Source organism: Lactuca sativa, chromosome 5 (assembly GCF_002870075.4).
Source record: "Lactuca sativa cultivar Salinas chromosome 5, Lsat_Salinas_v11, whole genome shotgun sequence".
Taxonomy (NCBI): domain Eukaryota; kingdom Viridiplantae; phylum Streptophyta; class Magnoliopsida; order Asterales; family Asteraceae; genus Lactuca; species Lactuca sativa.
Genome location: NC_056627.2, coordinates 292439941 through 292512029, shown reverse-complemented (window position 1 = coordinate 292512029; position 72089 = coordinate 292439941). Strand labels below are relative to the sequence as shown.

The following is a 72089-nucleotide window of genomic DNA, read 5'->3' as shown; positions in this document are numbered from 1 at the left end:
CTTCCAGCGTCTGAATCGTTCTTTCGCTCTGACCATCAGTTTGCGGATGATAAGCAGTACTCAAACACAACTTTGTACCTAACTCCTCTTGTAGACTCCTCCAAAACCTTGACGTATGTAACGCCTGTGTTTCGGGCTTGCCATTTGTAGCAATGTAATAGTCTAGGTTAACCTCTGTAACCCGTTTTGAAATAATAAGATTGTATTATTTGAGTATTATGTGTTTTGTGCTTAATTGCTTAATTATGTGGTTTGATTAATTAAGAATAAAAATAAGCGTCAAAATTTAAGTGTAAAATAAACTTAATATATTTGGTTAATGTTGTAGTAGTTGAAACGAGGTTTCCGAATATATATAGAACGCCCAAATCTGACTTCGTATGAGGAAGTTATGATTTATCGAAGTTCCGGCTTAGCGATATACAGCCTGTTTTACTCGATTTGAGATCGAGCGGTTGTTAGCCGAAGCAATCTAAATGAGAATCGAAGATCTCAATGTTGGTATTGAAACGATAAAAAGTTAGGCGAGAACGGACGTCAAACGAAGAAGTTATGAATTTATAACGAAAGTTTCTGTCCCGGCCTATTAAAAATAATTAATAAAAATAAAGTCAAAATTAGCCGACGGAGTCTAAACGAAAGTCGTAGAGCATGGTCTCACCTTTCCGTGGATATAAAGAACGTCGAAAACGGAGTTCGTATGAAGAAGTTATGAATTTCCGAAGTTTATTAATCATTTTGTATTTATATTTAAATCAAAATTCGGAAGCATTATCCGAAGGAGTCACCGATCTGATCCGAGGTACGCCCCGCGTACTCGAGTACGCCCCGCGTACTCCGAGGGATGTCGACACTCGCACTCGAGCACTTCGGATACGTAAGCAATGACGTTTTGGGCAGTACGCCCCGCGTAACGCAGTACGCCCCGCGTACTCCGAGGCTCCAGCCTCCTATAAATAGGATGCGAGGGTTCCGGGTATTTTTGCCAATTCTCTCTCGTTTTCGTGTCGAAGCTCTGTGCAAAAACCCCCGAAGCTACCCCGAAGTCCCGGTATCATACTCTAGCCCCGAGGCAAGTCCCGAGATCCTGAAGATCCCGAGAAGTGCGGTTCCCGAGTCGAAGCTCTGCCCGCGAGAAGTTCGATTTTCGAGAAGATCTTCCAGATCTGCTGTGGATTACTACTTCTATAAGCCGTAGTGCTGTCCGATCATCTTCTGATCAGGTGAGTGTGTAGTTATTTCTTCTAATACAATAATACGAAGTATTTTATATAAAAATACGTGCTATGTGTATATATTTGGTTGTGTTATGTGTGAATGAGTATTCACTCTCTTCTATCTTATAGATCTGCTTATTTCTTTATGAGATATGTGTTATGTGTGTGTGTGCCTCATCTGTTATGTGATATATGTGTTGATTAAAGCATGCTATACAGGTTTTCTTTAAACTATGTATACAAATGTATATTTTTATCTACTAATATGTTGGGTAGAACATGGGTAGACAGTTGGTGTGTAATAAACAGATGAGAGGCCTCGTTGTTGTTTGATTGAGTCATCTAGCGGAGTTTAGATGACGACCACTGGCTATTCTAGACAGTCTTGTGGAAACATTAGCAGGTTCGCCACCTGTAGGTGTTAATGAACTTGGGTGTTCATTCGCTGTACTCCATCCCCCTCATGGTTGCCTTATTTGACTTATATTGCTGAGGTACCCCCGAAGCATGTGTTGTCGCCCCGATGAAATATTCTTAGACTAGGTCCCTTATGTTAGTTGTTTTAGGGACATTAAAGTGAGAATAACGGGAATGGGTAATTGGGTTATTGTTGGTTGGTGAAAATTAAATATGATATTTATTGTGGGTTGAAAACCCTATATGCTCACCAGGCTCCCAAGCCTGACCCACTCAGTTTTAAATTGTATTACAGGTAGTGGCGGAAGGGCATGAGATGGATGAACCATCAAGTTGTTTTGTTTACAAGTCTGCATATGTTTATATTTGTTATATGACTTGTAATGTATTCGTTTATGCTTATTGGTCTGTATCGGAACATGACACCCCGAGTTTTGATTATAATGAAAATACATTTCTTTTATGAAATGCTTCGGTAAACAATGTTTTATCATGTTTTGTTTTTGGGAACAAATTCCGCAACTCTTTCAAATCAAAAGGATTTACTCTGAAAATATTTAAAAGCATAAATGAAAATCGGTCTTTTCTGGCCGAGGTTTTGGGGATGTCACAGTTGGTATCAGAGCATTAGTTTAAGCGAACTAGGAATTTGTAGGATTTCTAGACTTAAACTTAGAATGCTAAGTGAAGTTTTGAGATGTGTGTCTGTTGTGATTTAGACACGAGCACTAGTTTATTTTAGGAAAGTTGCCTAAAATGATTTATGTGCTAAATGTTATATGTTGCCATATATGATATTATTTGTTCGGATCTATGGTCTGTTGCCGACCGGATCTAGAAACCTTATGTGTGTAGGATTCTAAGCGTACGTCTACGATATTAGAACTAGCATGTAAATGTTTCGGAGTGATAAGGATGATTTGAATATCTATCATGATTGAGGATCTAATTTCACCTTATTCGGTGTGTAGATCAAAATGGTGAGAACAAGAAGTGGAGTTGGAAATGCTGACGAAAACAGGAATCAACCACCAGTGATTGAGCCAATACCTGTCGTAGCAGCAGCACCTGAGCCAATAACCATGGCTGGTGTGCAATTGATGATTCAGACGATGTTGGATCGTCAGATGGATGAAACTAGACGGTTGCTTCAGCAAAATCGTGAAGAACTGTCGATTCGTGTGGAAGAGCCTGAACTGAATGAAGGGCACTCGGAAGGTGGAAACTTCAGTGGGTCTGTTGGTCCAGCCAACCCACCGATAGTTAGGCAAGATAACCATGATGGAAGGAATGATGGAATGGGATGCAAGTACAAGGACTTTTTGACATGTAAACCATCGACCTTCAATGGAAAGGAGGATCCGATTGGGGTTATGGATTGGATCTCCGAAATGGAGTTAGCCTTTATGACATGTGGCTGTAGAGGCAAGTTGCAGACTATCTATGCCGTGCGACAATTCCGAGGTGGAGCCGTTCGTTGGTGGAACACTCTAGGGAAGACCTTAAGCCCTAGCGAGCCACTGCAATTGTCATGGGCAGAGTTCTTGGTGCAGTTTAAGCGCAAGTTCTGCTCGGCTCAAAATCTGTTGGAGTTGGAGAACAAGTTTCTGACATTGACGAAGGGTAGCATGTCAGTAGATGAATACACCAATAACTTCACCGATAAGATGGAGTTTGCCTTGCGTATCGTTCCAGACGAGCTGACAAAGGTGGATCGGTATGCGAAGGGACTTCCATGGGAGTACGAGGTGCCAGTACGTCAGGCACTTACTCTAGAGGCAGCTATCTGGGCTGCCAGGTCTGTGGAGAACATGATAAAGGGAAGAACCACCGACAAGGTTGAGGTTGGTGAGAAAAGGAAGTTTGAAGGAACATCTGGTTCCAGTAAGAAGAGTAAATTTTCGAAATTTGATTCCAAAAAAGTTTGGAGGAAAAGGAGGCGAAGCGAAGTGGTGTGATAAGTGTAGGAAAAAGCACTTTGGGAAATGTAGCGAGGATGTAACCTGCTACAAGTGTGGAAAGGTTGGACATTTTGCCAATGAATGTCCGAACAACAAAAGGATGTGTTTTGGGTGTAATGAAGAGGGGCATATTTTGAAAGACTGTCCGAAGAAGAAGGAGGCAGCTAGGCCCAACATTCCACCAAAGCCGAAGGCGAGAGCCTTCCAGATGACACTTGAGGCTGCGAAAGATGAAGCTGATGTCGCTTCAGGTACCTTTCTCGTAAACGAATTACCTGCTCATATATTGTTTGATTCTGGAGCCAACTACTCCTTTATTTCGCATGAGTTTGGTAGAAAGCTAGCTTTGCCTGTTGATAGACTAAATAATGCTTTATTAGTCGAAGTAGCTAGTGGCAAGTTTGTACCTGTTAGCCATCGTATGAAAAACGTCTTGATCGACCTTAATGGGAATAAGTTTCTCGAGGAATTATTGCATATCGAACTAAATGGTTTCGACATCGTCTTGGGAATGGATTGGCTTAGCGCCAATGATGCCGAAATTTTGTGCAAGAAGAAGATAGTTAAAGTAAACCCGCCTAGGAAAGATTCGTTTATGGTGTATGGGGACAAACGCAGAGTGAATTCTGGAATCATTTCTCTAATGAAAGCCAGAAAGTGTTTGACCAAGGGATGTACATCATATTTAGCATTCGTGATTGATGCTAAGAAAGAAAAGAAGGTGATGCAGAGTATTCCAGTGGTGTGTGATTATCCGGAAGTATTTCCCGAGGATCTTCCTGGATTACCACCTGATAGACAAGTGGAGTTCAGAATAGACTTGTTACCAGGAACCACGCCAATAGCAAAAGCACCTTATCGATTAGCACCGACGGAGATGAAGGAGCTGATGATGCAACTTCAGGAGTTATTGGACAAAGGTTTCATTAGACCTAGTTCATCGCCCTGGGGAGCTCCGGTGTTATTTGTAAAGAAGAAAGATGGAAGTATGAGAATGTGCATCGATTACAGAGAGCTGAACAAGGCAACAATAAAGAATAGATATCCGTTGCCGAGGATTGATGACCTGTTTGATCAATTGCAAGGTTCGAGCTATTTCTCGAAGATCGATCTTAGGTCAGGATATCATCAGCTGAAAGTAAGAGAGCAAGATATCGAGAAGACTGCATTCAGAACTAGATATGGACACTACGAGTTCTTGGTTATGTCGTTTGGACTAACCAATGCTCCAGCAGCGTTCATGGATTTGATGAATAGGGTTTGTAACCCATTCCTTGATAAATCCGTGATAGTGTTCATAGACGACATTCTGATCTACTCGAAAAGCCAGGAGGAGCATGGCAGACACTTGCGAGAAGTGTTAGAAGTTTTGAAGAAGGAGAAGCTTTATGCGAAGTTCTCCAAATGTGATTTTTGGATTCGTGAGGTCCAATTCTTGGGTCACGTGGTCAACCAAGAAGGGATAATGGTTGATCCAGCGAAGATTGAAGCTGTGACGAAGTGGGAACAACCGAAAAGTCCCACGGAGATTCGAAGCTTTTTGGGATTAGCCGGATATTACCGAAGGTTTATCCAAGGCTTTTCTTCGATTGCTACTCCATTAACAGCTTTGACCCACAAAGGAGCAACTTATGCTTGGAGTGAGAAGCATAAAGAAGCATTCGAGAAGTTAAAGAAGAAGCTATGCGAGGCACCGATACTTTCTCTACCCGATGGAGTCGAAGACTTCGCTGTTTATAGCGATGCGTCTGGTGTTGGATTGGGTTGTGTTTTGACCCAAAGAGAAAAGGTGATAGCATATGCGTCTCGACAGTTGAAAGAGCATGAAAAGAATTACCCGACTCATGATTTGGAGTTGGCAGCGGTAGTTTTCGCTCTGAAAATATGGAGGCATTACCTCTATGGCACGAAGTGCAAACTTTTCACTGATCATAAGAGTCTCCAATACCTCTTTAATCAGAAAGAATTGAATATGAGGCAACGACGCTGGCTAGAATTACTTAAAGACTACGACTGCGAGATACTTTACCACCCCGGTAAAGCTAATGTTGTTGCTGATGCTCTCAGTCGGAAAGTCAATCTTGAAAGGAAGAGGCCAAGAGCGTTGAAAATTGAAGTTGTCTCGACCATTGTGGAAAGTATAAAGAAAGCTCAAGAGGAAGCTTCTGAGAAAAATGACCGAAAGGAGGAACGTTTGGGTAAAACGTTGGTGTTTGGTACTAACGGTCATGGACTGAAGGTATTCCAAGATCGTATTTGGGTACCTAAGTCAGGAGGAATTAGGGATCTTCTGATGGAAGAAGCTCACAAGACCATGTACTCGATTCATCCGGGTAGCACTAAAATGTATAGGGACCTGAAACCCTACTACTGGTGGCCGACGATGAAGCTTGATGTTGCAAAGTATGTGGCCGAGTGTGTGACTTGTGCGAGAGTCAAGACACAACATCAGAAACCTTACGGGAGTTTAGAACCATTGCCTGTGCCTATGGGTAAGTGGGAAGACATTGCTATGGATTTTGTCACTAAACTGCCCAGAACAAAGAATGGTCACGACATGATTTGGGTGGTCGTTGATCGATTCACTAAGAGTGCGCATTTCATAGCGGCCAGGGAGAAATGGTCTATGGAAAAGCTTGCGAATTCTTACGTGAAGGAAATTGTGAGGCTTCACGGTGTTCCGTTAACGATTGTATCGGATCGTGATAGCCGTTTCACCTCAAGGTTTTGGAAAAGTCTACAAGAGGAAATGGGTACCAAGTTATGTTTAAGCACAGCTTACCATCCGCAGACTGATGGCCAGAGTGAAAGAACAATACAAACACTTGAAGATATGCTGAGAGCATGTACCTTGGAATTCCTAGGTAATTGGGATGAACATTTACCGTTGGTAGAATTTTCCTATAATAATAGTTTTCACTCGAGCATTAAGATGGCACCTTTTCAAGCTTTGTATGGACAAAAGTGTCGTACGCCGTCTTGTTGGCTTGAGGCTGGGGAAAAGCAGTTTATGGGACCGGAGTTGGTTCATCAAACTGCTGAAAAGTTGAAAATAATTAGGGAAAGAATGTTAGCAGCTCAAGATCGTCAAAAGAGCTATGCTGACAAGAAGCGAAGACCGATGACTTTTGAGGTTGGAGATTCGGTTTTGCTTAAAGTCTCGCCGTGGAAGGGACTTATAAGATTTGGTAAAAGGGGAAAGTTGAGTCCAAGGTTTATTGGACCTTTTAAAGTCCTTCAGAGGATTGGGAATCAAGCTTACAAGCTCGAATTACCCGAAGAGCTGAATGGAATTCACAACACCTTTCATGTGTGTTATTTGAGGAAGTTCACGGGAGAAGTTCCCGATATAATTCCAATTTCTGAATTGAGAATTGATGAGAACAAAAGGTTGATTGAAGAACCAGAGGCAATTGTTGACCGAAAGACTAAGAAGTTGCGACGCAAAATGGTTGGGTTAGTGCTTGTCCGATGGAAACACACGAATGGGCCGAATCTCACCTGGGAGACGGAGAGTGACATGTTGAGTCGCTATCCGCATTTGTTTGTTGATGTGTGATTCCGGGGACGGAATCATTCTAAGGTGGAGAGAATTGTAACGCCTGTGTTTCGGGCTTGCCATTTGTAGCAATGTAATAGTCTAGGTTAACCTCTGTAACCCGTTTTGAAATAATAAGATTGTATTATTTGAGTATTATGTGTTTTGTGCTTAATTGCTTAATTATGTGGTTTGATTAATTAAGAATAAAAATAAGCGTCAAAATTTAAGTGTAAAATAAACTTAATATATTTGGTTAATGTTGTAGTAGTTGAAACGAGGTTTCCGAATATATATAGAACGCCCAAATCTGACTTCGTATGAGGAAGTTATGATTTATCGAAGTTCCGGCTTAGCGATATACAGCCTGTTTTACTCGATTTGAGATCGAGCGGTTGTTAGCCGAAGCAATCTAAATGAGAATCGAAGATCTCAATGTTGGTATTGAAACGATAAAAAGTTAGGCGAGAACGGACGTCAAACGAAGAAGTTATGAATTTATAACGAAAGTTTCTGTCCCGGCCTATTAAAAATAATTAATAAAAATAAAGTCAAAATTAGCCGACGGAGTCTAAACGAAAGTCGTAGAGCATGGTCTCACCTTTCCGTGGATATAAAGAACGTCGAAAACGGAGTTCGTATGAAGAAGTTATGAATTTCCGAAGTTTATTAATCATTTTGTATTTATATTTAAATCAAAATTCGGAAGCATTATCCGAAGGAGTCACCGATCTGATCCGAGGTACGCCCCGCGTACTCGAGTACGCCCCGCGTACTCCGAGGGATGTCGACACTCGCACTCGAGCACTTCGGATACGTAAGCAATGACGTTTTGGGCAGTACGCCCCGCGTAACGCAGTACGCCCCGCGTACTCCGAGGCTCCAGCCTCCTATAAATAGGATGCGAGGGTTCCGGGTATTTTTGCCAATTCTCTCTCGTTTTCGTGTCGAAGCTCTGTGCAAAAACCCCCGAAGCTACCCCGAAGTCCCGGTATCATACTCTAGCCCCGAGGCAAGTCCCGAGATCCTGAAGATCCCGAGAAGTGCGGTTCCCGAGTCGAAGCTCTGCCCGCGAGAAGTTCGATTTTCGAGAAGATCTTCCAGATCTGCTGTGGATTACTACTTCTATAAGCCGTAGTGCTGTCCGATCATCTTCTGATCAGGTGAGTGTGTAGTTATTTCTTCTAATACAATAATACGAAGTATTTTATATAAAAATACGTGCTATGTGTATATATTTGGTTGTGTTATGTGTGAATGAGTATTCACTCTCTTCTATCTTATAGATCTGCTTATTTCTTTATGAGATATGTGTTATGTGTGTGTGTGCCTCATCTGTTATGTGATATATGTGTTGATTAAAGCATGCTATACAGGTTTTCTTTAAACTATGTATACAAATGTATATTTTTATCTACTAATATGTTGGGTAGAACATGGGTAGACAGTTGGTGTGTAATAAACAGATGAGAGGCCTCGTTGTTGTTTGATTGAGTCATCTAGCGGAGTTTAGATGACGACCACTGGCTATTCTAGACAGTCTTGTGGAAACATTAGCAGGTTCGCCACCTGTAGGTGTTAATGAACTTGGGTGTTCATTCGCTGTACTCCATCCCCCTCATGGTTGCCTTATTTGACTTATATTGCTGAGGTACCCCCGAAGCATGTGTTGTCGCCCCGATGAAATATTCTTAGACTAGGTCCCTTATGTTAGTTGTTTTAGGGACATTAAAGTGAGAATAACGGGAATGGGTAATTGGGTTATTGTTGGTTGGTGAAAATTAAATATGATATTTATTGTGGGTTGAAAACCCTATATGCTCACCAGGCTCCCAAGCCTGACCCACTCAGTTTTAAATTGTATTACAGGTAGTGGCGGAAGGGCATGAGATGGATGAACCATCAAGTTGTTTTGTTTACAAGTCTGCATATGTTTATATTTGTTATATGACTTGTAATGTATTCGTTTATGCTTATTGGTCTGTATCGGAACATGACACCCCGAGTTTTGATTATAATGAAAATACATTTCTTTTATGAAATGCTTCGGTAAACAATGTTTTATCATGTTTTGTTTTTGGGAACAAATTCCGCAACTCTTTCAAATCAAAAGGATTTACTCTGAAAATATTTAAAAGCATAAATGAAAATCGGTCTTTTCTGGCCGAGATTTTGGGGATGTCACAACGTAAAACGACTATCACGATCTGATACAATCGTAAGAGGGACACCGTGAAGTCTTACAATTTCCTTCACGTAAGCATTTGCGAGCTTATCCATAGACCACTTCTCGTTGGCTGCTATGAAGTGTGCACTCTTGGTGAAACGATCCACGACTACCCAAATCATGTCGTGACCGTTCTTCGTCCTGGGCAGTTTAGTCACAAAATCCATGGTGATGTCTTCCCATTTACCCATGGGTACAGGTAAAGGTTCCAAACTCCCATACGGTTTCTGATGTTGTGCCTTAACCCTCGCACATGTTACGCACTCGGTCACATACTTCGCAACATCGAGCTTCATCGTCGGCCACCAGTAGTAGGGTTTTAGGTCCCTATACATTTTAGTGCTACCGGGATGAATCGAGTACATGGTCTTGTGTGCTTCTTCCATCAGAAGATCTCTTATTCCTCCCGTCTTAGGTACCCAAATTCGATCTTGGAATACCTTCAGTCCTTGACTGTTTGTACCAAACACTAACGTTCTTCCCAAACGTTCTTCCTTTCGGTCATTTTTCTCTAAAGCTTCTTCTTGAGCTTTCCTGATACTTTCCACAATCGTCGAGACGACTTCAATTCTTAACGCTCTTGGCCTTTTCCTTTCCAGATTGACTTTCCGACTGAGAGCATCAGCAACAATATTTGCTTTACCTGGGTGGTAAAGTATCTCACAGTCGTAGTCCTTGAGAAGTTCTAGCCAGCGTCGTTGCCTCATGTTCAACTCCTTCTGATTAAAGAGATACTGGAGACTCTTATGATCAGTGAAGAGCTTGCACTTCGTGCCGTAGAGGTAATGCCTCCATATCTTTAAGGCAAAAACTACCGCTGCCAACTCCAAATCATGAGTGGGGTAGTTCTTTTCGTGCTCTTTCAATTGTCGAGATGCGTATGCTATCACCTTTTCTCTTTGGGTCAGAACACAACCCAACCCGACTCCAGAAGCGTCACTATAAACCGCGAAATCTTCGACTCCATCGGGTAGAGAAAGTATCGGTGCTTCACATAACTTCTTCTTTAGCTTCTCGAATGCCTCATCGTGTTTCTCACTCCACGTATACGTAGCTCCTTTATGAGTCAAAGCTGTTAATGGAGCAGCTATCGAAGAAAAGCCTTGGATAAATCGTCGATAATATCCGGCTAATCCTAGAAAGCTTCGAATCTCCGTGGGACTCTTTGGACGTTCCCACTTCATTACAGCCTCGATCTTTGCGGGGTCAACCATTATTCCCTCCTGGTTAACAACATGACCCAAGAATTGGACTTCCCGTATCCAAAAGTCGCATTTGGAGAACTTTGCAAAAAGCTTCTCCTTCTTCAACACTTCTAATACTTCCCGTAGATGCTTGCCATGCTCCTCTTGGCTTTTCGAGTAGATGAGAATGTCGTCGATGAACACTATCACGGATTTATCGAGGAATGGTTTACAAACCCTATTCATCAAATCCATGAATGCTGCGGGAGCATTGGTTAGCCCGAATGACATAACCAAGAACTCGTAGTGTCCATATCTCGTTCTGAATGCAGTCTTCTCAATATCCTGCTTTCTCACCTTTAGCTGATGATATCCTGACCTAAGATCGATCTTTGAGAAGTAGCTCGAACCTTGCAGCTGATCGAATAGGTTATCAATCCTCGGTAATGGATACTTGTTCTTCACCGTTGCCTTATTCAGCTCTCGGTAGTCTATACACATTCTCATACTTCCGTCCTTCTTCTTCACGAATAACACCGGAGCTCCCCAGGGTGATGAACTAGGTCGAATAAAACCGTTGTCCAACAGCTCCTGAAGTTGCGTCATGAGCTCCTTCATCTCCGTCGGTGCTAATCGGTAAGGTGCCTTTGCTATCGGTGTTGTTCCTGGTAACAAGTCTATACGAAACTCCACTTGCCTATCAGGTGGTAATCCGGGAAGATCTTCGGGAAAGACTTCCGGATAATCACACACAACCGGTATATTCTGCACCTCTTTCTTCTCCTTCTTGGCATTGATTACGAATGCCAAGTATGATGCACATCCTTTGGACAAACATTTCCTGGCTTTCATCAGGGAGATGATTCCAGAATTCACTCTGCGTTTGTCCCCATACACCATAAATGATTCTTTTCCGGGTGGGTTTACCTTTACTATCTTCTTTCGGCATTGAATCTCAGCATCGTTGGCGCTAAGCCAATCCATACCCAAAACGATGTCGAAACCGTTTAACTCTATGGGTAATAGCTCTTCGTGGAATTCGTTTCCGTTTAGGTCAATGACGATGTTCCTAATACGATTACTAACAAGTACGAATTTGCCACTGGCAACTTCTACAATCAGGGCATTATCTAGTTTTTCTACAGGCAATGCTAATTTCCCACCAAATTTATGCGACACAAAGGAGTAGTTGGCTCCGGAATCAAATAGTATATTTGCAGGCAAACCATTTACAAGAAAGGTACCTGAAGCGACGTCTGCTGCCTCCTTTGCAGCCTCGAGCGTCATCTGGAAGGCTCTCGCCTTCGGCTTCGGTGGTATGTTGGGTCTTCCTGTCTCCTTCTTCTTCGGGCAGTCCTTCAAAATGTGCCCTTCTTCATTGCACCCATAATAGGCTTTCTGGTTGAGGGTGCATTCATTGGCGTAGTGCCCAGGCTTTCCGCACTTGTAACAAATGACCCCTCCGTCACACTTCCCAGAGTGCTTCTTCTTGCACTTGTCACACCACTTCGCTTCTGATCCTCCTCCCATCGAACCAGACTTCGAGAATCTATTCTTTTTGTTGGACTTCGAGGATCCACTGAACTTCCGTTTCGCACCAACCTCAGCCCTCTCCAGACCTCTTTCCTTTTGTTGGGTCTCCACGTTCTTAGCTGCTCGAACAGCTGATTTCAGAGTGGTTGCCATCTTGACTGTTGGGCCAAAGTCAGCCGGCAGTCCGTTTGCGAATTTCTCAATTTTGGAAAGTTCGGTTGGCACTAGGTATGGAAACACCTTCATCTTTTCCGTAAATGCAGCAGCATAGTCATCGATGCTCATTCTCCCCTTCTTCAAATTTTGGAACTCATTGTTCAGATCAATCAGGTCTATCTCTGAACAGTACTGCGCCTTCAGTTGTTCCAAGAACTCATCCCATGACATTTTCAAAGCTTCTCCCCGTGGCATTGTATCTGCCAATAGCTTCCACCAGCTCAACACTCCAGTTTTCAATTGTCTCACAGCGAAGACAGTCTTCTGCTTCTCGCTGCAGTCGCAGCTCTCAAACACCATCTCCATCTCGGAGATCCAGTCCATAATCTCAACAGGCTTTGGGCTTCCTGAGAGACTTGGTGGTTTCGCACCCAAGAAATTTTTGTACATCCGCCCATCCTTGTTGTTTCTCCCTTCTGGGCCATCCTTTTGCTCACCTTGAGTCCCTACTTGACTCACTTGGCGGGTATAGTTCCCTTCCTCAGATGGCTCGGGAACTGGCTCCGTCGGTTCAACATGTATGGTAGGTTCGTCCCTATTTTCGTGGAGCATCCGTCTCATTTCTTCCCTTTGTTCAGCTAGCATAGCCTGAATCATGGCTTGAACTCCAGCCATGGTGACTGGCTCAGGTGCAACTTCTTCAACAACAGGTATTTGCTGAACCACTGGGGGTTGGTTCCTACCTCCATTTGCGTTCACGTTTCCGCTACGGGTCCTTGCCATCTTGATCGATACACCGAATAAGGTGAATTTAGATCTTTATTTAGGATAGACGTTTTAAATCGTCCTTATCACTCTGAAACGTTTACATGCTAGTTCTAATATCGTAGTCGTACGTTTAGAATCCTAAACACATAAGGTTTCCAGATCCGGTCGGCAACAGACCATAGATCCGAACAATTAACAGCATATTATGCACAAAGCATTTAGCACATAAAAGCATTTTAGGCACAATTCCTAAAATAGGCTAGTGCTCACACCTCACAATCATCGCTTAGCATTCTAAGTTTAAGTCTAGAAATCCTACAAATTCCTAGTTCGCTTAAACTAATGCTTTGATACCAACTGTGACATCCCCAAAATCACGGCCAGAAAAGACCGGTTTGTTTATGCTTTGTTTAAAAATCAGAGTTACATTTTAAATGAAAGCATTGCGGAATTTGTCCCAAAACAAAAATATGATAAAGATTTATCAAAAGCATTTCCATAGAAATGTATTTCATTAAAAGACTCGGGATGTCATGTTCGTACAGATCAAAAGCATAAACAGTACAATATAAGCCTTACTACATTATTTCATATCTACAGGCCTATATCCGTAATCCCTCGTCCAAAACATCACACCTATGCTCATGCGCCACTACCTGTAATACATAAAACTGAGTGGGTCAGGCTTGGGAGCCTGGTGAGCACATAGGGTTTTCAACCCACAATAAATAAGTTTATTAATTTCATCGATCAACAATAACCCAATTACCCGTTCCCGTTATCCTCACTTTACGTCCCTAAATACCTATCATAAGGGACCTAGCCTAAGGATCATCACCGGGACGGACACTACTGCTAAGGGGATTCCTCAGCAATAAATGTCCTAAAGGCAACCATGTGGGGGATGGAGTACACCGATGAACATATCGTTCACAAACACCTACAGGTGCGAGCCTGCTAGTGTTCCACTGGACTGTCTAGAAGAGTCCGTGGTCGTCATCCATACTCCGCTAGATGACAGAATCAACAACATCAACATCGAGGCCTCTCATCATTTTATCACACATCACCTATTGCATCTACCCATGTTTTACCCCAACATTTTCGTAGATATAAAATACATATACAGTTTAAATCATTGAAAACATGTATAACAACGTTCATCTAGCATAGATAGCAAATATTCAGATAATATGCACACATAGCACGTAATTTATATAAAATACTTCATATCTATGTGTAAGTTGAAAGTAACTATGCACTCACTTGTTAAGGTGATGATTCCAAAATCGGGCAGCGCTTGCTTCTAACGATTCTATTTTCCTTCGACGAAACCTAGCATTATTATCGCTAAATTTTAGTCTAATATTTACCGTGACCAACTATTAGTCTTAGTATTATTATTATTATATAAGCGTTAAACAATATTTTCCAACCACTATGTACAGACAGGGGCCAGACATAAAACACCGGAGGGCAGGACCATTTTGGCATATAGCACTTCTGAAATCCAACAACCCTATGCGGCCCTTTAAACCAGATTCCCCGTACCGCGAGTAGTTAAAAAAAATATTATAACGACACTTATATAAGTTATAATAATAGCTCAAATATTTATTATAAGTTCATAATAACAATACTAATTTTAAATATAAGCTATATTAAAATAAGGTAAGCATAACTTACTTACAAGGGGGTTTTAGCTAGGAGTCGGGCTCTGCAGGGGCAGAACTTCGTCGCTGAATCTTTCTAAGAAAGATTCGTGCAGCGCTTCAGCGCTCACCTTACTATACTAAGCTACAGAAAGAGAAGTCGAATCACGAGGGACCGAAATGCTCGGGGGATAAGGAGAGAAAGACTCTTGAATCAAGAGAATGGTGCAAGAAATATGAGAGCCCAAGGCTCTTATTTATACTAATTGAATTTTCAAAAACTACCCTCCATAATTACTTAATGACCTTTTAATTATATAAACAACTAAACACCCCTCTATAATACTATTATAAATGGATTTAATGATATTTGTACTAAGCTAATGTCGAAAGAACTCAGCATTAGTCTTATAATGACCGCATCGTCGATACCTTTCTAATGATATATACATATGTATATATATGTGTACGTATACATGATTTATACTTTATTTTAATACGTAAATATGCTATTATAATTTGTAACTCGTTCATACGAACTCCGTTTTTGACGTTCTTTATATCCATGCGTAGGTGAAGACGTACTCTACAACTTTCGTTTAGACTCCATCGGCTAATTTTGACTTTATTTTTAAAGTTATATTTTTAACAAGCCGGGACAGGATTGGTCTGTTTAAAATCTCATAACTTCTTCATACGAAGTCAGATTTGGGCGTTCTTTTTATCGATGTTCTTATTTTAACATATTCTACGACTTTCATTTAGATCACTAAGGCTAAATCTCGCTCTATCGTAAATTCACTATTCACGCTTCCCGGTATCGTTTCGGTTCTGTCGTGAAACTTTGACGGGTCATAACTTCTTCGTTATAACTCGGATTTCGGCGTTCCTTATATGCACGGAAACCTTGAGACATATTCTACAACTTTATGTAGAGATATCGGGATTATCTCACACTTTAATTTTTGACGCTCATTTTTTATTCTTTATTAATTATACATTTATAATTAAATAATAAATACATATAATTCACATAATAATAAAATATTTCATCTTTATTACTTCAAAAAGAGTTACAAGAGTTGACCTAGACTATTACATTGACAAAAATGCTTAGCCCTGAAACCCGGGCGTTACAGGATGGGCCCGTACTACTGAAAGCACAGGACCCCTACGCGTATCAAGGAAGTCATAACCCCTAGGGTTTTGTTGGTAGCTAGTTCTCGGGGTTATTATGAGGAATGCCTAATATCTTGGGGCGTATTTTCAGTATGGTGATTACGAGACGTTTCGAGGCAGGATCTGGTTCGGGATCGGGATTAGGAGAGGGTGGTCAGGATGGACCAGTACCACCCGAGGTCATTGGTCAGATGAGTACAGATGAGTTGGATGTCAGGATTCGTGAGATCCTACATGATAAGGTTGTTGCTATGTTTCGGTCTGAGTTGCCGGAGATGTTTGGATCGATCAAGACCGCCATGGTTGAGTACTTTGATGAGCGCTATGCAGCTCTTACGGAGACGGCTGACGCGGCAGCTACAGCGGCTGTAGCAGCGGCAGGGGGAGGAACCGGTCGGGGTTTTCAGTATCGGGACTTCGATAATACGAAGCCCCCTACTTTCGATGGAGTTCATGATCCAATCGTTGCTATGAGATGGTTATCTAACGTGGAGGGTTGTTTCTTCACGTGTTCATGCCCTCCGGATCAGAGGGTGAGGTGTGCTCTGAACCTTTTGAAGCTCGGGGCGAAGGATTGGTGGAGGTTGACTACGGGATCTTATTATGATGCACAGCGGGCTGCGGTTACTTGGGATCAGTTCCGGGAGATGTTCAGTACTCGTTATGTTCTGCGGGTTGAGAGAAAGAGGTTGGCTCAGGAGTTCTTGGAGCTGAAGCAGGATTCATAGTCGGTGATGGAGATCACCAGGATGTTCACTGAGAGGGCAATGTTTTGCCCAGAGTTTGCTTCGGAGCAGGCTCAGATGTCCTGATATCTGAGTATGCTCAAGAGGGATATCCGGCAGTTTTTGTCCACACAGAGATGTGATACCTTGTTAGAGTTGCAAGAGGCCACCAGGCGGCGTGAGTTAGAGATGGAGTTGCAGTTGCGAGAGCAGAGGCAGGCCCCAGTGCAGTCGCAACCGGCGCCGAAACGGTCCAAAACCGTTGACTCTAGGGTTGGAGGTCATAGCAGACACACTTGTGAGAAGTGTGGAAAGGGTCATGTCGAAGTTTGTAGGTCCGGTGGTGCGTGTCGCAAGTGTGGGAAAGAGGGGCATTATGTGAGGGATTGCCGTCAGGCGGTCCCGGCTTAGGATAGGAGGATCTGTTATCATTGTCGTCAGGTTGGACACTTGAGGGTCAACTGTCCACAGCTTGTTGCAAGACCGGTGCATGCTCTAGCACCGGCCACCTTGAGGATTATGGGTGGAGGTCAGGGGGGAGCGGAGCCTCCGAGGGCTTAGGGATGTGTTTTCCAGCTTATTGCAGAGGAGGTCAGGGCAGAGCCAGATGCAGCTGCGGATATGTTTCCATCTTGTTATCTTGTTATTTGTGTGGTATTATAAATTTGTCTGCCTTGTTCCGCATGATTCGTAGTATGATTGAGGATCTTAGTAGTTAGGAGTTGTAGTTTGTTAGCGTTCAGGAGGATTCTTGGTCGAAAGATATAGTATATGATCTCGATGCTAGGAATAGCAGTTGCGATGCAAGAAGTGTTCAGTTGAGATTCGAACTTCCTTAGAGTTCGGGATGTGCGATGTCGGGGGAGTGTTCTGTGGAGATTGCTCACTCCGGAGGGAATTAGTTCCTGGAGAAGGGGGAACTTCAAGTAAGGTCGATCGAGTTATGTCGGTTTTTCAGCGGAAGTTAGTAGTTGGTACACTAAGTGGGGAGAATTGGAAAATTCTCTGGTAAAACAGCAAGTATTCAGGGTTGGTTAGTTGTTTAGATTTATCAGTGTTGTTAGCCGAGAGTGTGGCATGATTGGAGCAAGTGATAGACAAGTGGGGCAGGGAACAGACCATGGTTTAAGGTAAGGTAGTTGGTCGATGTGAGGCCTGGGTTTAGGCCATGGAAAGGATTTCGGGAACGGAACTGGAGTTCGGAACCCCAAGAGGGCTAGAACAGACTGCATGGGAGAGATTCTCGGGAAGGATGGTTCAGGGTGACGTACGAAAATTTTGAGCGGTCCGGATAGACTAAAGGCCGGAAGGCATACCAGTCAGGCTGAAGACTCGGGGAACGGTCTAGACAGGCTGAAGGCCCAGGAGGGCGGTCCAAACATGCTGAAGGTTCTGAGAGTGGTCCAGATAGGCTGAAGGCCTGGTAAGGCGGTCCATTCATGTTGAAGACTCTGTATGTGTTGGTGGATCTGTATGCGGAGAATGAGTGAATATGTCGCCATGCAATAGTAATCGATATGGTCTGGCCCCAAGTATTGATCATGATGATGGAGTTGGCTGGAGGCCGTACGTGGGCCTTGTTAGTTATGTGATCGGATTCGGAGTATATGGGAGTTCGAGAATAGCAATTGCTCTATATGGATTGTGTAGAGTGGAGTTTAGCTCAGTGGCACTTATAGGTGTGGTAAGGGTTGTTGAGTAGACTTCCTAGAAAGGAAAGGTATGTAGCTCCGGAAGGAGTGTGGGTCCTCTGAAAGGAAGGCAGTAGAGTAAATGGATGATCGAAAGTGCTTCAGTTATTGGTAGTAAGCATTGGGATTGTACCAGATATATAGAAGCACATACGGGTTGGATTCCCGTTGAGGTTGTGACAATGTTGGATGATGCGCAGGCATGTTTTCAGTCTCCTTGGTAGAGGAGGAGGATAGTGGTTCCAGATTGGAGATTTGGACAGAGGAAGGTGAGACAGCAGGTTAACAGACTCGGGAGTAGTCTGGATCGGTGTTGAGGACTGTATAAGGATATTACAGTCGGAGGTCAAGGACCTAGAGATCATGATAGGGAGGTGTGAGTGGGTTACACTCCGTTGTGTCGAACTGAAGGGTTCAAGGGTAACGCAAGGACAAGGTCCTTGGTTCCGAGTATGGTTGTAGGCTTGAGGTATATATGTGGAGGTATTCCAATCTAGGGTATTCCATCTTGAGGATGACCGGACCCTATGATTGATTGGACCTGGTGTGTTTCGTATTCCAACCCGAGGGTTGATTGGGCCAAACATACATGAGGGTGCGAGGGTATACCATCCTAGGGATGACTGGACCCGTTATAGGCGTGCCTGGTATTCCAGCCTAAGGCTGATTGGGCCAGGTACGAGTGGTTACGCGATATGTTTGGTTGATGGGTTATGGGAGCTGAAGGATGCAGTATCATGTCAGCGCGTAAGGTATAGAATCAGAGGGGAAATCAGGGTTCATTCCAGGTTTCAAGCTATCAGGGTTATCGCCAATCTTGGGCGAAGGAAGATGGATTAGTGTCTTAACAGAGTTCAGTGGGTGTTTTTGGTATCTGGCGTTCGCAGGGCGCGAAGGTGTGTTCCTGATTTGAAGGGATGGTATCATCGGGTGATACGTGGTTAATATGCGGTGCTATTGAGTTGAAAGGTCGATGGTCGGCTTGGAGTAGTGGCAAGGATGCCACGTGAGAATAAGCCATTTTAAGAGAGATGCAGAAGTAGGGTTTGTAAGAGCATGAGTTAATTGAGAAATCGGAGTCTGCAGTGCAAGGGGTTTGTTCTGAAGCGTATACTGCAGTAGGCTTCGAGAACGAAGCCTAATTTAAGTGGGGGAGAGTTGTAACACCCCAAATTCCAGAGGTGATATTGAAGGACTTAAAGTGTAAATTAAGGAAAGGGACTCGACGAGTAGGCATGCTTACTCGCCGAGTCGGAGCAGGATTCTGTCACGGGTTTAAGTGGCTAACTCGCCGAGTCGGCGGCTTGGACTCGACGAGTTGGTGCTGAAGAGAGAAAACCCTAATCCTGGGGGTTGTGCCCTATATAAAGCACATTATAACCCACCCTCAGCCTCTTTGCTACCCTTTTGAGATCCAGAAACCCTAGAATCGAGTGAGCCTCCATTAATAGAGAGAATATAGCTTTGGAGGAGAAAATCTTTGAAAAGGGCTTGAAGATCAAGAGGCTTGCTGCAAAGGAATGGTGTAGATCCGGGATTTAACAGGTAAGGGTCTTTGTAGTCGAAGTTGATTTGTTGCTTCTAACCACGATAGAAGAGATATCTATTGGGCATGTAGTTACATTCAGATAGGATTGAGAGTCAATCATTCTGACAAAATAAGAAACAAAATCCTTGAAGGTAAGATCTAGAAGGGAATTTTATGTCTTGCTATTCATACTAGATATCGAGAACAAAGGATATATGATCATTTATTTAGGACTAGATCGAACCTACGGGTTCATAAGATCTAAGTAGTTTTCTAGAAGACATAACCTATGTGAATTTGTAAGTTTGACCATAAAGATGTTGTGGTGTGTGTAAATGGGAGTCAATTGGAGATATGTCCACCACACAGCATATTGGTAACACAAATTAATTTACATGGACATGTATGAGTTACATACTTGACATTAGCTGAAAGCAAGAACAAATAAATAAATAGGAAATTAATTTTTTTATTTATTGTCAATAAAAAATTAGAAATAAACTATATTAATTTATTATTTATTAATATGTTAATAAATAATTAAAATTAATTTGTAGAAATTAATTAATTATGCCTAAAAGAGTTATATTAATTATTTGGAATAATTAACGGATAATTGTAGAAGAATAATTATCAAAGATTAGCATAATATTGTCAAAGATTTAAATTTGGTAAGGATAAGGATCTCCACACCTATTTAATAGGATGAAGCTTAAGGAATTGATGATTCACCAAAATCCCTAAAATTTGGCCTTTAGACCATCTCCAACCCATCTCCATTTTTTCTCCCATAAATGGAGTAAAAAATGGAGTGAACAGTGTTTCATCTCCAACCCTATTTCATTTTCTACCCCATTTTTTACCCCAAAAAGTATATTTTTGGAATATTCCATTTTTATAACTTATATATATTGTCAAATACACCCCTCTACTAATTAAACTCTGTATTTATGATTAATTAATATAAATTAGTATACAACATGATATTATAAATATTAAATATTGCATTTAAATTATAATTAGTAGATAAAATAAACTAGAAATGTATAAAATAAAAATGAGAGGGTCTAAAATTGACAACCAAACTTCACCTCCATTTTTGGAGATATGAATAGTATTCCCCTATATATGGGGGAATACTATTCATATCTCTAAAAATGGAGGTGGAAATGAGGTAGGGTTGGAGAAGAATGGGGAGAGAAATGGAGTATGGGGGTGGGTTGAAGATGCCCTCAACCCACCCCCAAACTCCATTTCTTTCCCCATTCTTCTCCAACCCTACCCCATTTCCACCTCCATTTTTGGAGATATAAATAGTATCCCCCCATATATGGGGGAATACTATTCATATCTCCAAAAATGGAGATGAAGTTTGGTTGCCAATTTTAGTCTCTCTCATTTTTCTTTTATATATTTTTAGTTTATTTTATCTACTAATTATAATTTAAATGTAATATTTAATATTTATAATATCATGTTATATACTAATTTATATTAATTAATCATAAATATAGAGTTTAATTAGTAGAGAGGTGTATTTGACAATATATATATATATATATATATATATATATATATATATATATATATATATATATATATATATATATATATATATATATATATATATATATATATATATATATATAATATTTTAGAAATATATTTTTTGGGATAAAAATATGGTAGAAAATGGAATAGTGTTGGAGATGAAACACTATTTACCCTATTTTTTACTCCATTTATAGGGAAAAAAATGAAGAAGGTCTTAGAGTCTCCTCCATCCTCCAAGTTTCTTTTGGTCGAAGCCTCCATTTTCCACAGCTGGGTTCTTGTTGTCTTGGGGGTTCAGTATTATTAGAGGGAAACTTATGAAATGGTTTTCATTTTCACATAAAGCTACACAACTAATTACTCCAAAAATCTCGAACCATAGTCTCTTAACTTTCACAATCTTGAAGATAACAAGAGACAAAGTTATCAAATGGTTTTCATTTTTACATTCTTATTCATGATCCCGATGAAACAATGGAAAGAAATTGGTTACACTACAAAATGGAATCAAACAAACAGAAGTCATTATACGAATAGACGAAACCCTAATGACGCTTCAAAAGAAGCCAAAGTTGACTGAAGCATATGTAAGAGTTGTGGCTGTCGATAAATAAAACTAAAAACTAGGAGCCAGCCTGCATCCAGGAAAGTCATCACCCCCAACACACACACAATAATAGAAGATATGCAGATTTAAGAAACTTGTAATTCCATTCATTTTATGAATAAATCAAGACGTCGTAACAGAAACATGTACAGCAAAAAAAAAAATTGAAAACATGCAAAAAAGAAAACATGAGAATTAGTACAAACAATCAGAGATACTCTTATTATTCCCCCTACTAATAATATCATCAGTGATCAGCGAACAACTTTGAACAGGCAATTTACACCACTACAAAAACCCAGACTTGATATCATTTACATTTCTACTACCACTATTACTATTATGATTATGTCCACCACCAAATCTGAGTGGTTGTTTGAGATCCGGACTGACTTGGGATTGCATCTCAGCAAGCTCTCTGACCCTTAACAGAATGGGTGCTGGGATGGGAATTGACGACTGTTTTTTGGAATTTTGCACCTGCAGTTGGTTGATTCAACAAAAAAATATATATATAAGTAATAAGTCAAATCAACAGGGGTAGTAGAAAAGAGGAAAAATGAGTTACCCCTTTTTCAGCTGGTAACTGTGCAAAACTAGCTCGCAGCAGATTCCTCCACTTGTCCTGAAAAGTGTAGGTAATGCATGAAGCACAACAGGTCAGCATAGAATGTAGAATATAGAATATAGATGAGTATGTACCTTGAGATCGACTGGTGTGCGATGTGAGCATGTTGAAAAGGCAATCCTCTTTATTTCAGACCACCTGCCAGCACCATACCTGGAAACACCTTCCACCAGCTTCACAACTTCACTCAGAGTCCACGGTCGATGGTGTTTCCTCCTCATCCCACCTTTTGCTGTAGGCACCGTTAATATGTTATTACCATTATCATTATCATCTGAATCCTCCTCTTCCTCCGCCTCCGCCTCCGCCTCCACATCATCATATGAATCCATCTGTCCCTCTTCCGAATCGTTCTTCAACTCCCCTGATGCCTCCTCTGAGTACTGTTCACTCCCTCCTCCTCCTTCCTTAATTACCTATTTTATACCATATACATAAAACATCCAATCATCACATCAAACATTATTACTACTATATCATCCCAACCACTTCATGCCATTACTCATTACAATCTACAAAACATGCCATGCCTACACACTACACCATTTTTTTTTTGTATTAGGTACTAGATCTTATATGTTTGATTGAATACAATAGAATGGAATGGAATAAGGCAATAAGCAAGCCACAAGGTAATGAAATGAGTCATTGCATTCCATCATCAGTTTGCCTGGCCTATAGGATTCAAATAATTTTTCAGTTTGCCATGAAATGAAATCTCTGTATCAAATGACACAGCAACAAATTACCCAATATACGAGACACAGAACAAAATTATGATTTCAGTATCATCTAAAATTCATAATCATAAAGGAGCAGATCTACTTCACATACTAATTATTCTGGAGATGTTACAACAAACATACTCTACAATACAATACTGCCAAGTAGGATAATGCATCCATCATTCAGACATAGCAGTCTTCAATAATTAACTAATAGCAACTTGATAAACCAAAACAAGAATACAAGAATAAAAACATAAAAAATGCAAAATGCTTACAGGCTGTTGAAGTTGAACCCATCCAGTGGGTAGTGCATTTTTCAGCTCTCGGTTCTCTACTTCATCAACTGCATGAGCAGTCTTCACCAGTTTTGCTGCGATTCCCGTTCCACATGACTGAAATTTCTACACAAGTGAGTCAAGAAAAAGTTTACAGAATACCAAAATAGGCAACTCTACTATAAAGTATAAACATGACATCATCAGCATTCAGCATTACTACCATTAGAGCCATGAAATTTTCTCTGGGGCGACCTCTTCGGATCCTAGAAACATATGGAATCTCAACCCCAGAACCTCCAAGAGAATCTTGACGGGTGACAAGAGGTCTGGTAGTGGCACTGGTAACTGGCTGTATGTTATGAAGTGGCCTCACACGAGTTCGTGGTCCATGTCCAGAACTCTTCACAGAAGAAACCAGTCTTCCACTTCCACTATCCCGGCTCTCTGATTCTGAAACTTCAATATACCGCTTTGTTGGCTTCCGGACCCTTTTACCCCCATCCTTATCATCTTCACTACCAATACCCATATGATGATGCTTGGGTATGGCTGTAGTACCACTTTTCACACTCTTGCTGCTACCACCCAACTTATCATCTTCCATATGATTATGATTATGATTATGATTATGATTATCAACACTTTGACTTTGACCGACTGATATAACAAATGCATCCTCCTTCTCCTTCTCCTTCTCAATATTAAGGTTACTGTTATCCTTACAGTCTTCTTCTACTTTGGGTTTCTTTGTTATTATGTTATTTTCGATTATAAAGGTGGTAGTAGAAACATCACAAGAATTAGACAGCCCCATGGAGATCCTTCTCTTGAGCCACTGTTTGTCCTTCACAGAAGTTTCCCTCCCAAATGTAGCCTTGAAAGTTGCATGAAGTTCTCTAACTGAAAGGTTGTCAAGACAAATCTCCCCTTTCAGCTTAGAGAAATCAGGTTTCCCATTAACACACATGGTTGAAGTTGATGGTTCACTCTCCACTGATCCCTTCCTATCCCCAGATTCCTCAATCTTCCCATCAACAGGAATCGACACAGATCGACCTATTTCCTGCAGTTCAATACATGTATGAAATCACTTCCGCTTCCACTCTACAAATGCTCAAAGCAAAAACACTACCTCAAACTGGGAATTCAATTTCCCCAGATCAACTGTCGTGCCAAATACTGTATCTGATCCTCCTCCCAGAGTACAAGGGTCCTTGACTTTGAAGAGACCTGTCATATTTTTTTTTATTTTGGTCACCAATAGGGGTGAGTTAAGTAGTGACACACTAGCAAAAACATTTAAAAAACAAAAGATAACTAAGATCTATCACCACCATCTTATGACAACAAAAAGAACCAATTAAGAGAGACCTTGAGAGTCGATGGACATGGGCATGAACTCCTGACCAAAAGTCTCATGGTTTGAAGCACAGACTGCAGGCTGACAGGTGTCCAGAACAAAATGCACTGAACTCTTATCATCAAGCAAGTCCTCAACCTCCATCACTTCATCATCAGTTGCAGGTACTAATCTCCCATCACCTTCAACCTGAAAATAGACCACTGCAGATATTAACCCTGCTGAAAAAAAAAAAAAAAGACATATATATAATAAGCCACATTAAGTGCAAGTGATGACCCCGATCATACGCCTCAAAATGACATTCTTCATGTGCTTCATCAATGAGGACAATTGGTAACCAAGAACATTATCAGGCAAGACAATAATGTTCAACAGACAAGCCCAATGTTGCCAATCACACTGCTTCACGCAATGTGGACTCGCTATTGAACTCTCATGTGCAATCAAAAGTGTACCTCTGTTTCCCCAAAACTTAGTGGTTGGTCTTTACTTTTTATGCTTATCTTTACCATAATAAATTAGCATCTTAGGCATTTTTGCATACAACTAATGTATATCTCATGGGGGCATGGTTACATGAAAAAATATAAGTAAATGAACTTTTACCCACATCATTCAAAACTACAAACAATACTTAAAAGGGTTTTTCATAATAAATTAGTGCCTGAGGTATTTTTGCATACAATTAATGTATACCTCATGTCAGTGGAGTTACGGTGAAATAAAAGTTAAAAGCTGTGTAAGTGCATAACTTATATGAAGTATATGCACCTGTAGATACAAGTCTTGAAGGAGTGTTAGCATCTATGCCTATCATGCCTATTTTCAAGACAAGAAATTACATTCTTCTATTCCTTTATCAGATAATAACAACACACTTGGCTTAGAGCCAGGCAAAAGAACTTGAAACGTTGTCAACATCATTGTATTCCTTGTAACATTCTCTATATCCCCATTATCCGATTATACATCATCAACAATCTAAACCTATACTATTAAATTGTCCTCAAATTCTACAGAAGAACCCTATATTGAAGCACTTTTTTCCTTCCCTATATGCTAAGATTGTCCGTCATATCCTACACAACTAGCAACCATTAAAAAAACTATCAATTCTATATATGCAATGTGCCATCACTATCAGTATTATTATACAGTTAGCAATAGCCTCAACATCCCAGTTTGCCTTCAGGGGATTAAAATACCAAATCCAACATAACTTCTAGCCACAATTTAGATAGTTGCTGAAATGTAAATCTCACTAAACAACAAAAAATGGCCCATGACAGGTCAGTGCATTATTATAGCTTAAAGAGATCATGATAATCTGTCTTAATTAAGACTAGCAGCAAATCAATTATAATGGAATTTCTCAACAGAAAGAAGGCAAGCCTGCACCTCAGGCTCAGTTATAAGACCATTTATGAAGAACTGGATCTTTTCAACTTATCATTAAGGATTATTTCGCAAGAATATATATCCCCAGTGGTTAAAACTTATAAGTAGTTAAGAAAGCAGCTTGTAATGCTAAAACACCAAAAGGATTAATATTTTCTCTGTATGTCTGTATATGACTTGCTAGACGGATTTGCTATAACATGGTTGTCATATGTCAAATGTTTGATGGACATATCTTCAAATTTTCTATTTATAACTCAATCACGGTTCATACCTGGTAACACTAGCAGTAAAAAGAACATAAATGGATTTACTCATCACAATCTAACATGGCATTTCATACAGTGAAATCTTCCCAGCTAAAGAATGCAGATGCATGGACCTAACAAACTGAATTGCAAATTAATATTTTCCTCAGGCTATTTTATATGACTAGCTAGACTGGTCATTCTAACATTGTTGCCATAGGTCGATTGTTTGATGGACAAATCTTCAATTGTTCTATTTAAAATTTAATTTTAGTTCGCACCGGGTAACACTATCAGCAAAAAGATCAAAAGGGGCTTTTCTCATCACAATCCAATATGGCATTTCATACAGTGATCTCTTCCCAACTGAAGAATGCAGATACAAAAACCTAAGAAACTGAATTGCAAATTACCCGAGCAAGCTTGTAAACAACGGGATCAGCAATCTGCTTTGAGGAGTCAGAACAGGTTATCACAATTGCAGAAGTGCCCTCTAACTTACTTTTCTCGCTTCCTTCAATTGCTACCAAAGTTTCCATGTAACATTCCACCACATGCAACTCAATTACAAAAGCTGAAATAACACGGGAAAAAAAAAACGATCAAATTAAAGCTTTCCCAAACCTGGCGACTTTACATTATACAATCACTTCCCCATCCTCGGCATAAAATCGTAATCAATTCAATCACCAAAAAATTACCTGGCCTAATCAGTACCAACTCACCATAAAAATGTAGGAACGCGAACACCGATTGATTTGAAAGCTGTAACCGTTGATTCCCCCAAAATTTCAATTCGGGTGCCGAAAATACGAAAATTAGGTTTTTGAAGAGAGGAAAGGAATTGTAAGATTTTGGTGGAATTGAATTGAATTGAATTGAAGTTGAGTGGCGCTTTTCCAGTACGCTGTGTTTATCGATGAAATACAGTTTCGGAATCGAAAGGGAAATATAAATTGGTTAATGAAATATGAGGTTGGCGTCCGGATAGGTTTCTTGAGTCGGAGGGTTATTGTTTAACTGTAGCTGATGCCGGCTACTGTGGCGTGTGTACTCGTGTCCGGAATTTGGATGGTACTTGTACTGTACAATCTAATTGCGAGGATATGAATTGACGTACTTGCCCTTAAGTGTCCTCCATGTTAAAGGCCGACTTCCATACGTCCACCTTTTGTCCAGAAAATAAAACAAATCAATTTGATTTAAAGTGAATTTTCCATATAAAAACGGAATTCTATAGATATTTCGTTGTTTTGGTACACGAGTTTTTAGATTTCTTTTTTATAGTTTTTGAGACCATTTAATTTTTAGTTTCTAAGAAAAAACCCCAAAGAAAAAATGTTCATTGTAGTTTTTATTTGAAGCAAAAAAAAAATGACAGTTTTTAGTTTTCAGAATTTTTATCTGTTAATTTTTTATATAAATTTACATCTTAAAAGCCTAACTGCTATTTTTGTCAAAAATACTTATACACAAATAAAATAAAAAATTGCAGTTTATTTACTTTTGACAAACGCTCGTAATTATCATGTCTATTGTAATCTTTTTATTTTTAATGAGGTTAATATGTTTATACAAAAATATATCTTTTATGAGTTCTATATGTATATGTTTAGCTTTGCTACCAATATTGATAATATTGATAGAATGTTTATAGTAAATTTAAAAGTTAATATTATAAAACTCTTTATATTTTTTGGTTCTTAAATTTTAAACCTAAACATTTTTTATTATACGAAAAATCCCTAGTACTTTTTCTATTTTTTTGTTCTTGTATTTTTAGCATGTTTTACACTTTTTTCAAACAAAAAAAACACTTTTATATATGACAAACCGTTTGTTTTGGGCCTATCTACCATAATAAATAAGAATGATTTTGTCACATGTCCTTCTCTCATTCAATTTGTCACATGTCATTTTCTCATAATTTAAAAATATATTTATTTTCCACTTGTCATTTATTTCATTTTCCATTTCTAATATATTATTAATTAGTTTCCATAAATTAAACTTACCATAATGATATTAATTTCAAATTTTAAATTTTAAATTTCAATTTCAATTTCAAATAAATTTACAGTTTAAACCTTTGTGTTTAACATTTTGTTATAATTAACATGTTTAGTATACGGGTCTGATAACTAAACAATAATTTTAATTTATTTATTTTGTATGTTTTTTTTCTCATAGTTTTTATTTATTTCAAATTCAAATAAACTTTTCATTTAATCGTTTCTATTTAATATTTTGTTTTAATCAACCCGTATAATATCCAGGTTTCACAACTAGTATTAGTATTTTGACTTGTAAGTCTTATGTTTTTGTTGTTCTTATGGTTTTTTTTTTGTTGTTGAATATAAAGTTTTTATTAAATTGGTATATTTTTATTGAATAAAAATAAGTCCTTTTTGGTTGTCATCATAACCAAAAAATAGCGTGATTGATATTAAAATAGATAAATGATTTATTAATATAATATATGATTAATATATTAATTAAAAATTATAAATAATTAATTAATAATTAATCAGAATTAATTTAATTTTTGATTTTGGATTAATTACAATTAATTAATAGTATAATGATTAGAATACAATTGTTAAATAGTTGATGTTGAAGTAGTGACTTATGAACTAACATGTCATCATACATCAAAATCTTTTTCTTGAACATTATCATATTATGTTTATCCGTAATTTTCTTTACTCCTTCTACAAACATTCCCCATTTAGTAGCCTTTTCTTTTTTTGTAACTACAAGTGACAAACAACAAATTTATATTATTACATATAATAGTCTTATGTTGAAACTTGTAAAAGTCGTATGTTGTAGTTAATAATAGCATTCATTTTCTCAGTGCGATCGAAGAGGCACAAAGTAAGACAATAAAGTCAGAAGATGTTGAAAAGAGAAAGAATAGTAAGATAAGTCTATCCTAATAAATGAAAATGTTATTCCCACTTGTCATTCTCTCATTTATTTAGCCACATGTCATTTTGTCATAATTTTGAAATATATTTATTTTCCACTTGTCAATTACTTCATTATTCATTTCCACTATATCATTAATTTAGTTTCCATAAATTAAACCTACTATAATAACTATTAATTTCAAATTTCAAATTTCAAATTTCAAATTTCAAATTTGAAATTTCAATTTCAATTTCAAATAAATATATACTTTAAACAAATGTATTTAACATTTTATTATAATAAATCGTTTAGTACACGGGTCTAACAATTAAACACATAATTTTAACTAATTTATTTTTTGCATGTTTTTTTTCTTCATAATTTTCCCTTATTTCATATTTCAAATTCAAATAAACTCTTCATTTAATCGCTCATGTTTAACATTATGTTTTAATTAACCCGTATAATATACGGGTTTCACAACTAGTCTACCCTAATAAATAAGAATGATTTTGCCACATGTCCTTCTCTCATTCAATTTGCCACATGTCATTTTGTCATAATTTAGAGATATATTTATTTTCCACTTGTCATTTATTTCATTTTCCATTTCTAATATATTATTAATTAGTTTCCATAAATTAAACCTACCATAATGATATTAATTTCAAATTTTAAATTTAAATTTTCAATTTCAATTTCAAATAAATTTACAGTTCACCTTTATGTTTAACATTTTGTTATAATTAACCTGTTTAGTATACGGATAACTAAACAATAATTTTAATTTATTTATTTTTTGCATGTTTTTTTCTCATAATTTTTATTTATTTCGAATTTCAAATTCAAATAAACTTCTCATTTAATCGTTTCTATTTAACATTTTGTTTTAATCAACCCGTATAATATACGGGTTTCACAACTAGTGAAGAATATACGATGTTAATACTTATGGCCCTAGTAGATAAAGTAGACTAGTTTGCCACTTTAATCCATTAAAGAAGAAAGTTTTACATAGACGCAGTGGGTAAACAAGCAACAAGGTGTGCTGCAACTCTTTTTGGGATGGCAAAACTATTTTTTTTTTTAAACAACATCTATAGATCATGGGGTCATAACATGACTATGTATGACCCGTTGGACTTTATTGGGTAGCTCCACAACTTCTGGCGCAAAGAAACCGAAAGTATCAAATGCAAAAGGTATAAATGTGTGTTGATTTTCCATGCACGTTTTCACATGTGTTTGCCGCTTTGCATGATGTAGCTTTTAAAGCAGTTTGCCCCACATTGAAAACCCTACTCCCAAACCTAGAAGAGGGGAAACCCATATTAGATCCACGCATGCATGCTTCCCTCCAGTCCATCTAAATACTAAAACATCAGTTGGTCTAAGTGTTGATCTTCCTTCCAATGGGTAAGTTAGAAAGTTCACAGGTGCCTCTTTATTGGTAGAAACCTCATCGCCTAAATATGTCGAAAAGAACATCCCTAACCAGATCGTGTCGGTACTTGAAACTCGTGAGCTCTTTACAATGAACTGGCGACATATGTTGGCCAAGACCATCAATAAGAATAGTCATAAGAAAATATTGAGCATGTAGGGCTCCACAGCTTCTGGCGCAAAGAAACCGAAAGTATCAAATGCAAAAGGTATAAATGTGTGTTTATTTTCCATGCACGTTTTCACATGTGTTTGCCGCTTTGCATGATGTAGCTTTTAAAGCAGTTTGCCCCACAGTGAAAACCCCATTCCCAAACCTAGAAGAGGGGAAACCCATATTAGATCCACGCATGCATGCTTCCCTCCAGTCCATCTAAATACTAAAACATCAGTTGGTCTAAGTTTTGATCTTCCTTCCAATGGGTAAGTTAGAAAGTTTACAGGTGCCTCTTTATTGGTAGAAACCTCATCGCCTAAATATGTCGAAAAGAACATCCCTAACCAGATCGTGTCGGTACTTGAAACTCGTGAGCTCTTTACAATGAACTGGTGACATATGTTGGCAAAGACCATCAATAAGAATAGTCATAAGAAAATATTGAGCATGTAGGGCTCTTAGACACTAAAAAAATTGCTTTCTGCCTAATCGTCATGTCGAAGTGAACTTCCATGTCTTGTACAACTTTACTAAAAAGGGCACTTGTAACGCCCGCAGATTCGGGCTAGTCAATTTAGAGACGATAAACATCAAAAATGACTTTTTTGATAGATTATTATTTAGAATAAATAATCTTAACTAAGTAGTAGTATATGTCACACGATTTCCGTGCATATAAAGAATGCCGAAATCCGAGTTATAACGAAGAAGTTATGACCTGTCAAAACGTCGCGACAAAAACGGCACGACACCGGGAATCATAAAAAGTGAGTTTATGATAGAGTACTTTTTAGCCTTTGTGACCTAAAATAAAGTTGTAGAGTACGTCTCCACCTGCGTGTGGATACAAAGAACGTCGAAAAACAGAGCTCGTATGCAAAAGTTATGGCCTTCCGAAGATGCAGTTATCTAAGCGTTGTAGTTATTATGTATTATATAAAAACAATTATGTGAACCTAGAGTCCCCCTTATGTGTTTCGCGTATTATGTTACGAAATATATAGAGATGCAAAATGTAACTAATAATTTGAGGAAGAATTAAAATTGATGTGTCCTTATTTATTTCACATGATTTAGATGGTGAAGTCTTTTGAGTAAGAAGAGAGTTTGTAACACCTATTTTTTATCAAGTCTATTAACGGTGTTAGAAAGGTATTTTGTTTATTTTATAAATGTTACAAGATTTCTATGTTTTCAATTAAGAATTTGACTGATAAATGTTGTTACAACCTCCTAGAGTTGAGTTAGACTATTTAAAGTTGGTATATTGGTGACCAGGGGTGAAATTGGAAATTTTTTGAAGACTTAGATCTCTACAGTTACATGATGTGTAATTTAGATGCATGTGAAGCATAAAATATGATGTAAAATGGTAATGTGTGTCGTTATTACCGAAGTTGGCAGCCTACTGTGTTAAGGTTTAATAAGGACGTGACGTGTTGAAAGTATGATGTTATGACTTGAGAAGATGAGAACGCAATACGTAAGAGTTCCATTAAACGACGTTATTAAAAGGAATGCAACATGTCCAAAAGATGTATATGACCCGTTTAAGCTAACAATACAGACGAATGACTTAAACAGTCAATATTCTTGTTTCATTTCCCACACATACATTCCAGAGAGAAAGGTAGGAAGTTTTTGGTGCTCTTGAGCTTAAATTAAAGTTAGTTAAAAGAAGAAATCAAGAGAGTACAACTCATCCGTTGAATCAAAGTTATTGTCTTCCATTTTGTAATCTTCATTTAGCTCTTATGATGAGGTTGGAAAAGGGTAGTGAAAACCTAGTTCATGTTATGTGGCAAATCTTGATAATTATGATCTAGTGAATGAAATAATCATGCTTTTGAGCTTATTATGCTAAAACCTATAATGAATTACTTGAAATGGAATATGGTAGTTATGAACCATACTTAAGAAATCTCATAGATAAGTGAAATAAAGTTTGTATCTTGATAGATTAAGTTATATGGATAACTTATACATAAAGCTTAATTACTTTTAGTAAATGAATTAAGTCTACATGACTTGTACTTTGAGCTATAATGATTGAATTGGTGAATTAACGAATTAAGTGAAGTTAAGTATATGTCTCAGTAGATTAAGACATAGAAAAGATATGCATTGAGCATAATCATTTTGATGCGAAAAAAATAAGACATATATAACTGATTTATGATTTGTGCTATAACACTCCAGTCGGTGATATGATGATTGAAATGGAGCTAAGTAAGGACAAATAATTCATGGGCTTTAACAAGTTTAAATACATAATTGAGTGTTGTGTACTTAATGAACATGTTGAGTTAATATATAGGTAAGTTGTCTCTTGAGTCATAATACTCAAGGTGAATGTGTTGTTTTAACAACAAGTGGAGATATGGAAGCAGGAACGAGAACGAAACTTCGAGAGTGTGAAGTTAGTGCATATGGATTGCTAGAAGGTGAGTAACCATACATTCTTATAGGTAACTATTATCTAGATATGTGATAATGATTGTATCATGTGAGGAGTCTAATATATAAATTAATGTTAGTTGATAACATATGAGTAATTTAAATGGTGCAGTTGAGATTTATAGTAGATTCTTTATAGGCAAAATGACACATTAGCCCTACAATATATTGGCCAGTTGCCCATTCAGTCCCTTAACTTATTTTCGTACTTTATGAGGGAATAAACTTGTTTTTGTCGGGTCTATTTGGTCATTTTTGAAGAAATGAAGGCATTCAACTGGTAACTTCTTTGTCACATAGACATTTTCCCCCAACCTACATTGACTTTCAAATGTCAAAGGTCTTTGCCTATTCCTTCAACTACATCGTCTACTCTTTCTTCCTAATCCCACCAACAACAATCCTGTTATATATAAACAACTTCGTCTTTTCACCTTTGCCTATTGGATTTGCTTGTGAAGTTTTGTACAAATAGAGATGGGGGGGGGGATAAGAGAGTGACCATATTATTCATTACTCTCATGATTTCTCCAAAATGATTCGTTGAATTCTAACTTAAATACATTATGGGTCCAAATCTTTTTCTTCTATTGATCAAATCTAAACAAACTTGTCCTCAAGGTACAAAGATCGGGCATCTAATTTCACATTCTTTATGAAGTTATGAATCTTCAATCAAGTGTGTATTCTTTCTTTCATCATGTTTACTGGTTTTAAGGATCTCGAACGAATTCTTTGTTTGTTATGGATGTTCATAAATCTTTGAAGGTGGTTTGGTATTCAAGGGTTTACATACAGAGCTATAATTAAATTGATCGCTTGTAGAAAAGATGATAACGTACCTGAGATGTATGTTGAACTTATGATTTGTTTTTCCCTAAATCTTTATTTTATTAGGTTTACACAATGATGATTAAATTGATATTCAAGAAAGTTGTAGATTATCTTCTCTGACTTGATATTGGTTGAATCGGTGTATATATATGGGTGCTCTACAAAACAATCAAATCGAGAAATATCTCCATCTCCATCCCATTTCATACCAGATACTTGAATGTTAAATGTAAGAATTCGATGCGATGTATGGAGGTGGTTGACAGTGTATCGTAAGGACTAATTTTGGGTCGTTTCTAACTCATTGTTATGGGTCTTTCATCAATTTTTCTATTGGTAGTCTTTCTATTTTGTTGTTTAGAGGATCAACATCACCATAGATCGATAGCTTTTCGACATTGAACAATGTAAAAGCATGATCATTTTTTTTCACTTTTTTTTACAACGTTTTAGTGTTCTTTTCTTATAAGTTATAACGAGTCAATTTTTAAAGTAGAAATCAGGAATGAAAGCGAACAAATCGTGTTTGTCCATTGTTAATTGTGCCCAATTCACATTGTTAGTGACCGAAATTGTTGGTGACCATAACCCGAAATGATAGTTCGTTTTAGTGTTCTTTTTCTTTTAACAAGTACATCAATTTTCGCTTTAGTAAAATGATATTGTGAGTTTGACTAGCCACATCATCTTCAATTGATTAAGTAGCATAGATAACTGGTTATTTCAGGTGAAAGGGTCAAAAGAAATAGGTCACTAACAAGTTTATTCCATCATAAAGCACACAAATAAGTTAAGGGACTGAATAGACAAATTCAAAATAAATTGTTGGGTTAATGTGTCATTTTTCCCATTATTTATATATGAGTTAATAAGCGTATGTAGCTGAGATATATAACAAATTATCGATATGAGAGTAAATAAGTTTGTAACGTCCCAAATTTCAAACCAAAAATTTCATTTTTGGACAGAGTAACCACACCATTAAATCATAAAAAGTAATGTTCAATTATTTGATAACATAAATCCGATTAATAAATTCATAAGTGTGGAACATCTCAAAATCATAATATCAGATGTGATGAAATCACGTCGTGCTCTTCTTATACTACCAAAAAGACCTGTAACATTTAAACTTAAAGCCGTAAGTACAAAGTTTAGCAAGTTCCCTAAAATACCACATACAACCATACATAAAATTACGGGTTTGTTTCAACATAAAGACCTATTTCAACCAATGGGTCTATTTCAACCCAAGTGAATGTTATGTGCCAAATCATAGTCTTACAATCACTTCCTGGCATGGGCCAAATTCATGGTCTTTCATACATGCCACAAGCCAAATCGTGGTATTTCATGCAAGTCACAAAGACAAACAATATAATATGATACAAAGTGTCCTATATGATATAGTGAGAAGACTCACCTAATCAAGATCCGAATTCCATTACCCGAAACCCAATGAATCAGCTACACGAACCGCCTAACCAAATAGAGAATAAGCCTTAGTCTACAACTCAAAACACATTAATTTGACCGACAATCAAGCTGTTCAAGAAGTCAACTACTGAAAGGCAAAATTAACAGACAAAAAATAACCTCTGGTCAACAAGTGCTCTGCGCCCCAACCAGGTGACTCGCGCCCACAAGAAGATAAAACATTCGAGACATTATTCTAAAACAGGTGCATTACAAAATCCTAAAAAGCACAGTGCGCTTCTGAAGAGAGCGTCGCGCCCATGCCACTTCCACAAGGTGAAATGACTTATTCCATTAAGTCAATCCCCCAAACTTCTAGATCTGGTCCTTAACAATGTACTAATGGATAAATTTTCCAACTTTATCCATCAAGATCTAAACTTTAATACACCAAAATAGCCTAAAGGACCAAGATAACTTGCATGACTTAAAAGGAAGGCAAATGATCATAAGTTTCCTAATCCATGAGGTCTAAAAAGCATTCCAAACTGATCAAAAGGTGTTGGGCTCCTCTTAACTCCTAGAGTTAGATATGAACTTTATACTCACAATATTTTAGAAATAAAGCAACTTTGTTGGATCCAACTTAAAATACCATTCCTTGCAACCAAATAAACTTTCTTGCTCTTCAATCTTCATCAAATCACCACCAAAATCACCCAAAAGTGGTTCAATAAGAGATAACAAGCTCACTTTACCCAAAGAAATCTAGGTTTTCACTCAAGAAATGATATAAGGGTGTTTGAGGCTAAAAATGATCAAACCCTATGGGTTAATAGCCCTTAAATACTGCCAAAGCCCTAAAAATAATCAACCCACTAGGCCGGAAGTGCGTCGCGCTTCTTACGAATAATTCCAGACTTTCAGATTTTTCAGCCAATGTGATAAATGGCTTACTACTTTGTCCTATCCCCTAACTCATTATGAACAATAAAACCCCAATCCAAGCATGGGAAAACATCATCGAGACTCGAGTATTACAACTAGAATCCTCCATAACATGAAATCTTCCAATAAACAATTCAGTAAGCGCATCAGTCAAACACTCAATTCAAGAAATGGGTGTTATAGAGTCGGTACACCTAAGGTTTATAGTTGAATCTTATATATGTTTTACTAAGTGGTGTAATGTGTATATATAGCTGATATTACTAAATGTTCATGGTTGCATCGTGTAGTGAGCTAATATAGGTGTTTATTGTGGTACAATATAAAGATAGATAGATAGAGAGAGCGAGCGAGAGAGAGAGAGAGAGTATAACTGATAAGTTGTAGTTGTTAATATTAATGAGTAATATAAACCATATAAAGAGAAATTTATGGAAATAATTGGTGAACTTAATAAAACACATAATAAGTATCTTATGGTGTTGTTTAATGAAAATGTCGATGTCACAAAATGAGGACCTTGTAACAATACTCAACACGTTTGGTGAGCCTCATAACGAGTATTATTATGACAATATCCAATTAGTATGGTGGGTTATATAACGAGTACCTTGTGATGATATCTAATTATTATAGTAAATAACATAATGAGTACCCTATCATAATATTTGATGAGTATAAAGATCCATATAACGAGAACATTGTGGTGATACTTAACGAGTACAGTGAACCACATAACGAGTACCATATGACAATATTCATACTATTATATTTGGTCGTTGTGTAGTTATATTACAATAGTCAGACAATATTAAATTCCAATAGCTAGTAAGTAGCTATAAATTCATGTTTGGTGAATATGAGTAGTTAAAATGATTACGAGTATGTAATCATGTATAATGAGCCTCATAACAAGTACTCCGAGGCTCTGCCCAACGAGTGTGGCGAACCTTTGTGATTGAAAATTATCGAGTATGGTGAGTCGTTATGATGTGAAATTGAGTATGATAAGTCTTTGTAACGAAATCCATAGATTTAACGAACTCTAATGAACAAATCTATTTGGATAATTATCAATTTAACTTGAAAGGCATTATGAGATTTAACTACGTGTTAATAATGTGATTAATTATGACTGATGTTATATGTTTATGTTGATTTTTGAACAAATTATTCACTAAGCTATTGTAGTTTGCTTTTGTTGTTGTGTCTTTCAAGAGATAGACCCAATAAGAATATGAAAGTTTGTAGTCGAGAGATGCTAACACCCTACTCAGACTCTTGTATAATTGTATTATATATTATATATGATTCCTTTTGATAACTTCTTGTATTCAATTTGCTAACGTAATTATACACCAAGGTTTGGATTTTATACAAAGAAAATAACAAACCAAAGGACCATTTTTGCAATTTGTCTTAATTGTGATTCAAGGGTCGGATTCGGTAATTATCGAGACCCAATGGTCCATATCGTAATCGTGAGGACCCCAAACACTCTTTCGCGGGCTATCCTGAAAACGGATGGATGAAAGAGGCGATAACGAGCTGCTCACTAATTCTCTCATCAATGGCGGGAGTTGTACCATCATCAATATCTCCTTACACACTCTTGCATTCTTCCCACGACAAGCTTCTTACAATCTCGAAATCCTATATCTCTCCTCCTTCCCTCGGCTACGCCAAAAAGCACTCCGTCGTATGCTTCTCATCCAAGAAGGGAAAACGGGGGTTTTTCGACGTGATTCTTGACTATATCGAAGGTATAATCCCTGCATTTCGTTCCAATTACACTAACCACTTGCTGTACTATTGTTATTATCCTTGATTTGGCTAATCATGAAACTGATCTTAACTTGGTAGACATTTCAGATTTTAATTTTGTAGTTTGTTACGATTTACCAAAACGGTCGACTTTTCTACTCCCTGTATCAATGGGATAGCTAGGTTTCGCATTTGATTTCTGAATTTTCTTTCCTTTTTTGTTTGTAAATTCTATCAGTTTTACTTGTGGAATTGAAATCCAATGTACGTTTCTTTAGCACCGACTCCAAACATTTTAACATCAGTAAACACCAATTCTGCCTAGTAATAATCCAAAAAGTTAAGGCTACTTATCGAAGTTGAATTGGTGTAGGGGGGCCGAAGTTGAGGAAATGGTATGGGGCACCTGATCTTGATTCAGAAGATGGATCCATTTTAGAGGAAACAGTTGAATCTTCAGGTAATCTACTGTATCCACTGAATAAGTGCTCTTGCTTATTTTCCTTCATTTGTTTACTAAAAGTTAGCTTTACATTTGAAACACAGAAGAAGATGAAATTAGGGACGCAGTTTTGGTAACCGATGGTGATGATGAAATTGGTCAGGTTTGTGAGCGAATATTCACACCTTCAAAGTTAACATCTATACATTTTATGAACATTTAGATGAGTGGCTTCTTGCTAAGTTCTGTACTATTGACCTTTTGCAGACAATTATTCTGTCATTAATAATAAAACGGATTAGAGTCAAAGCACTTGTGAAAGACAAGCGTGCTGCAATGGAATCATTTGGTACTTATGTTGAGGTTAGCAGATTCACTTTCTCAAATGTCTCTGTTGTTTTCTTCCCTAATTCTTGATTCTTGTATTCTTGAAGTCAATATCTGGAGATCCAAAGGATTCTTCATTTTTAAAGAAATCCCTGAAAGGTGTTCGAGCAATAATTTGTCCCAAGGTATGTATGCTTTATCAACAACCCATTTCTTTTTCCTCTTTCACCCTCCATTTATATGAGCATTTACTCGAATGTGGCACATAAATCTTTTCAGGAAGGTTTTCTATCTAAAGTTGAGAGCTTGAAGGGTGTACAACATGTGGTTATACTATCTCAGGTAGTCTTTATCTCCTTCATTATAGTTAATTCACTTTGAAAGATTGTTGGATGTGGTGATTTGACAATGTTACAGTTGTCTGTTTATAAAAGTAGTAGTGGGGTTCAAGCAATTATGAATAGTAATGCAAGAAAGCTATCAGAGGAAGATGAATCTGTGTTAGTTTCATCAGGAGTCCCATACACAATTATCAGAACTGGGTTGCTAACAAATGATCGTGGGGGAAAGTCTGGTTTTAGTTTTGAAGAGGTATTTTGTTGGTTTTGTAAAAAAGGAAAAAATGTGATTTTTTAGAAATTGGTTTGATGTTATTATCATAAACATTAAACAGGGTTGTACAGAAAATGGAAGTCTTAGCAAGGAAGATGCTGCATATATTTGCATTGAAGCTGTTGATGTAGTGCCAGAAAGAGGACTGGTATTTGAGGTTGTTAATGGTGAAGAAAAGGTTTTGAACTGGAAAGATCAGTTTGAGAGATTGATGAAGCAAGCATAGCAACATGGTCTAATTTATTTGATTTATGTGAGGTCGTTGTTAATGGTGAAGAAAAGCTTCTTATGCTTTAGGAAACTATTTAAAATCTCTCTTTACTTTTTGTAGATTCTTTCATTTCTCATGTTTTCTCTCTCTGTGCTTAAGGCTTGTTTGTATATGTATTCATCTTGTGTATCAATAATGTAAGTGATTTTCTCTCCTAAGTCCTATCCATACTTAAATAGGAATAAAGAAAAAGGGCACTTGAATGTCGATGGGTTTAATTTGCGAATCAAATGAGAACGAGATCTACACATTACCATGAAGGCAAAATTAAAAGAAACAAAAGATTTGCAACGACATATCAATGAAGGATTGTTGACAAAACATTATAATCATGTTAGTGACATATTAGCAACATAATTTTTTTTGTAACATAGTGACAAAATAGTTGTCCTATTTCTGCCTCAAACAGTTGTCATGAAAAATATTTTTTTGCAAAGTATTTGACTAATTATACAAATATCCGTCACTAAATTGTTAACGAGGCAAACTTTTGTGACAGTTGAAATAATGACTAAAAGGACAGAACCATTTGCAATAGATCCGAGTGATTTACAATTTTACAGATGGAAGCATCCGAAGAAACTCAGAAATATTAAATATGCATGAAATTATTTAACTTTAGTACAGTACTTTTTATTAGAGGTAGCCTAGCATGAGAATATTTGCTGAATTTTACCAAGTAACAATTAAAAGTTCCCTACATAAATATGCTACTCGTTCCAGCAAGATACGTGTTAACCCAATCCAAAGTTGATGGATCCTCATTTGAGAAATCAAAAAACTCATCAACATTAAAGTTCACCTTTGAACATTCAACTCCAATGTCTTTCACATGATCCTCCATCTCTACCACCCTCCTTCTCTCAGAGCAGTCTCTTGTTGAACAATAACCAGTTTCTTTTTCCATTATTTCCTTCTTTTTGCTTAAATGAGAATTCCAATAGTTCTTGATCTCATTATCAGTTCGACCTGGTAGTCTTCCCGCAATCAGTGACCACCTAATAACAACAAGTATATATAAGAATTAATTAACTTCCTTTGAAATTTGTTAATTATAAACTTAGAAATATTTGATTCAAAAAAAGAGAGAATTAATATATATATATGGTAATCAACCTGTTCCCTAAAAGTTTATGAAGCCTGATAATCAAGTCCTCCTCTTGGTCTGATATGTTTCCTCTCTTGATGTTTGGTCTCAAATAGTTTAACCATCTTAGCCTACAACTCTTGCCACATCTTTGTAAACCTACAAACCAACCCCTCATCAATATTTAATCACATCATTCCCACACATTTTAATTTGTTAGTTTTATATGCATATATATACCTGCTTTAGCTGCAATAACTGTCCATTTCTTTGGACCATGTATCTCGATTGCTTCAGCTAGCTTTTCATCTTCTTCTGCAGTCCATGCTCCTCTGTTGATTTCTTTCTTTGTGCTTTTGTTCTTCTTTGACTCCATTGGCTACACAGATTTATGTCTCTTGGTCAATCTCCCAGATACTCATTTATATGCCGATTAATCTTTCGATGGAATCTGTCATGATATCTCCTCTACAGGAAAGCACTTTGAAGAAACAAGTCACATATTTCTATTATCGACACAACCGGATATATATATATATATATATATATATATATATATATATATATATATATATATATATATATATATATATATATATATATATATATATATATATATATATATATATATATATATATATTCGGCATACATTAAATGCTAGTTTGGAACAGTAGTTTCTTACTAGTAGATACATTTGGTGATGGAATTTTGTTTTTCTCATAATAGTGCAAACAAGAGGATGCCACCAAATGATTAGGTCAGAATTATGTTTAATTTAGTGGTTAGGTGAAATGATGACGATGATAAGATCAATCATAAATATATACTTCTACAATGGCATCCCTTTGGTACACTTTCCTCGATTGGATAGTATCAGATGATGTCATAATAAATATTTAATGGAATCGAGTGGAATTATATGATGCAAATTGATGTATACAGCTCTAGCCTCTAGACATATATATAATCTACTGCTTATAAGTTTAAATAATCATAAATCAATAAAAAAATGGAGAACTGGAGTTATACCCATAGTTTATGTCTATTGGTTTCCTTGTCAAGCATGTATACATCAGGGGTAATGTTGTAAAAGTGTAAAACACAAAAACGTTGTGCAAGACGTCCAAATACTCTACTTACCCTCATAAGATTATGATGGGAAACCTCTGAAGAGTTTAGATATGTCATCACTGTCATGTTTTTCACGATATGTTCCTGTAGGCTATAACTACTAGTCGCCATAAGAAGATAGTTAGATATGCTATGAGTCGAGATTAGTTCATTGTACCTTGATGCAAAAAAAAAGCTAAGGAATGTGTTTTAGACCAGAGGGAGTGGGTGCGGTCTTGGTCGCACTCCATCCGCCCCATTATCAAGCACACCGCCCTTGGGTGCGTTCCAGGTGCGGTCTAGGCCGCACTACAGCCTTCCAGAGGAGCGCTTCCTTGCTTCATTTCTATTGGTCTTGTGGCTTACCGTTTTTAAACGGTCATTTTTCAAAAGAAATATATATATATATATATATATATATATATATATATATATATATATATATATATATATATATATATATATATATATATAGGGTTAGGTTCATGTGAGAACACTACTTTATGTTACTATTCTGCTATGAATTTTGTATATACAACGTTATGACATTATTCATCAACAAATATATGAACAATCACACATTAATTAATATTTACATTAAAATTTAGTATGTACAACTTTATGACATTATGCATCATCGAATATATGAAGAGTCACATATTTAACATTCACATTAGAATATACTAAATTACTATATATATATATATATATATATATATATATATATATATATATATATATATATATATATATATAAATTTTATAGTAGAATGACAATATAAAATTGAATATATTCATATTGTAATTACTACAATACTATACATATTAAATTCAAACAAGAATAATAGCATACAAATGGTGTTCTCACGTTCTCACAATAAATATTGTTCTCAAATGAACTTAATTCTATATATATATATATATATATATATATATATATATATATATATATATATATATATATATATATATATATACCAATACTATAAATACTTTATCAACTTAACCAAAAAAACTCATCAACATTTTATGTCTTTTACCATCTTCTCTCTTTTCAAACCCACAAAAAATGTCATCCTCCAAAATTCCAACCAACGAAAAAACACCCATTACAAAACCCACAACTCCAAGACCTTCACTCGATCAACCGGTTTATTCGCCTCCTTTCTACCACTACGGGGGTATGCTTCCCTATTTTCCACAACATATCCAACAACCACGTCATACGCAACCATTTCAACAAACACAACCACAAATTGACCAAGATTTTGATCCTTTTGATTTTGGTTCACAACCAGAGCTTGTTCCACAAACACAATCACAACCACAAACACCCATTTCCGAATCTGAACCAGAGTTCCACAAACTCAACTCTCTCAACCAGAAAATAAAAGAAAAGAGAAGATGGAAGCTAAAGCGTGGTCACCTCATGAAGAGTTAGCATTAGCACAATCATGGATTGACGTTTCAGAGAACGCGGAGAAGGGAGGGAACAAAAAACATGATCGTTTTTGGATGCGCGTTAGAGCTCAATTCCACAAAGGAATGAACCTGGAACCAATGGGGAAAGATGAACAAAGACGTGATGTTGTTTAACGATTTATATAACAACATGAAACGATAATAGAAAAGCGGAGAAAGTGACGAAGTGGTTTTGGAGAAAGCTTTTAACATTTATCAAAAAGAGCAAAATACGACTTTCAAGTTTTTTGAAGTTTGGAATCTACTCAAAACTAAAAATAAGCGACGAGCACATCGATAGCGAATCAAAATGGTCAAGAACTTCCGAATCCGAACACACTTAATCGGATGCTCGTGTTGGTTTCGACCTCAACGAAGATGAGCTCGTTCAAGTGTCACCACCCTCCCGACCAATGGGAAGGGACAAAACAAAAAACAAAGGCAAGGGCAAAACGTCGGAATTGGATGACTTGAAAGAAATGGGCGAGAATGTGCAAGGCATAAAAGATAGAATAGATAAATTTTTGCAACTTGCTTCGGATAGAGAGAGTCGGAAACAAAGGGACAGCGACCTAAGAGTGCTATCGATGGACACGTCGAATTTGACCGGGGATGCGCTTCAAAGACGTGAAAGAACGTTACGCTATTCGTGGTTAATTTGTAGTTGTTTTCCAAAATTTTAATTATTTGATGTGTGTTTTTTTTTTTGTTTTGTTTTTTTAAGTTGTACGTTTAATGTAACGACCCAATTTTCACGACCAAAAATTTTGTTTTAAAAACATTACTTTAGAAACTATTAATAACTAAAACATCGTTTGATCAACCATAACATAAAGTGAACCATGTCTGAAACCCAAAACATACAACTAATCAAATATCAGAGTATTAATCCCAGAGAATCTCATAAATGCGGAAACCAGAGAGTGTGTGCGTGACATGCTGCTACCGCGCCGGCTCCTTTCCTCTAGCTGAGGAGGTACCTGAAACCAAAACTGAAAACCGTAACCACAAAACTTAGTGAGTTCCCCCATAATACTCCATACCATACAAACATATAACAACCAATGTTCAGCTAGGAGTTACGGGCCTTGCCCACACTCGGGAAGATACGGGCCCTGCCCACACTTCGCTAGCCGAGAGATACGGGCCTCGCCCACACTTGAGAAGATACGGGCCCTACCCACACTTCGCTATCTGGGAGATACGGGCCTAGCCCACACTCCAACCTCGGAGAGATACGGGCCCTGCCCACACTCAACCGCTAACCCATAACATACAAGTATCACGCAGACAACAAGTATAAGCAACTCTATCATATTAACACATATATCATACTTGACTAAACCTAGAGATACGGGCTCGACCCACACTCTAGTACTAGCATCTCGTCTACACGGGTCGGCCTTGGTGCCTTAGACCCGTTCCTACTGGAAAGGAAACTCACCTCGAAATAGGCTGCTGGTCTGTATGAGAATTGGCTGTCTACTGCTGCTGCTGCTAACGTCCCTCGACTGTAATTCCCACAAAAACGATCAGTCAAACACGCTAGATGTTCTTAGGGTAAAATGACCCTTTTACCCCTCACCAAGTCAAAGACCAGGTCAAAGTCAACTTCCAGTTGGCTGGACTCGCCGAGTCCAGAGAGCAACTCGCCGAGTCCATCTCTCACTGATCCGGTCCCTCTCACCAGGTCCCTCTTTCACTCACTGAGTCACCCCTGACTCGCTATCCGGGACTTTGGGGCCGACTCGAGTACCAACTCGCCGAGTTCCTCGAGCAGGTGCTCTGTTTGCTTCCAATCCACACCAAAACACCCCATTCGAGGGTTTGGGGGTTTCGGGACTACGATATACGGTTAATTTCGTGCACAGGTACGAAGGGTTGAGCCTTCGACGCCTAAACCCCTCGTTTTCTGTGGATGTTCATATTACTCGCCGAGTTCGAAGAACTACTCGGCGAGTTCCAGGCAATCTTCATAGGACTCGCCGAGTCCTTCGACCCACTTCCTGAGTAGGCCAGATCTAGGACATGCAACACTTCCAGACCACTGATCCATGGTCCTAGGGTTCATTTACCACGTAAAGTTGTAAACTTTACGTGCATGCATGGCCCTATGAGCTCAAACATGCACTTCCAAGCTATACAAAAGGTCCTATGCTCATTGGGGACTTCCACTACCTCAACCACAGAGACTTTATGCTACCATGAAGTCCAAAAGGTCCACATTCGAAGTTCTTGCAGAACATTAGCCATAAACACATAGAGATTTAGGTTTTTAGGGCTTAAAACCTCTTTTCTTAGGGACAAAAGTGGACTAACGAGCTAAAGATCAAGTTAGGGTCTTTTCTACCTGAATAGAGGCCTTTCACAGAGTAGATTCTGGATCTCCTTCCCTTCTTGCACTCTTCAATCTTCTCCTTCTTCTCTTAAGCCCCAAATCACCTTCAAAATGTTAACAATCACCCACAAGGACACAAAGGAGGCTAGGGTTTCGTTCTACAGGTCTCTGGGAGTGCTAAGGGAAGTGGAGGCTGGGTTAGGTCGATTAAATAGGGTGCAAATACCCGGGTTAGGGTTTAAGTCCAAACAGGGTCTACTCGCCGAGTCCATCGGACCTACTCGCCGAGTAGACCGAGTAAATCTCGTGTCTAGTCCCGCTTCTACTCGGCGATTCTGTCCCTCAACTCGCCGAGTCCAAGGCTAATTATGCAAAATAAAGAGATTTAATAACCACGAATACATACCAGGAATCAGGTGCTACATTTAAGCTTTCTAGTTTTTTATTTTCTAATTTCCTAGATTTTCTTCTAAGTAATGTAATGGTTTTTATTTTTAATTAATGAAATATTTTGTTTTTATTTAAAACTAAAAATTTATTTATTTAAATATAAAAATAATTTAAAAGAGTGTGACACCACTCCTTGGGTGTGGTATGAGACCACACTTTTGTAGTAATTGGTGAGGTGACTCCTACGTGTCACTGCGGTTTCATAATGGAGCGCGACACAACTCCCTCCAGCCTTATTGGCAACTCAAAAACCGTAGGTCAGCGACCCTTGAGACACCTAAGAATATATGATTTTGTTTTTGCTGTTATCAATGAGCGACTAAAAGAAAATAAAGCAGACTATGGTTATTGATCCAAACAAGTAATTGATGGAAATATTTACTAAAAAGATGACACATATAAAAACTGGACTTTTATTTCTTCTAGATCATTTCTCATCACTTGAAAAACAACAAAAAAAGACAATATATAGACTTCATTTGTAACCTCCATAGTTACTCCATAAATCTAGACTCTTCGTTAGCTACCGTTATTTATCTTTATTGCCACTATTTTATTCTAGAGGTTACAAAAAACAAGAGTAAAAACTTAATAAAAGATAATAAAAACTCCATAAACTCAATCAAGTTAATTTATTTTTTCCAACAATGTCTACTGTAAATTAAACTTGCTTTTAACTATGAGTCTTTCAACATGTCCTTTAAAAACATGAGCACCAAGTGGCTTTGTGAAAATATCCGTTGTTTGATCTTCTGACTTGCAATACTCAACGTGAATATCTCCTTCGTTTACAAGTTCTCTCAAGAAATGATATCGCATGCTTATATGTTTTGTCCTTCCATGAAGAGTGGGATCTTTTGTGACAAAAAATGTTGAACTATTGTCATAAAACAAAGTTGTTGGCTTACTTTGTTTTTGATGAATAGTCTCCAATATTCCATGTAACCAAACCAATTGACATCATGCATAAGCTGCAACAATATATTCAACCTCGGTTATAGAGAGCACCACAACTTGTTGTTTCTTTGAGCTCCATGATATTGCACCACTTCCAAGATGAAAAATGATGTGGGCCTCGACGTGGAGGAGCGAGCCCTAACCTTCTTGGACCGTTTTGATGAGTTGTGTGTCTAAATCATTGGGCTTATTATCTATTTTTTTCCTAGTTTTGGTTTTGCTTTGTGTTTGACTTTTGGGCTTTACTTCCTGTTTAAAACCTCGTTGCTTTGACAGTAAGTCTTCAGTTTTCTAGAATGAAAGAATATTTTGTTTCCATCTGTTCCAATACTTAATTCTTTGTAAGATTGTGTATTGATGCCTTGATCCGGTATTCACGTAACTGTGAATCAATGGGTTTGGAAGAGTTACAATTGGTATTTGTGTGTACAAATCAACACATGTGATTGTTTTATCTAATCTTAGGTTTTCGCTGCATCAGTTGGTATCAGAGTGAAGCGATTCTGAATCATTCCTCCACGACAAAATCGACAGCACAAGGCACGTATGGAAGAGATCTTCGAGCGAGATGACAACAACCAGTTTGAGGAGCATGTTAGAAGAATTATTGATGAGCGTATGGATCATGTTGTTGATCAATTAATGGAGAGGATGACCGCCCTCTTGGACGAGAGGGAACCAGGGCGACATTCGAGGGGTTCCGTCCTTAATTCAACAGAAGATGAGGGTGAGGAATTTGATGCTAGACCACCGCACAGGCGTACACCATGGCATAATGATAGAAGAGATGACAGGCGATGGGAATATGAACTTAAAATAGACATTACAGAGTTTCATGGAAACCTTTAGGCGGAAGACTTCCTCGATTGTCTTGCAACAACTGATGAAATTCTGGAATTCCGAGGTGTTCCCGACGAGAGGCGGGTTTCAATGATCGCCACTAGATTACAGGGTCGTGCAACAGCATGGTGGCAACAACTAAAGCTCACACGACATCGCATGGGAAAAGAAAAGATTAACACATCGGAGAAGATGAAGAAACACCTCTGTGAAATGTTCCTACCGTATAATTACCAAAAAATTATATACCAACGACTACAAAACCTAAAACAAGGACTGCGCACAGTGGATGAGTACACTACCAATTTTTACCAGTTGTTAGTAAGAAACGAGATTCAAGAAACCGAAGACCAGTTGGCGGCAAGGTATGTTGGCGGGCTGAAACTCCAAATACAAGAGGTAGTGAACATGCTTGATCATGTGTCTATTTCAGCACCCCATCAGAGAGCACTCATGGTTGAAAGACAATTCCGGCGGAGCACAACGAATCAATTTACGAACCCGTTCAACAAAGTGGGACCGACACCAACAAGAGCCAACACTTCACGTACAAATCCAACCCTAGAGAAAAGACCAACCATTCCTACCTACTCAAGGGAAACAACTACCAATAATCTAAAATGTTTTTCGTGTGGCGACCACGGTCACCGGCAAGCTGATTGTAAAAAGAACGGGAAGAGAGTCATGTTTGCAGATGAAGACGGAATGGAAGCAGGGGATCAGAACCCTCCCGTATACGATGAGACTGATTACAAGGAAGAAATAGTTGAAGGTGATGAAGGGTTCGCCCTAGTTGTGCGAAGATCGTGTCTGACCCCTGTGGCGTCTGAAGATGATTGGTTGAGGAGTAACATATTCCAATCGACATGCACCATCCTAGGCAAGGTGTGTCGCTTTGTTATCGATTCTGGTAGTTGTGAGAATATTGTGTCTGAAGAAGCAATTCAAAAGTTAAACATCCGTACGGAACGACACCCGAAACCTTACAAACTAGCATGGCTCAAATGTGGTGGCGAGGTAACAATTTCAAAACGCGCATTGGTTCCTTTTTCTATTGGTGCTAAATATCGTGATGAGGTCTAGTGTGATGTTGTCAACATGGATGCATGTCATCTATTGCTTGGTCGACCATGGCAGTATGACAGGAAAGTAAACCATGATGGTCGAGCTAATTCATATAGTTTCATGTTTGAAGGAGTCAAGATTACTCTCGTTCCATCCAGACCAACTACAAAGGTTACAACAAACACCACCACTCCAAACCTACTGTCTATGACACAATTCAATGAAGAGATAAAAGAAACAGGTGTTGTTTATGTCCTGTTTGGAAAAGAAGTTCACCAGCCATGTTTAACATCCGATTCTGTTCAGTCTCTATTGAGTGAATTTCAGGACGTGTTCCCTGAAGAGCTTCCTGATGAGCTTCCCCTACTTCGTGACATCCAACATCATGTAGACCTCGAACCAGGGGCAGATCTTCCCCACCGACCACATTATCGCATGAGTCCTCATGAACATGAAGAACTTAGGTGTCAAGTAGAGGAGTTGCTCTCTAAAGGACACATACGGGAAAGCATGAGTCCTGTTGCGGTACCGGCATTGTTAACTCCAAAAAAAAGATGGTTCATGGCGCATGTGTGTAGATAGCCGTGCAATCAATAAAATCACCGTACGATATCGCTTCCCTATTCCTCGCCTCGATGACTTGCTGGACCAGATTAATGGTGCTAAAATATTTTCACGATTGGACTTGAAAAGCGGGTATTATCAAATCCGTATGCGGCCAGGGGACGAGTGGAAATCAACATTCAAAACACGCGAGGGGTTGTATGAATGGCTAGTAATGCCATTTGGTTTATCAAACGCGCCAAGCACTTTTATGCTTGTCATGAACCAACTTTTGCGACCATTTATTGGGAGGTTTGTTATTGTTTACTTTGACGACATCCTGATTTATAGTGGTGATCCAGAAACACACCTCCAACACGTAAAGGAAGTATTGAGCGTATTAAGACGCGAGCGATTCTATGCGGCGATAAAGAAATGCGTGTTCATGACAACTAAGGTACTATTTTTGGGGTATGTTATCACAGGTGATGGATTACAGGTAGACGACACCAAGGTTGAGGCAATCCGACTATGGCCAAGTCCGAAATCGATAACTGAAGTACATAGTTTCCATGGTCTCACATCCTTCTACAGGAGGTTCATACCGCACTTCAGCGGGATCATGGCCCCCATTACCGATTGTATGAAACATACTACATTTATTTGGTCCAACGAAGCAGAGAAGGCGTTCACAACAATCAAAGAAAAACTCACCACTGCACCAATATTAGTACTACTGGACTTCTCGCAACCTTTTGAACTACATACTGACGCGTCAAAAACATGGATTGGAGCCGTTCTTAGTCAAAATGGGAAGCCCGTGGCATTTTATAGTGAAAAGATATATGGTCCTCGTCTCAACTATAGCACATATAATGTTGAATTTTATGCAGTAGTTCAGACAATAAAATATTGGCGACACTACCTATTTCATCGCGAGTTCGTCTTGTACACCGACCATGATTCTCTCCGACATCTCCACCGCCAAGACAAAGTCTCTACTCGACATGCTCATTGGATCTCTTTCCTCCAAGGATTTACCTTCGTGGTGAAACATAAGGCTGAGATCACTAATCGAGTTGCCGATGCTCTCAGTCGCCGAAACCATATGCTCGCTACTCTGCGGGTCGAAGTACCCGGGTTTGATTCTTTTCGCGAATTATTTATTACAGATCCCTATTTCTCTACCATCCTTACATATGTTCAATCAGGAAAGTGGACAGATTTCCTCCTCCATAATGGTTTTCTGTTCCGAGGAAATCAATTATGTGTACCTGATTGCAGCCTACGACTACAAATAATTCAAGAATTGCATGGAGAGGGGCATGTGGGACGGGATAGAACTGTACAACTAGTTCAACAGTCATATTTTTGGCCGGGAATGCACACCGAGATCGAGAAGTTTGTGCAGCGATGTCGTGTTTGTCAAGTGTCGAAGGGTACAACCACGAATGCTGGGTTGTACACACCGTTACCCGTATCAACCAAGCTGTGGGTTGACATCAGTATGGACTTTGTAGTGGGTTTACCCCGTACGCAACGAGGTAATGATTCAATTTTCGTTGTGGTTGACCGCTTCTCCAAGATGGTGCATTTTATACCATGTAAAAAAACCATGGATGCTGTTAATGTTGCCCAACTTTTCTTTCGAGATATCTATCATCTCCACGGTCTTCCTACTTCCATTGTCTCTGATCGTGATACGCTATTCCTTAGTCACTTTTGGCGTACTTTATGGAAAATGGTGAATACCAAACTCAATTTTAGTAGTGCTTACCACTTGCAAACAGATGGCCAGACCAAAGTTGTTAATCGCTCACTTGGAAACCTTCTTCGTTGTCTGGTTGGTGATCATCCAAAAGGTTGGGATCATAAATTGAGCCAAGAGGAGTTCGCCCACAACCACGCTACCAACCGTAGCACCGGGTTCAGTCCCTTCCAGGTCGTGTACTCCATTCAACCACGGGGACCATTAGATCTCATTCCATTTCCGAGCACTACACAAGAAGAAGGAAGAGTTGTTACTTTTGTTGAAGGGCTGATTGACACTCACAAATCTGTGTGTAACAACCTAACGACTGCCAAAACCAAATATAAGCTTCATGCCGACAAAAAACGGCGTCATGTCGAGTTTGAAGTCGGGGATTTTGTGTGGGCCATTCTTACTAAGGAACGCTTCTCTACTGGAGATTACAATAAACTTAAGTCCAAAAAAATAGGGCCTGTTGAAATCATTGAAAAGATTAATCTGAACGCTTACCGCCTCTAACTTCCAAGCCATATTCGTACAGTAGATGTGTTCAATGTCAAACACCTTATTCCTTTCCTTGATGACTCCTCTGATGACGACTAGGACCAGACTTCGAGGGCGAATTCTTTGCACCCCAGAGGGAATGATGTGGGCCTCAACGTGGAGGAGCGAGCCCTAACCTTCTTGGGTCGTTTTGATGAGCTGCGTGTCTAAATCTATTCCCAATATAATATATTATTGGGCTTATTATCTATTTTTTTCCTAGTTTTGGTTTTGCTTTGTGTTTGACTTTTGGGCTTTACTTCCTGTTTAAAGCCTTGTTGCTTTGACAGTAAGTCTTCAGTTTTCTAGAATGAAAGAATATTTTGTTTCCATCTGTTCCAATACTTAATTCTTTGTAAGATTGTGTATTGATGCCTTGATCCGATATTCACGTAACTGTGAATCAACGGGTTTGGAAGAGTTACAGTTGGTATTTGTGTGTACAAATCAACACCTGTGATTGTTTTATCTAATCTTAGGTTTCCGCTGCATCAAAAAACATATCCATATGTGTTTATACTATCATCCATACTTCCAGGTAAATCACTATCAATATAACCAATAAGATTAACTGGTGCATTAGCTTTTTAAAAAATTCCATAGTCAATGGTTCCTTTAACATATCTTAAGATTCTCTTGGCAACTTCCCAATGATTTGAATAAGACTTCTCCATAAATCTACTCACCGAGATAACCACATACACAATGTCAGGCCTTGTAGAAGTTAGATACATCAAATTTCCAACAAGACTTCTAAAGAAAGTAGAATTGATGAGTTTTTCTTCACCTTCTTTGGACAATTTAAAACCTGTGATGCATGGAGTAGTGAGCACATTATTTTTATCCATCTTGAACTTCTTAAGAACATCTTTTGCATAACTCTCATGAGAAATAAAAATTCTTTTCTTGGATTGATGCATTCAATGCCAAGAAAATGATGAAGTTCTCCCTTATCTTTCATTTCAAATTCTTCCATCACTGAGTGTTTGAACTCACTCAAAATCTTCAAATCATTTCCTATTAAAATAAGATCATCAACATAAAGGCTAATAACAATGAATCTTCATTGAACATCTCCTTTTATGTAGAGAGTATGCTCATATGAACATTTTTGAAAACCAAATTTATCAAAATAAGAATTGATACGACTGTACCAAGCTCAGGGTGATTTCTTCAACCTGTATAATGCTTTTTTCAACTTGTACACCTTTTCCTCTTCTCATTTTTTGACAAGTCCAAGTGGTTGATCAACATAGAATGCTTCTTTAAGAACACCATTTAAAAATGCGGATTTCACATCCATTTGAAACAACCTCCAATTATTTTGTGTTGTAAGAGAAATGAGTAACCGAATAATTTTGAGTCTTGAAACGGGAGAAAACACTTTTGTAAAATCTTTTCCTTCCTTTTGTTTGTAACTTTTAGCTACAAGTCGTGCCTTGTGTTTGTTGATTTAGCCATCCGGATTTTTCTTTGTCTTGTACACCCATTTTACTCTGATAGAATTCTTGTGTGGCAGCAAATTTGTAAGTTACCATGTATCATTTTTCTCGGTCGATCCTATTTCGTTCCTCCATTATTCTTCTTGATAAGCATCATCAAAGGAAATTGTATCTTCTCCTGCAAAAAAAAAGCTAAAAATATGACATCATTTTGCTCAATTTCTTCGGTTGCTTCATAAAGATCCTCGATGGTTCTTATTCTTCTTATCGGGCTACTTCAGGAGAACTAGGGGAAGAACTTGAAGAATTAGGAGGATTCTCCCCTTGATCTTCATTTTCAACAAATTCTTCTTCTTCAAGTTGAAAAGGAAAATTTGGTAGATTTCCATCTTCAACCTCCATCTCTTCAAACATGGAATTTTCATCAAACCGAACATCTTGACTAATCACGATCTTTTTTGTCACCGGATTGTACAACTTGTACGCCTTACTTCTTTCAATATAGGAAATAAAAATACATTTCTCCAATTTGTCATCTAACTTGCTTCTCATTTGATTTGGAATGTGGGAGTAAGCAACACATCTCAAAACCTTTAGATGGCGGGCACTAGGTTTTGACCCGTACCAAGCTTCATGTGGTGTGAAATTCTCCAAGCTCTTTCTTTGTTGGTGATCTGTTACTAAGATTAAATGCACATGAAATAGCTTCAACCCAAAAATTTATTGACAATCTTTTCTTGTTTAAAAGACATCTCACCATCTCCATTATTTTTCTATTCTTTCGTTCACATACACCATTTTGTTTTGGTGTATATCTTACCGTCATTTCATGTCGAATACCATTTTCTCTACAGTATTGTTCAAAATCATTTGAAAAATATTCACCTCCATGATCGGTCCGCAATGTGTTTATTTTTAGCCCGGTAAAGTTCTCCACTTCCGCCTTAAAGTCCTTGGAATTTTGAAATGCTTCCGATTTTTCTTTGATGCAATACACCCAAACTTTTTCATGAGTAATCATCGATAAAAGATATAAAATAAATATTACCTCCCAAAGATAAAACTTTCGTTGGACCGCACAGATCGGAATGAATAAGGTGCAATAGTCTTTTTGCTTGCCAAGAAGATTGAGATGGAAAAGAATTTTTGTGTTGCTTGCCAAACTGACAAGTTTCACAAATATCACTAAGACGGTCAATTATAGGAAATCCTCTCACCATCATTTTCTTTAAAAGCACCTCCAAGTCACCATAATTCAAGTGACCGTACCTGTCATGCCACAACTTGGAAATTCTTTTGTCAACACCAAAAAAACATGACAAGTTTTTATTTTTAAGCCCAAGTGAGAAAATATTATTTGAAGCAACTCCAACACTAGCGATTAAATGATTGTTCCTTGACAAATTGCAATACATGTCATGGAAATGAATATCGTACCCTTTTCTCAAAAGATGGCCGACGCTAAGCATGTTAGTTTGTAGACCCGATACAAAATAAACTTCAGTCATTTTTTCAATGCATCCTTGTTTAGTTTTTAATTCCAATTCACGAACACCACTAATTTTATATGAATTTCCATCTCCAAGTTTACCTACTCCAAAGTCATTTTCAACCAACATTGAAAGTAAATTTTTGTTACCTGTCATATGCTTGCTAGCACCACTATCAACGTATCATGAATCTTCAAAATCTCCACCTTGCGACACAGGCAACAATGTGTCTTGATCATTATAATGTTGGGTTTTATTTCCGCTCACCCAATTTGCGTCATGTTTTTCTTCATTTTTGTACCAACAGTGTCGCGCTAAATGACCGGGTTTGTGACGATGAATACATTCAAATAGACACGTCCACTTCCTCTTTGGTAGCCACGTGTCCTCTTTGTGAAAAGTTTGAATTTTGTTCTTGATTCATTTCATTCCATCCGTTCTCTTTGCTTGTATAACCGCCTCTTCCATGACCATTTGAGAATCTTCCTCTAAAATTTCCGCCTCTTCCACGACCACGACCATGATCTCTACTATTTTGTTTCTTGAAATCTTCATTTTTTTCATTTAACGAGAGCTTAGAATTAAGAGTTTGGTCCAAAATGACTTTCTTTTTCTTCTTGTTTAATCTTTCTTCATGGACTTGCAACGAGTCGGGTGAGTTCATCAACAATCATCGAACTCACATCCTTGGATTATTGAACGGCTACAACAATGTAGTTAAATCTAGAATCTAACGAATGTATAATTTTTTCAATAACATGAATATCATCCATAGTTTCACCGTTTCTTTTTAGTTGGTTAACTATTGAAAATGCTCGCGAACAATAATCAGAAACAAATTCTGACTCTGTTTTATGCAAACTTTCAAATTCCCCTCGAAGAGTTGCAATCAAACTTTTTTTACCTTTTTCATCTCCTTTGAAGGAAATTTCCAAAATCTCCCATGCTAGCTTTGCCGTTGTGGCACATGCTATCTTCTCCCATGTGGTTTCATATGACTGTACTCATATATATATATATATATATATATATATATATATATATATATATATATATATATATATATATATATATATATATATATATATATATATATATATATATATATATATATATATATATATATATATATATATATATATATATATATATATATATATATATATATATATATATATATATATATATATCCAAAACAAAGTTTGTTGATTTTTCCTTCTTGATCTTCTTAATTAGACTCTCTTTTTGAGCTTGTGCAAATTCCTCTTCGTTTTCGACTTTGGTATAACCTTTGTCAACTATCTCCCATTCTTCTTGTGAATCAAGAAGAGCCTTAATTTGGATGCACCATTTTCCATAATTTTCTTTTGTCAATTGAGGAACAAAAGAAAGAGGAATTGAGTTGTTCATTTGATCGAACAAGCTCTAATACCAAATTTAATGGAAGTATTTACTAAAAAGATGACAGAAAGAAAAATGGGACTTTTATTTCTTCTAGATTGTTTCTCATCACTTGAAAAACAACCAAAAAAAAAAAAGGACAATATATGGACTTCATTTGTAACATCCATAGTTACTCCATAAATAACTAGACTCTTCATTAGCTACCATTATTTATCTTTATTGCCACTAAAAATAAGAAGTAAAAACTTAATAAAAGATAATAAAAACTCCATAAACTCATGCAAGTTAATTTATTTTTTCGAACAATAATCTCTATACTTAAAGCAACCCCATTATTCATATGAATGTTGTACTACGTGTTACAAATGAATTACGTACCTCTCAAGTTACAATGAACACAAACGATTCAAATATGTTTTGAGAACTTGAACAACAGCCCAAAGAAGAAAGACATCCCAATCATAGTTGTTAAACTTGTACGATCCATGAGTCGACCCGTACGTCGAGTAAGATAAATCCTAATATGAGATGGCTCGTAAATGGACTTGAAAATATGCTTGACTCAATGTGTAACGACATTTAATAAATAATAATATATAAAGTATCTCGCTAGCCAAGTTCAAATAAGAAAGTTTTTATGTATTGCAAAAGTAATTAGCATACAGTTATAGCATCATAAACGTTATAAAAGCATTTTAAAGACAACAATATATAAGTATGCAATCTAAGTGTCATTTGAGCCTTCCGACCCTTTGTTATGGTGGATTCCGATTTTGATTATTCTTATGTAAGTTTGATACTAATTTTAGCGTTGTTTTTTTGAATATTATAATTTTAATTCCAATTAATCAATTCAGTTATCATCGTACAATGAATGAGATGGAAAACTCGCAACAAGCTGTGCCTCTAAGCCTTTTTATGGTAAAACCAATTCTTTTGAAGACTGCATTCATAGATCTAGAAGATATAACATTGCTATGCATGATCCTTTGTACTCTATTAAGAAGCTCCACTGCATCCGACGTGAGGAAACCAAACATATCAAATGCAAATAATATAAACACGTGTCGATTTCCATGCACGATTTCTCATGTTTGGTGACTTTGCCTGTAGCAAATTTTAAAGCAGCCCGTCTCGCTATGAAACCCTCATCTCTCAAGCCCACGAGAGGGGATACCCTTGTAAGGTCCACACATGCATGTTTCCCTCCAACCTATCCAAAAATAATGTCATCCGGTCTAAGAGTTGACTTTCCTTCTGCCAGGTCGATTAAGAAATTCACAAGTGCCTCTTTCTCAGGGTCGGTCCCGAGGATTCAAATACCCATGCCGAGCCAAAAAAAAGCCCGTAGACCCTAACATGTAATAGACTAGGTTATATAAACTAAAGTTTTTTTTAAATGACGATAATTAAGAGGTTTATATGGGCCTCCAAAAAAAAATCATGATTTTGTCACTAGTAGTGGAGTGACTACATTTATATAGTTTTTTATGCGGCAAAGGAACACAAGAAATAATTTTATGAAAAGACGCAAAAATATTTATGTCGTCACCCAATTAAAAGTGGGGATAACGATTGATTACCTCATCAAAATAGGATCATTAAAATTGGAGAAGAAATTCATTAGGGAACGTAAAAAGTTGAGAACAAAGATCGATAACGTCATCAAATATTAAAGAAATGCCTCTAAAAGATTTGGGCCCTATACCAGTGCCCTGTTTGCCCCGCTTAATTTCGGCTATGCTCTTTCTTGGTGGAAACCCCGACAAGCTTAAATATGTCAAACAAAACATCCCTAACCATACCGTGTCTGTATTTAAACCCCGTGAGTTCTTTACAATGAACTGCATGCTCTCCACAAGAGTCCAAACATGTCTTGTGACACACCAGACATATTTCGTCATCTGAGAATATTGGGATCATGAGTCGATATACAATAAGTTATCAAAAAAAAAAAATCAAATTTCTAGATCTGTTAGAAATAAAGGATGAAAAGAATGATTGGATTCTCTGAAAGTCGTTGTTTCACAATCAAGTTGAAGTATTTCGATGACATATATCGAACACTCAATTGGATAAAACTCAGAGATTACAAAAATGAGAGAATGTGTGTGGATATGTTCTTGAAATGGGTTTTTGAACAAGAGTAAAAATGTGACATCCCCATTTTCACAGCCAATTTAAAACTTTTTATTTTTGCTTATTTAATTCAGAGTATTCTTTTAATGCAAAAGTTGTTCCCAAATTATTTGAAGGTGTTTCCGAAGAAACATTTTTTTTATTAATATATAAAAGTCTAGGATGTCATCATCGATGCATATACATAAGCATAAACTTGTTTTATTAGGCCTTAAACCAACTTATTATATTATGACCTAATAACACCTCAAATCACTTATCATCCTTGTGCCTTTATACCACTACCTATGATACAAAGAAACTGAATGAGTCAGGCTTAGGAGCCTGGTGAGCACATAGGGTTTTCAACCCACAATAATTAAGTTCTTTAATTATATATTTCACATCAAATGATTCAATCCCCCTACTATCAGGCACTTTACTCGTATTATAGAGTACCTTACGTACTAAGATGTTTCCTAGGCTATCATAGGGTTCCTTTCCACACCACTCTATGCTATCAACTGCAGAAGAGACTCTCCTCCAATGTCTTTTGACTATCTCACGAATACAATTACATGTTACTAGCACCAGATAATTTTCAACTGCTAGGTCCCACTCTAGAATGGTTGGACTCAAACAAGAGATGCACAATAGATTTGAACCTAACCTTTGAGAATTATCTAATCTACACAACATGTAATTTGAAGTATTCGCTTAATAATTAGCCGACACTAGTGAAGTCCCTAGAAACATAAAGTAAGCAGCATTCTAGCTTTGAGTTCTAACCTAGAGCACTACCTACTTAGGCCACTCTATCCAATCATCTAAAATCCATACTAGCATGCAGTTCTAAGGGTTCATACAACTGCCATACAAAGGCATCTCTCTTAGCTTCCTACTATGCAATGTTGAGTAGATCCTTAGCCCTAATATAGAATGCTATACACATATACATATACTGTAACAATAACATGTATGGGTATTTTGGGAATGCTGACTTGAACTCAGTTGATTGCACGCATCACATATGTTTTCTTTATAAAAGTTTATTTAGAAAACTCTGTTCCTTCAAAAAGATTATCAATTCCTTAGTTTGAGTTCAAACACACTCGGAAGTGTGCCCGAATCCCTCAAACCAAGGTTCTGATAGCAACTTATAACATCCCAAAAATCATAGGTAAAAATTTCATTTTTAATTCAACCAAAACCAATAAATATTCATGTCAAACCATCCAAAAGTTTTTCATAGAAAATTAGTCATCAGTGATTGAAGATTCTTTCAAAGTGTAAGCGGCTCCGATTCTATACTTGGTGCTTCAGTTACCCACTAATGCTCCACGACCGGTGCTTGTGTCACAAGGGGAATATAAGGGTGAATCATTGAAGGTTGGAGGTGCTAAGAAACCAGTTATGGTTGGGAATTTCTTTTTTACTTAAGTTCCTACTTCTATTCCAATCAAACATGTTCAAACAATGATAACAACAACTTCGATTCCTAATATTAATGTTAAAATGTCAAAGTTAAAGTCAAAGAAGGGTTTGAGTATCAATGAAGGTGGCTATGGTTCTTCGACAGTAAAGCTAGTTACACAAGTTGATTTAAAGAATAAAGGAAAAGGTGTACATGTTAATCCTTCTGAGGCAGAAAAGAAAAGACTGCAAAATATAGAAATTGAGAAAATTAGCATTGTACGGCAAAGATACTACACACATTTTTAGTGGCATATCCTTTTTATGCCACAATAATATGTTTTTAGTGGCATATTTTATATGCTACTATAAAATTAATAGATTTAATGACACTTAATAATTTATGTCACTAATATTAATATTTATTAGTGGCATAAAAATATAAAGTACCACTAAAACCTCTGTATTTAGTGTCATTATTTTTTTATATGCCACAAAAGTTTTATGTTTTGATTTTAGTGATCTGTATTTGTGCCACTACAAACTAAATACATGCTTCTTATTCCCCACTCCAAAATGAATGGCGTTTATTTCCAAAAAGCATATATATGAAATTTGAGGTTTACTTCTTATAAACCAATCGATTGCATTTCACAGCTCTATCAATCTTCTAACCTAATTTCCCTAAATTTCAGCTTCAAAGTTATTACCCCTAATTATGAGTACAACTCTAATTTTGAGTATGCTGAAGTCTTCGATCAATTTGAATATTACCCTAATTTTAAATTTCAAACTTACAAGTCTTCGATCGATTTGAGTATGCCATTATAGACCATTTCTCATGTTGAACGATTCAATTGAAGAAATAATCCGCCGTCTACTGATCATCATGGCCACGGTGGATATCGATAATTGGTGCTCAAGAGGAAGTGAAAGTGAGGGATCGAAATTGGCCATAGTAGTGTGCTGCGAGTAGTTTTCGGAGAGCAGAAAGATCACATATATTTGAATAAATAAAATCAGAAAAATGATGGCAGGAAATTACACAAGCATTCCTCCGGATATGTTATGGTACGTTCTTCATCTTCTTCATTTGCATTTGATCATTTTGTTTATATACCTAATTTGTAATCAATAATCAGATCGTTAACTTAGATTTATATTTCAATCTAATCCAGATTTGTCGGGACAAGCCTCTGTCAAATTCAATGGTATCCCTTGTTGTTTATCTAATCAGAATTTTGTAAATATTTTAGCACTCATTGTTAGCTTTGTAACAAATCATTAAATTTTTCATTGCAAAGTTGACAGTCCAAACATCTCCTCATTTTACACCACAAACGGGAGATCTGTGACAACCCGAAAATTTTCTATCTGGTACAAACCCCACATTTCAATCAAAGTCAAGCTTGATTCTACTAACTTTTAGCACTTTTGGAGTCCGTTTGGGTGTTTTAATCTTCAATACATTCAAGTAATGAATGTTAGGAAGTACCTGCTAGAACCACTGAACAACATTTAAGCCTTAAACACCACCAACATGAGTTCACGGCCACAACACTTAGAGTTTACGGCCGTAAACTCCAAGTGGGCCGTAAACTCACCGTTATATATAAAAGTCTTAGCCATTTCTTTCATTCTTTCTTTCCTTGGCCGATTTTCTTCCATTCTCTCCCAAGGATCATAAGACTTTTGCTTCAAATCTTCAAAAGTGTAAGTAATCTTTCCATTTCAACTTGATATCCTTCCATATCTAGTGGTTATACATGATTTCATCCATGAAATCCTTTCATTTTCATAGATCTTCAAGTGTTCTTCTTTTCACCAAGAACACACACTAGTGTTATTGGACTTTAAACACTCTTACAAGCTTCTATGTTGTAAATACTCTTACCTTAGCTTGTTTTAATGCTTGAGTCACCTAGTATACAACTTGAAATCAACACAAAATCAAGATCAAAAGGGAGTTTACGGCCAAGGCAATCTCCTTGGGCCATAAACTCTATTGATGGGTGCATATGAGCCCTAATTTCCTTCCTTAGCCTTAGAACTAGGTCTAGAACACCTCCAAAATGAGTTAAGGACCTTAGACTTCAAAATGGTATCACTTACCATGAGTTTACGGCCGTAAACTCAGTAGGGCCGCAAACCCTTGGCCGTGAACTCATGGAGAGTTTACTCTTGGACCGTAAACTCCAATGTACACCCCTACAACCCTTAGATGCAACCCTTTAGTACTTATAACACTTGAATCAAAGGGTTTTCCATGTTCTAGGGTGCCTATATTTGTTAAATTAGTTGTTTAATCACTAATTAGATGCATATATGTGTCATTATATGCCAACTAGGATCCTTGTGTGTGCTTAAGTCTTCACTTGACACCTGCACTACAAGAAAACAACCCTTTAATGACGCGCAAACAATGACACTCGCTGATAGAGGACGCGCATTTGTACGTGCCCTAAAAAATAATGTCAGCTTTGCAAAATTTGAAGGATAGAAGACACGCATTTGTGCGCGCCCTAAAATTAGTGTCAGAAAAGAAAATAAAAGAAATGCAGAGGGCGCCTTTCATAAAATGTGCGTCATGTAAATGTGTAGCTTTATAATTTTTAAGTGAAACACGTGTTTTAGGCGGGAAATGAATTCGACGAAAATTACCCCCGGCCTATTGGATCCCAAAAATTAATCCCCCTGCCTCAAGAAAAAGCCTTAGGGCCTTCATCTTCATCTTCAGCGGTGGGAATACCTAAGTCGATTCTTCAGGGTTCAACAACAGATTTGTAAACAGCAAACGTATACGATTATGGATCTCGGCATGATTATGGCGCTTTGGAGCCGGCAGCGTGAATTTCTATGGTTTCGATTATTGAGTGAGGTACAGGGACGTTTAATCGTTTTAGACTCTTTACTAATTGAGTTGAAATTGAACCCTAAAAACTCAATCCACACTTCTAACACAACGGCCCTTTTTCCTCTCCAAACCCTAATATTTCTCACTCATTTCGAGTTGGCAAATCTTGTTGTGGACATGGAGAGATCTGATAGTAAAGACTGGAGTAGCATCAATAAGGGCTCTTCCTCGGGTGAAGCTATCTCTTTCTTGTATTCATAAGTTTTGTTGTTAATTGTTTGTTGGCCGGTGGTCTTCCACCGTTTTCTCTGTATCTGTCGACGCACCCACAACACTATTGGGACCTACATACGCACCATCGCTGCTCTTCCACCTTCGTCTTTCTTAACCACCGCTCCTTCCTCTCTGATATCAACACCGGTGTTTGGATTCCAAGTCAAAAGTATCATTGCTTTCCCTTCTTTTTCAAACAATATGGTTTGTTTTTCCATTTTTCCTAATCAAAACTAAATCCTAACTTCCATCATCAATAACACCATGTTTCTCAGTTTCTACTATTTATAAGATCGAATCAAAGGAATAATCTTCTTGCACTGTGCTTAGGCACACTTCTTGCTTCGTGATCAACCCAAAAGTCTCACCAGCTTCATCTTCATTTTCTTTCTCACGGTAAACCTCACCAACCTTCTCTCACTCTAAAATTTCTTTATGTTAAACCCTAGCTTCTCTGACCATAAAGCGACAACTCACTCAGAATTTCAACAGAGGAGCATTTATGGAGATTGAAGATAAAAAAAACATCTTGAAGAATCGTTTGTTGTGCAACACGAACGATGGTTGCAGACGAAGGGAGACTGGAGATTGTTCATTGATTTGCGTTTTGATTTTTCAATTTAGTCAAGATGTTCTACCGATTCAAGAAAACCGGAGACGGGATATCCCTTAATTGATATTTCATATTTGCAACTGTGGTGGTACTTTTTTTTTTGCAGTTGTTTCCCTTTTGTTTCAGGTATGTCTTTTCCTTCTCCCTTTTCCATTTCTTTATTTCTATGATTTGTATCAATCTAATCTAATTTTAATGACGTAAACTGAAGAATTTGCTTTTTTAGGGGTTTGCCCACCAACTATTTGTATATATGTCTACAATCATTGCTTCCTTCAATTCAAGAGTTTTAGATTTCAAAGAGCTTCACAAAGACACATAAAGGGGATGCTCAAAGTATATATAAATATTATCATCAGAATAGCAACAAAATCAGCAATGGATCTCTAGATGAGGCAATGCAAGATCTCGAGGAAGCGCTAATGATCATGTTTGTTTCCTCTTCATTAACTTTTTGTGTGAAAGTTCTGTGAATTAATAATTGTGATGGATTTGAATAGATTATGCTCCTGACCTCCTATATTATGTGTTCATTGATAAATAACCCTTTGTCCGTGTCATTCTTATTCGTGAAATTCTTTTAGGTTTAAGTAGTTTTGAAGAATACCTTGCTTGAATGGAGGCAGACTATGGAAAAATGTCATCAACAGGTTATGTAAGTTTTTATAGATATATAATTTAGCAAATTTTATGACCATTTAGTAGTATAACATTATATAAACTGTCAGTTTTCGTATTTTTTAAAATTCATTTTATATTTTGGGAAGTAGTTAGAAAAATATAGAGGTTTATTGTCCTTTCGCTTGATCTTGATGCCAACTTTTTTAAATGACTAGAAATGCGTAGTAAGTAGACTGCAATCTTGTTGCATTATGAAGGTGAGAATTTAAACTAAAGAATAATAATATAATATTTAATTTTTTCAACATCCTTTTTAAATAAAAATATGATAAAACAGTTTATGTTGTAGGCTAAGTGTCTGACCCTTTGAATGGGATTTATGGAGTTGGTGCATATTCGGATCATGGTTTGATTACTCTTGGTAACTGATAGCGTTTTTAGAATCTAAGTATGCAAATTTGATATTAGCAACATGTACATATTTTATCTTTGATAAAATTTGATATTAATTTTTTTATTTTTTTTATTTTTAAAGATATGCAAGGACAAAGATACTAAGCCTCGGGTGTGGGAATCTGCTATACCATTAAAAGGGTAAGACCATGTTTCCTTTTTCCCCAATTAACTGTTGTTTGAAAACAAATATTGTAATAAATATAAAATATTTGAGAAAATTGTTAATTATGTCACACTTGATGAAATGGAAGAAAAAGATATATAAAGACAAATTTGTAAAATTTGGGACTTCATGGGGAAAGTTTAATTTCTCTTGCTTTCTCTTCTAAATCCTTTTGTATTTAGTAAAAAAAAAGACACATAAATAGCATCCTATTTTGACTGGTTTTCAAAGTACTTAAATCTTTGAAAATAACATATTAGTTTGAAATCTTACCAAAATAACGTGTTTTGACAAAGTAGGATGTTATTTTGACATATTTTTGCTACTTGAGCAAAGGCACATGTAGTTTAATCTTTAAATTTTGTTATTTTATTTCATTTATCCAATTTTAAAAAAACTAATAAAGCATATGATGTTAATTTTCCCTTGATTCCACACTTTATTAAACATTAAATATAACCTGTTGTTTCAAAAACTCACTACAATTTAAAAACCAAGATAATTTGAAACAAGAAATATAGAAAAGAGTAAATTATAGAAATGGTGGCTGTGGTATTTGACCGATTGTTGAATGCATAAAATGTTTAATCTGTAAATTACAGAGAGATGGTTCTTGTGGTATTTTGGTGGATTCTTTTATTTGTAAAATAACATCCTACTTTGGTACTTTGTTGGTACTTTTAGCTTATCAGGGAACATACTTTGATATGAAAAAAAACAAAACCTACAGCTGCCAAGATTGTATCAGACTGTTGATAATGACCATTTGCCGATTGATATATATGAACAGATGCTCTCCATGGATACAAGATGAGACTAGACAAAGCCAGTGAAATTGGAGATATCCATGTTCACATGGTTATTGAGGTGAACAACCATGGATACAAGATTTTCTATTTTTGATTTGATATAACTAATCTCTTATGTAGGCTACAAAATTTGTGTTGTTTTTTGGAAGGTAAATATCTTCGGGGTGCTAAGTGGCTATTAAGAATGCCAACAATCTTCAACAAAAGTTGCTCTTGTCCCAATGGTTCAACAAAAGCCACTTGGAGAAGTAAAATTGTTCAACTAGAGAGTCAAGGTTGAACCTGTGGGTTAGCTATGTCTTTCTCCCGACCTTATCTTGAGTTACAAGAATCTTGAGTCTTTAAAGGTTAAGTTAAATGACCTATTTACCCTATCTTGAGTTACAAGAATCTTGAGTCTTTAAAGGTTAAGTTAAATGACCTATTTACCCTATCTTGAGTTACAAGAATCTTGAGTCTTTAAAGGTTAAGTTAAATGACCTATTTACCCTTTGTTGAAAGTTAAGTTAAATCTACCCCACATCCATCAAGTCTTGCCATTATAATTATAAATAGCCTAAGTTCACTATAAGGAAACTGTAATTGTTCTATAGCCCCACCCTTTCTTTATACTACTTAAAGCCTTTAGAATCATCTCCTTGTAAGCATTCTAAGAGTAATTTCAAGTTCCTTCCCTATTTACCTGTTTCTTCTTACTTTGCTTGCTTCACTTAATTGTTAATCATTTATTTTAGTAAGCATGTTTACATCTTTCTCCAACCATTTTCCTCATAATTTCTTAATTTTGCCATTCTGCCCTTGTTGTGTTCTGAAACATTTTTTGTTTGTGTGGTAACATAACAATTAACAGGTTCACTGCATTTTCTAAGCTATTACCACTTCTGGCAGTGGGCACAATTCCATTGTTGAAGGTTTGACAAGATTTGTCTACAAATCTCTACCACCACCCTTACCATTGATAATTCCATCGCATTCTCCACCCCTTTTTCTACTTTCACCTCCACTGCATCTGCAAACCTTGAAGTCAAAAGCCCCCCAAGAATCTAGGCACCTTTTTATTTTTAATTTTTTACAATACAAATGTACAGACTTCCATTCGTTTGTTTATTATATCTTAGCACCCTACTTTGACTGGAAAGTGTATCTTAATGAATTATGATTAGTATTATTAGTTTTACAAATGTGATGTGACACTACAGTCATGATTGGTAGAAACTGAGAAGCATGTTGTCTCTTCATTTAAAGCAGGTAAGGGGAGGTCCTTTGGTGGTTATGTTTTTGTTTCAGCTGTATAATCGACTTGTCCAAACTAATATACCTCAGTTGTTGCCTTTGATGGTTGCTGCTATCTCAGTCCTGGGTCCTGACAAGGTTTCACCTCATTTGAAGACCCACTTCACTGAGCTAAAAGGGGCTCAAGTTAAGGTAATTTTTATCAAGATCATTTTTTTTATCATCCTTTTAAGTTTTAAATCATATTTGAAGATTATACATTTATACCCTATCTTGTTCTTGCAGACTGTCTCTTTCCTGACTTACCTTTTGAAGAGCTTTGTTGATTATATCAGACCTAACGAAGAAAGCATTTGTAAAAGCATTGTGAACCTGCTTGTTACTTGTTCAGACTTTGTTTCCATTAGAAAGGTGATAAATATTATGGTACAACTTTGATATCTCTATTTAAAGTGTCAAGAAAATTTCCTCCCCTTATTCTCTGTGCTCTTTTTGTTAGGTGGAGCCAATTTGAGAAAGGTGTTGATCTGCCATCCATGGATGAAGCCAATATTTTGTTGGTAAGTTTTTGTGTGGCTTCTTTACTTCTTTCTGGAGATGCAATTGATAGTGTGTGTGTGTGTGTGTGTGTGTATATATATATATATATATATATATATATATATATATATATATATTCTTTTATATACCATGAGACTTATCTGTTATCTATACTTTGTTTGGTTATTTTCAGGTGAATGAATGTGAATCTATCTCCCATAGAATTTGTGAACTTATCTCTTTAGATGGTGAAAAGGATTAGAAAACAAGTTCATATCCAAACATACCAAATGATTTTTTTGAAGAGATGGAATCTTCATGGAAAAAACGTGTTAAAAAGATCCATTTAAAAGAATCATATGAAGAGGTTGATAAAGCTGCTGAAGCCTTATCTTAAGCAGTAAGTGTTCTTCCTTTGCTTCCATAGTTTATTATTATTATTATTATTATTATTATTATTATTATTATTATTATCTTGTAGTAATACCACGTGGCGAAATAATTTGTTATTCCTTTTCTTCCTTTAACAGTAAGTGTTCTTCCTTTGCTTCCATAGTTTGTTATTCCTTTGTTATTATTTGTTATTTACTATTTTACCCCCATTCTAGGTGGCGAAATAATACCATGTTATGTTCTTCTTTGTGCCTTTGAAGGTGTATGATTCTCATCTCATCTTCATATTTATCTTCATCTATGAGGGAAAATTTGTAAAAAGTTTTTAATGTTTAATTGCAGATACCTTAGTTGTTGTGTGCACTTGGGGATGGACATCTTTTGAACTTTTTACTCAACATAAACAGAAAGGAAAAAGGTGTCACTTAGGAAAGAATTAAGAATGTTGTCGAATGCTGGACCCCTTAGAGAAGCTAAGGACAAATTGGAGAAGTGAGTCGAAGAGCTGACATGGAGATTAGACTTTGAAAAGCATTTTAGGGTATATTTTTTTTATATTTCTTGTATCTAATTAGTTAGTAAATTTTTGTTACAACTTCTATTGATTTGTTTTATCTTTCCATGGAACAATTATTTGTATGACATTAAACTTTATGCAATGGATTGTATTTTTGTATATGATATTTTATTTTCTATTATGAGATATGAAATGTAAATTTAATTTGAAAATTAGTAAATCTATAAATATATATATATTTTTTAAATTTACAATTACGATACGCAAAAATGTGTGTCATCTTCATTTATGACATGGCCTTTCTTGACAGCAGCTTTAATGATACGCATTGCGTGTCATTAACACGCGCGTCGTAAGGTTACGACAAGCGAATGCGTGATGTCTTCCTTTATGACAGGGCCTTCCTTGATACGCATTGCGTGTCGTAAACGAGCGTCATAATTGCGTGTCATAAGTGCGCTTCGTCTCTCGTTATGACAGGGCCTTCCTTGACGCGCATTTGCGCGTCGTCTAAGCGTTTTACGACGCGCAATGAGCATCGTAAAAGGCCTTTTTTTCTAGTAGTGCTGGCATCTTACACCACTTGTTCATCCAATCTACTCACTACAGGTGAGTTCATACCTCTTAATATACCTTTTAAATGATTTTAAATGCTTTTATGGGGGGGGGGGGGGATACAAGTTGAAACTTTATAGTTATTATATCAATCACATGTGATTAATAACTACCAAGCAAATGGATTTACTATACTTTTAACTGCTTTATCAAACAAACTACTTCAAACTGTTTACCAAACTTGTTTTACACGTTATACTCTTTATCAAACTTGTTTCCATATGCCAAAAATCTTTTAAATCGTTTTATAAAATGACATCAAGTCATCAATATTTATTTATACTCTTCAAAAGGTTTTACAAAACTTCCTTTTAAACTTATATAAATATTGTCAAAATCATGTCTAATGCATATATAGTTATATAAGTAAGGTTTGAAGGGCTTAGGACTGATAACTCACTTTATTTCTTGTTCCTCGTTTGGTTGTGGACTTAGAGTACCCGGTTGTTTATCCAAGTGTCGTTTGATCCTTAGTTATATATTATGTATATATGTATAAGACATAAAAGCTTTTATTTTAGTTCAATACATTCAGTATACAAACAACTCTACTAGTAAACTATAATAGGTATAGTTTAGGAAGATACTACTCATTACTTCTAGTACAATGAAACATACAAATAGTCAGTTCATAAATGAGTCAATACTTACTATATATGAAACAGAACAAACTTACTATGATGAGAATCAAACATAACTTACTATTATGAGGAGCAAACGAGAACATATACATATACGTATACATATACAAGTAAACAAAAGGAACATACACCAACATAACGATTAGAATATGAGATTTACTTCTACATGACGCGTATTCCACCATTGTCATGTTGGTAACCAGAGTCTCCTGGAGGGAGAGCGGGCATTGTGTGTATAGATCTATACAGGACATACTATCCCGCACCCTGATTGTTAGCTACAGTTCTCGGCCGACCAAGCCAAGGGGTGAAAAATGTCACATTTATTTCGACATCTTTCATCATCGTGTTCTTCAGCCGTCAATCAGTATGGTTACAAATCTCACCTTGCCTTATAATTCATTGGCTTTAAGGTAAGTAGTACTACAATAGTTTCCACATACAAAACTACACTTCTATAATATTTTTCCTTAATACATTTACCTTGAAACGTTTTCTCATTAAACGATAATGTAAAAACTATATTTGGAGAACGATAGTTAGACTTGGGAAAATACATACTCTTACAAACAAACAAACCAAACATTGGGTCTTGGTAGAAGACTACAGTTTAGTAGAAAATAAGGGATTTTCTAGGAAGATACGAACATTGTACAAATGGTTTACAAACATTTACAACGAACATTTTACTACAAGTAAACACTTACTACTTTACTACCAACATTTGCAAACTTATACATTCAAACACTTACAAACATTTTCATACAAACAAGGGCACTAAAATGCTTATGAACTCACCAGCTTTAATGTTGATAAACTCTTTCAAAATAACTTGTATTCTTAGGTCGTCAGTAGACAGGTACCGAGGCTGGATTTTGAGAAGATGGAGCTCGTTCAAGACTCATCTCTTATTTTGACTTACATTTTTGGTGTCTTATAAACTTCACAGAACACACTTGTAATGAATTATATTATTAATTCAATGGATGATGTTGTTGCTTGTTTACTACTATACTTTGTTGTGATACTGTACATGATGTCCTCCACCCCCGAACGTTTCCGCCGTTGGTTTTGGGGTGTGGCAGATTGGTATCAGAGCCTTGTTTATAGTGAATCGAGTGTATCAACCCATAAAAGATATACAAACTATAAACACAGCGGGATTAAAATACTTTGATCAAGAGTCTATACTTTTAAAATACTAAAATATTTAACCAAGTATACATACCCGCATTCATACTAAAATCAGTGTCAGTAAGTCATAACAAAAGTATTACGATTGTTGAACATCACAAGTAGACTCAAGGATGTATGGTCAGTTCTAGGAGTGACATAGCATGATCAACTATGTTGGTCCGAGAAGTGATTAGCATATGCCCTAGAATGTTTGTGATGTCGCAACAAGTGTAAAAACCTACCAACAATACTACAATGAAAACATTAGAACATAAACCTAAAATATTATAGGAGTATTTTGTGTCACCATAATTACTTATCTGAGAACTAAAGGTCCCAATTAGTAGTTCAATAGTTGCTAAGTGGATACGTTAAGGTTATATGTAACTAGGATGTCATAGACTTAGAATCTATGAATCTTTGCCTTACTCCCTGTTCCTTGTAGATTTGGAGCTAGGGTCACTTATTCGAAGGCCTATCCTGTTTTGATTACATATAACTAGTATGCACTATACAAGTATTGAAGTAACTGATAAAGATCATTTTATAATTATCTAGTTAGTACGTCCATTAATTACTTCGTTATCCCTATTCTCGCGTAGATAACATGGCTGGATTCCATCCCCACGACGAACCGTACTTCCCTAACCAAGGCAATGCAGAATGGTTTGAAGAGGAGCCAGGTGATGACCATCCAACACATTTGAATGATCACCTTGCAGAAGGCTCTTCGGATGGTTCTGAATCCGAGCCAGAAGTTGAGAACCTACCCCCGGTGGCTCCTGTCCCAAATCCTAACCCTCGTTCGGCTTTTCAAGGCCCGACGCCTCCATGGGTGGAAAGTTTGGAAACATGGAGCCAAGAGCAGAATGAGCCCACGCCATTCAATGGAGACCGAAGCTTTCATGAACTGAGCGAAGGAGGCTCAGCAGACAGAGTCTTGCCAATCCTGGTCCGTAGAGTTGCCCAAAACGAAATTCAGGGCATGACAGCTCTCCATTGAATCATG

At 37.1% G+C, this 72089-nt stretch overlaps 4 protein-coding genes across 7 annotated transcripts; 2 read left to right on the top strand and 2 right to left on the bottom strand.

The window, feature by feature from the left end:
- Positions 1 to 22132: 22132 nt before the first annotated feature.
- On the bottom strand, positions 22133 to 27619 carry LOC111910349 (uncharacterized). Of its 3 annotated transcripts, none has more exons than XM_023906185.3 (9): positions 27306 to 27619; positions 26994 to 27154; positions 24943 to 25120; positions 24704 to 24801; positions 23792 to 24634; positions 23569 to 23685; positions 22640 to 22981; positions 22506 to 22562; positions 22133 to 22417 (listed from the first exon to the last, which is right to left on the bottom strand). In XM_023906185.3, exons 2-9 carry the CDS (start codon positions 27117 to 27119, stop codon positions 22226 to 22228), a joined length of 1953 nt encoding a protein of 650 aa, XP_023761953.1. In that variant the 5' UTR covers positions 27120 to 27154; positions 27306 to 27619; the 3' UTR covers positions 22133 to 22225. The 3 variants fall into 3 exon arrangements, with proteins under 3 accessions (XP_023761953.1, XP_023761952.1, XP_023761951.1); XM_023906184.3 differs by having other exon boundaries at positions 23569 to 23694; positions 27282 to 27618; XM_023906183.3 differs by having other exon boundaries at positions 23569 to 23694; positions 27306 to 27618.
- A 10621-nt stretch (positions 27620 to 38240) lies between these two features.
- On the top strand, positions 38241 to 40322 carry LOC111910348 (uncharacterized). Of its 2 annotated transcripts, none has more exons than XM_023906182.3 (8): positions 38241 to 38511; positions 38886 to 38972; positions 39062 to 39117; positions 39222 to 39317; positions 39389 to 39466; positions 39561 to 39623; positions 39699 to 39872; positions 39955 to 40322. In XM_023906182.3, exons 1-8 carry the CDS (start codon positions 38277 to 38279, stop codon positions 40117 to 40119), a joined length of 954 nt encoding a protein of 317 aa, XP_023761950.1. In that variant the 5' UTR covers positions 38241 to 38276; the 3' UTR covers positions 40120 to 40322. The 2 variants fall into 2 exon arrangements, with proteins under 2 accessions (XP_023761950.1, XP_023761949.1); XM_023906181.3 differs by having other exon boundaries at positions 38244 to 38511; positions 39059 to 39117.
- Positions 40323 to 40669: 347 nt separating this feature from the next.
- Positions 40670 to 41768, bottom strand: LOC111910147 (transcription factor MYB4). Its single transcript, XM_023905928.3, has 3 exons — positions 41492 to 41768; positions 41281 to 41410; positions 40670 to 41162 (listed from the first exon to the last, which is right to left on the bottom strand). Exons 1-3 carry the CDS (start codon positions 41625 to 41627, stop codon positions 40862 to 40864), a joined length of 567 nt encoding a protein of 188 aa, XP_023761696.1. The 5' UTR covers positions 41628 to 41768; the 3' UTR covers positions 40670 to 40861.
- Positions 41769 to 49506: 7738 nt separating this feature from the next.
- LOC111910088 (uncharacterized) lies at positions 49507 to 50055 on the top strand. Its single transcript, XM_023905880.1, has one exon. It carries the CDS (start codon positions 49507 to 49509, stop codon positions 50053 to 50055), a length of 549 nt encoding a protein of 182 aa, XP_023761648.1.
- Positions 50056 to 72089: the final 22034 nt, after the last annotated feature.

Bases quoted from the DNA above. Each gene is read 5' to 3' on its own strand.
- LOC111910349 (XM_023906184.3), bottom strand. From the start codon at position 27,119: ATGGAAACTTTGGTAGCAATTGAAGGAAGCGAGAAAAGTAAGTTAGAG. The intron at 22,982-23,568 runs GTAAGCATTTTG...GGTATAAAATAG, and splicing joins GGGTTCAACTTCAACAGCCT to GTAATTAAGGAAGGAGGAGG. The intron at 22,563-22,639 runs GTACATACTCAT...TACACTTTTCAG, and splicing joins GCACACCAGTCGATCTCAAG to GACAAGTGGAGGAATCTGCT.
- LOC111910348 (XM_023906181.3), top strand. From the start codon at position 38,277: ATGAAAGAGGCGATAACGAGCTGCTCACTAATTCTCTCATCAATGGCG. The intron at 39,318-39,388 runs GTTAGCAGATTC...GTATTCTTGAAG, and splicing joins CATTTGGTACTTATGTTGAG to TCAATATCTGGAGATCCAAA. The intron at 39,467-39,560 runs GTATGTATGCTT...AAATCTTTTCAG, and splicing joins GAGCAATAATTTGTCCCAAG to GAAGGTTTTCTATCTAAAGT.
- LOC111910147 (XM_023905928.3), bottom strand. From the start codon at position 41,627: ATGGAGTCAAAGAAGAACAAAAGCACAAAGAAAGAAATCAACAGAGGA. The intron at 41,411-41,491 runs GTATATATATGC...GTTGGTTTGTAG, and splicing joins AGTTATTGCAGCTAAAGCAG to GTTTACAAAGATGTGGCAAG. The intron at 41,163-41,280 runs GTTGATTACCAT...TGTTGTTATTAG, and splicing joins CATAAACTTTTAGGGAACAG to GTGGTCACTGATTGCGGGAA.
- LOC111910088 (XM_023905880.1), top strand. From the start codon at position 49,507: ATGGATGCATGTCATCTATTGCTTGGTCGACCATGGCAGTATGACAGG.